The sequence below is a fragment of the Plecotus auritus genome (genome assembly GCF_963455305.1).
Source record: "Plecotus auritus genome assembly, chromosome: 6".
Taxonomy (NCBI): Eukaryota; Metazoa; Chordata; class Mammalia; order Chiroptera; family Vespertilionidae; genus Plecotus; species Plecotus auritus.
The window spans coordinates 110,293,634-110,365,722 of NC_137773.1; the positions used below are offsets into that span (position 1 = coordinate 110,293,634).

At 42.2% G+C, this 72,089-nt stretch overlaps 1 protein-coding gene and 1 pseudogene across 3 annotated transcripts; one reads left to right on the forward strand and one right to left on the reverse strand.

Annotated features, from left to right (window-relative positions):
- Positions 1–12,198: 12,198 nt before the first annotated feature.
- ZNF354A (zinc finger protein 354A) lies at positions 12,199–34,182 on the forward strand. 2 transcript variants are annotated; one of them, XM_080672532.1, is made up of 6 exons: positions 12,215–12,387; positions 13,361–13,448; positions 17,190–17,289; positions 20,366–20,492; positions 21,730–21,825; positions 30,981–34,182. In XM_080672532.1, exons 3-6 carry the CDS (start codon positions 17,194–17,196, stop codon positions 32,543–32,545), a joined length of 1,884 nt encoding a protein of 627 aa, XP_080528658.1. In that variant the 5' UTR covers positions 12,215–12,387; positions 13,361–13,448; positions 17,190–17,193; the 3' UTR covers positions 32,546–34,182. The 2 variants fall into 2 exon arrangements, with proteins under 2 accessions (XP_080528659.1, XP_080528658.1); XM_080672533.1 differs by lacking the exon at positions 17,190–17,289 and having other exon boundaries at positions 12,199–12,387.
- Positions 29,537–29,902, reverse strand: LOC308250619 (histone H3.3A-like; annotated as a pseudogene). Its single transcript has one exon. The product of its transcript is annotated as a histone H3.3A-like (transcript).
- Positions 34,183–72,089: the final 37,907 nt, after the last annotated feature.

A 72,089-nucleotide genomic window follows, 5' to 3' on the forward strand; every position in this document is an offset into this window, starting at 1 on the left:
CCCAAACCTGAATAAAAGGGATCCCAAGGCCAGAGCAAAGCGTAGTCCTCTCTTAGGCTTCTGCCTGGCCCCCAATTCCCAAATTAATATTTTCTTGTCTAGTCCCTTTCATTTGCGTGCGGCCTCCTCCAGAGCCCAAACCCTGAACCTGAACCCTGAACCATGTGGGACATGGGGGGAACACTTGCAACTGGCAGCCCAACGAGGGGCATTTGCAGTACAGGCCAAGGTCAGCCAGCACCTGTGTTCTGCTTGGGTCCACCAGGCATAAGCTACAAAACAATCTGCTGATGGCTGCTTCCTGTGCTGGGCTTGGAGGTGCCCAGGCAAGGCCATGTTGTGAACCAACCCTGGCTGCTGCTAGTACTGAGCCTGTGGCCACTTAGGGAGAGGTATGGGGCTCGCTGAGCCAGATGCTGCTTATTTGAGAGATTTTAGGGAAATCAGAAGCATGAGCCAAGATAGGCTATTCCTATGGTAAAGCCACTGGAAACAGTTTGGGTGGGCTGGAAAGTTGGGTGGGGCAGGACCTCAGGGAATCACAAGGGTGGGGCAAACAGTGTGAGCCAGATTGATGGAGTTTCAGATACGGTGCAATCTGTTGGCTCTGTGGCGAAGAGGTCATTAAAGGAACAATGGCCTCTGCCCCCACTTCTGTCTGGGAGAAAGCTGCCTTTCCAGCTCACACCCTGATGCCAAAGAATTCAGTTCCTCCCCATATGTCCTCATGCCTTTCAAGCTGCTGCCCCAGCACTGAATCTCAGAGGGAGTGAGTCCAAGTAAGTATGTGCACAGGCCCTTTAAGAGGAACTGCCTGGGACTCCAGGAGCCTCCATCTCTCTTAGCCACAGTCTCCACTGGTTTTTACAGCCAAAAGTTATGGGGACTTCTCTTCCTGGCACTGTAACCCTGAGCTGGGGGGCCTGGTATGTAACTGGGACCCCTCACTCCTCAGGTGGCACCTCCATAGCTGAGATATAGTCTGATTTTTATCCCCCACATGGGTGGGGATCTGTCCTTCTGAGTTTCCACCCCTCCTACCAGTCTCAGTGTGGCTTCTTATTTAATTTCAAAGTTTTAGGACTTCCATTCTGCTTGACTTCAGGCAATTCTAAATTATGGTTGTTCTGTAGTTTAGCTATAATTTTGATGTGGTTGTTGGAGGAGGTGAGTATCATGTTTAGCTCTACTGCCATCTTGACTGGAAGTCTCACTATTTTCTTTATCAGAGCCCTCCTTGCTTTGTTCACAACATATACCCTCAAAAGCAGTCCATAATTTGGCAATGTTTGTTCAATGGGTGAGAAGGGATTGTTAAAAATAAGTATGACTCCAAAATTATTGAAATATCTGGTTTCAGAGCCTCTTAAATGCCTGTATACCCCATTTCTAAAGCAATGCTTCACTGCTAACAGAAATATGACCCTACGTTTGGGGCATTTCATTAACCTAGGAAAGAAGTCTTCCTAAAGACTGTTTTCAGTAGTCCTAGGGTGTGCCAGAGTTTTACACCCATGGGCACTGCATCATTTTAAGAGTTCTCTGGTGAGTGGGAAGAGGGCTCTTTAAGGGGTGGCTCAGCTGGTTGGAACATCATCTTATACACAAAAAAGTTGTGGGTTCAATTCCCCATCAGGGCACTTACCTAGATTGCAGGTTCAATTCCTGGTCAGGGGGCATATGGCAAGCAACCGATTGCTACTTCTCTCTCTCTCTCATCAATAAACATATCCTCAGGTAAGGATTAAAAAAAATAAAGGGAGCCCAGCTGCTGTTGCTCAGTGATTGAGCTTCGACCTAGAAACCAAGAGGTCACGTTCGATTCCTAGTCAAGGCATGTGCCCAGGTTGTGGGCTTGATCCCTAATGGGGGCCATGCAGGAAGCAACAGATCAATGATGGTTCTTTCTCATTGATGTTTTTGTCTATCTCTCTTACTTCCTCTCTCTCTAAAAATCAGTAAAAACATATATATATATATATATATATATATATTTAATTTCTTTATTGATTAAGTTATTACATACGTGTCCTCATCCCCCCATTAGCCCCCCCATCCCCCCCCCTCATGCCCTCACCCCCCTGTTATCTGTGTCCATTGGTTAGGCCTATATGCATGCATACAAGTCCTTTGGTTGATCTCATATATATATCTTTTAAAAAAAAAGTGATGAAGAAGAGAGAAGAGAACCTTCCATATGCAGGAGAGTACAAATGGAAACTGTGGCCTTAAGACTATGTACCCCTAGGAAAGTCCTCATGTATCCAAAGGCATCTGCAAACCCTAGAACAGCTCATGAAGTGGTGTACTAGCCTGTATAGAATGTTTACAGCAGCATTCTTCATTTTCTTTATTGTGGTAAATATACGTAATGTAAAATTTACCATCTTAATAATTTTAAGGGTACAGTTCAGTAGTATTAAGTGCATTCACAATGTACAACCACCATCACCATCCACTGCCAAAACTCATCTTGTAAAAGTGAAATTCTGTACCCATTAAATAATAACACCCCATTCCCCAACCCCCTGCCCAGCTCCTGCTCCTAACAACCACTTCTGTCTCTATAATTTGACTCCTTTAAGTGCCTCATATAAGCAAAATTATAGAGTATTTGTCTTTTTGTGATTGGCTTATTACAGCCGCATACTTTTTTTTCAAATCCTTACCTGAGGATATTTTTTTCCATTGATTTCTAGAGAGAATGGAAGGGGGGGGGAAGGGAGGGAGAAGGAGGAGGAGGGAGAGAGAGAGAGAGAGAGAGAGAGAGAGAGAGAGAGAGAGAGAGGTTCTTAGACTTGAGAGAGAGACACATCAATTGGCCATCTCCTGCACTGGCCCCCACCAGGGCTGGGGAACCTGCAACCGAGGTATGTGCCCCTGACCAGACCTGAGACTCTTCAGTCCTTAGGCCAACACTCTAACCACTGAGCCAAACTGGCCAGGGCACAGTAGCATACTTTTTAAAGCTATTATTAGAATTTAGTTTTATTTTCTTCTCATTCTTTTGTTTTTCTTCTCTTGAAAAATTTTTAGGATTTCATCTTGATTTTTTATAGTGCTTTGAGTATAGCACTTTAGTTTTTTGTTTGTTTGTTGTTGTTTTTTTATTATTGATTTCAGAGAGGAAGGGAGAGGGAGCGAGAGATAGAAACATCAATGATGAAAGAGAATCATTGATAGGCTGCCCCCCCAAATCCCCCCTACTGGGGATCAAGCTGCAACCCCAGGCATATGCCCTTGACTGGAATTGAACCTAGGACCCTTCAGTCTGAAGGTCGATACTCTATCCACTGAGCCAAACCAGCTAGGGCGTTTCTTTTTTAGTGGTTGGTCTAGGTAACAATATCTATACTAATAAAAGCCTAGGTGGCCCTCGTGCCCTCACATGACGCCCTCACGCCATCACAAGATGGCTGCCCCATATCATCACAAGATGGCTGCCCCCACGTCATCACAAGATGGCTGCCCCCATGTTGTCACAATATGGCTGCCACAAGATGGCCACCACAAGATGGCCGGCAGGGAAGGGCAGTTGTGGGCGAGATCAGGCCAGCAGGGGAGGGCAGTTGGGGGTGACCAGGCCTGCAGGGGAGGGCAGTTGGGGGTGACCAGGCCTGCAGGGGAGGGCAGTTGGGCGTGACTGGGTGGGCAGGAGAGGGCAGTTGGGGATGATCGGGCCGGCAGGGGGGCGGGCAGTTGGGGGCGATTGGGCCTGCAGGGGAAGGCAGTTGGGGGTGACCAGGCTGGCAGGCAGAAGTGGTTAGGGGCAATCAGGCAGGCAGGCAGGTGAGCGGTTATGAGCCAGCAGTCCCGGATTGTGACATTCCCCAAGGGGTCCCAGATTGGAGAGGGTGCAGGCCGGGCTGAGGGACACCCCCCCATGCATGAATTTCATGCACCGGGCCTCTAGTCTCTCTCTCTATATAAAAGGCTAGTTTGCAAAGTATCCCCTCAGGAATTCGATTGGGAGACCAGGAGTTCAATCACTTGCTATGATGTGTGCTGACCACCAGGAGGTGGAGCAGAATGAAAGAAGGCCCCAACCAGCAGCTGGAAGGCCCTGATCAGCCCTGATCGCCAGCCAGGCTTAGGGACCCTACCTGTGCATGAATTTCGTGCACCAGGCATCTAGTACATACATAACTTATCAGTAAGCAAAATGCAGAAAACTTACTTGCATTTAGGTTCCTCTGCCTCCCCACTTTTAAAATATAATTATCCTAAGTATTTCTTCTACATACATTTAGCAGCACATCAAATGGCATTATCATTTTTGCTTCAACCACCGTGTACAATTTAAGAAACTCATAAATAGGACAATGTATTTCATTTATCCCTATCTTTACCCAGTCTGATGTTGTTTTCCCATTTCCCCAGTCCAAGCCTTTTTCTGTTATCATTTACTTTGTTTAGACTAGAGTATTTTCTTTAGTTATTAACGTTTGGCTGGAGTAAGAGTTCTCTGTGTAGGCCACCCTTTCCCTGGCTTTGACTAAAGGGAACATGTTCTGTTAACACTTTTTGTCTGTGTCTGCTGGAGGTTCTGGCTGGGAAGCTTCTGTAACCCCCGAGCTGAGAAACATGGGAGGTGGTTGGGATAAAAGAGAATTTACCACCATGTTGCTCTTCAGCCCTGAAGTTCTAAGACAGTTTGTCTCCTTTTCACATTTCAGAGTCTTTCTGTGCTTGTTTGTTGTGTTATTTCCAGTGTTTTTTTAGTTGTTAGAGGGATGAACTGGAGGGATTGGAGCTACCCCATTCTGGCTCAAATCCCAGATACAGTGTTTTCCCAAAATTTTATTGTGAAAACTTTCAAACACAAAGTAAAGTTGAAAGAATTTTACAGTGAACACCCATATACCATCACCTAGATTTTACCATTTATGTGTTACTAAATTTGTTTTATAAGGGTTTTTAATAGCTAAAACTTGGCAAAAATCCAAATGTCTATCTACAGTATAGTAGGTAATCCCACACAAGTGAAACTGATAAAATCTTTGGAGAACACAGCACACAAGAAGTACAGTTGTATGATTACGTTATATAAAGTTTAAAACTGGTAAGATTATTGTATAAGGATGTATGAATGGGTGGTAAAACTATAAAGAAAAGCACACAGATGTCTATCTCAAAAGTCGGGATAATATCTATGACTAAGAATGATGCACTGAGTGTTGGCAGGAGTCTACTTCTCAACCTGTGTGGATGCTTACAGGGGTGTTCGCCTTATAATTGTGAAATATAAAATTAAATGGTGTCACTTATATTAAGGAGCTTTAAAATGGAGCCAGAAGGCCATTAAGGAAATGGGTCTTATGCACATCCTAGCCAGACAGAACATGAACTATCTGAATCAGCTTACCTGAATTGCAATTCCTTTTAATCCCAAATAAACACTTTCTTTTTCTTCACTTGATTTTTGTCTCCTGACAAGTTAAATTAACATACCTATATGCTATATTGGAATATATATGTTCTAAATGTTTCTGTATATATATTTCACATTTTTAAAAAGTATGAGAAACATGATTCTATTTTTGTTTCATACACACAAATGTGTATATATACATACAACAGCATATATAAATAGATGTAATCAGTGTTTCTACTGGACTTATTTATTATATGTTTCTTTAGTCTGTACACTGTGTGCAAATTTTTTTTATAATGAATGCTTTATTTTCATAGTCAGGGTAAATAACAAAGAACTTTAAAAAAATTATTCCATTATAATATTTCAAAATGATATCAAAATATTGAACATTTGAATAGGAAATGGCCAAAGTACCTATACAGGCAATTAACATCAGAAAATATCCAAGTGATTCAATAAATATGAGATATGTTTCATTTCACAAACATTAAAATTTAGATATTAAAAATTGCTCTATTAAAAACAAAAGCATTTTTTAAAAAAGTACTTAAAAGAAAATAATCAAGAATGGGTATGGGCGCTAGGCATATATTGTTATGAAATGCTTATGGAAATATAAATTGTAAAATTGAAGCATGGTAGCAACCATGCTTGGGTAAAAATTGCTGTTTAATATTTTAACCCTACTGTTTGGCTTCTGTACTTATTTGCTTGCTAAAACCATAGAAAAGTTATTTTGATTTTCTGAACTTATGTATGCTATCCCAATCGATTGAATACTCCATTGATGGTGGTTTGCATATCCCATTGATTGTGTTCTCAACTGGTTATTGAAGCACATTTTTCTGGGAACCAGGACAGCTCAATTACCCTAAATTGTCTCAGTAGCTACAGATAATGAGTTTTGGTTGACTCAGTGGTCCCAGAATCAGAACAGACAGATAATGCATTCCGGTTGACTCAGTGGTCCCGCAATCTGGACAGCACAATTATTCTAAATTGCCTTGGTGGCTCCAGATAATGTGTTTCTGTTGATTCAGTGATCCATAGACCCAAAAACTATAGATAACTAACTTGCTCAATTTTGCTTCTGTAACTGCTTTGTGCAAACCAGGTTCCTCATTCCAAAACCCAAAGATGTAATCGATACCTTTGTGATATTCTGCATATAAGCCAGCTGTGGTGAGCTTCTCAGGGCTGCGAGATCTGGAGCTTTTGCCCCTCGTATGCCGCTGGCCTTTAATAAATGACTCCATAATTCGACTTTTTGAGGCATCCTTTGTGAGATTCGGGGTACAATGCAACAAAATCTTCCAGGAAAGGAACTACATAACAAAGTGAAAAGCTGGGTCTCTCTGACTTCATCTTGTGTTCAAGCCTGCATTGCTTCCTGTGACCTTCAGGCTAATAGCTCCTGCTTTAGACATGCTAATCATTGATGAATTCTGCTTCTGCCTTGTTTTTACAAAAATAGCTCCTTCCATTTTCTCTTCCCTTGGCATAAAAGAATCCTGCATTCTGTTACTTTCTTAAAATAGATTTGGAGATTAGGATGCCCATCTTCTCAGTTGGTGCCTCCTTGATCAATAAAACCTTTCCTTATTCCAAATTCTGAAGTTTTGAGTTTTGGCCTTTGGAAGTGTTGGGCACACAAAATTTGGGCTGGTAACAACTAGGCAATGTGCTTAAAATTCTAACAGTCCTTGATCTAGCAATACAATTTCAAGAAATTTAAACGAAGAAAATAATCTCCAAAGATATAGCTACAAGGATATTAATGGAACAAAAATTGGAAATAATACAACTAACAATAGGGGTTTTGTTAAATATATTTTATTTTGATTTAAAATAAATCTTTATTGTTCAGATTATTACAGTTGTTCCTCCCCGCCCCCCCCCCCCCCCATAGCTCCTCTCCACCCAGTTCCCATCCCACCCCATGCCCTTACCACCCTGCCACTGTTCTCGTCCATAGGTGTAAGATTTTTGTCCAATCTCTTCCTGCACCCCCACACCCTCTTCCCCCCGAGAATTGTCAGTCCACTCCCTTTCTATCCCCCTGATTCTATTATATTCACCAGTTTATTCTGTTCATCAGATTTTTTATTCACTTGATTTTTAGATTCACTTGTTGATAGATATGTATTTGTTGTCACTTTGTTGTTCATAATTTTTATCTTTACCTTTTTCTTCTTCTTCTTCTTAAAGAATACCCTTCAGCATTTCATATAATACTGGTTTGGTGTTGATAAACTCCTTTAGCTTTTTCTTGTCTGTGAAGCTCTTTATCTGCCCTTCAATTCTAAATGATAGCTTTGCTGGGTAGAGTAATCTTGGTTGTAGGTTCTTGTTATTCATCACTTTGTACATTTCTTGCTACTCCCTTCTGGCCTGCATAGTTTCTGTTGAGAAATCAGCTGACAGTCTTATATTACTCCCTTGTAGGTAACTAACTGTTTTTCTCTTGTTGCTTTTAAGATTCTCTCTTTGTCTTTTGCTCTTGGAATTTTAATTATGATGTGTCTTGGTGTGGTCCTCTTTAGATTCCTCTTGTTTAGGGTTCTCTGTGCTTCCTGGACTTGTAAGTCTATTTATTTCACCAGGTGGGGGAAGTTTTCTGACATTATTTCTTCAAATAGGTTTTCAATATCTTGCTCTCTCTCTTCTTCTGGAATCCCTGTAATTCAGATGTTGGTACACTTGAAGTTGTCCCAGAGGCTCCTTACACTATCTTCATATTTTTGGATTCTTTTTGCTTTTCCAGTTGAGTGTTTTTTGCTTCTTTGTATTTCAAATCTTTGATTTGATTCTTGCGATCGTCTAGTCTGCTGTTGAATCTGTGTATTATTCTTTATTTTAGTCAGTGTATGTTTAATTTCTGATTGGTCCTTTTTCATATCCTTGAGGGTCTCACTAAATTTCTTGGAGGTTTCTAGAAGATTCTTGAATAACCTTATAACCATGGTTTTGAACTCTATATCCAGTATTTTGCTTTCATCCATTTCTTTCACTTGGGACTTGTTTCTTTGTCTCCACATTTTGGCTGCTTCCTTGTGTTTGTTGCTATGTACTGGGTAGCTGCTAAGTCTCCTTGAGTTGATAGAGTGGCCTTGTGTGGTTAGTGTCCTATAGGGCCCAGTGGCTCAGCCTCCCCAGTTACCTGAGGTGGACACTCTTGGTGTACCCCTTTGTGGGCTGTTTGCACAGTCTTGTTGTATTTAACCCTTGATTGCTGTTGGTATCATTGGGAGAAATTGACCTCCAGGCCAATTGGCTGTGATGACCAGCTGTGTCTACACTGGAAATCTGTTGCGCAGAATACACCCTTATGGGGCAGGACTTGCTTCAGTGGGGCTTTGGTGTTCACTGAGTCTGCCCCTTGAGTGTGTCTCTTATGGATGTGAAGAGTCGTAATCCAGTATGGTCTCACTCTGACCACTGGGTACACTGGCTCTTGGATCTCCAAGGAGGTGCAAGGTCAGCCACTGTCTGGGGCCGCCCAGCAGGAGCTACAGAGACATCTGCAGATTCCTCCTCTTTGTATGGGGTTTGGAAGTGCCCAGACGAGGCCCAGATGTGAAGCAAGGCTGCTGCTGCTGCCGGGCCTTGGGCTTTCTTTTGGAAGCTCTGGGGCTCTCTGACCCAGCTTCAGTTTGACAGATTTTAGGCAAAAGGACAGGCCATTTATATGCAAAAGCCGATGCGCACAGCTTGGGTGGGGTTGTAAATTGGGTGGGGCGGGGTTTCTGGGAATCACCAGGGCGGAACAAACAGCAATGGCTGCCAGTCAGCCCTGAACTGGAGAAGTCCCGGGTTCCTCGCGTCCTGTGCCTCCTTACAGGAACAATGATCGCTGCGAGCACCTCTAAGAGAAAGCCGCCTTTGCATTCCTGTCCTGATGCCAGACAGTCCAGTTTCTCCCCATATGTGCCTGGGTCCCCCAGAGTCTCACCCGGAACTGGAGTTCAGAGAAAGCTGGAGCTTGTATCTCCCTCCCGGTTAAAAGGGCAGCACATCCAGGTGCCAGCACTTTCCTCGCCTCCCCACCTCTTACCAGTCTCATTGCGCTTTCTTCACTTCTCTAGTTGTGGAACTTCCACTCAGCCAGCTTTCCCGTGGTTCTGGCTGGTAGTTGTTCTGCCATTTAGCTGTGGTTTTGATGTGGTTGTGAGAGGCAGCAAGTATAGGTGATTACCTATGCCGCCATTTTGGTTCTCCCTTTTGTTAAATATATTTTAATAAAAGAACTCAGTTTAGTTAAATATATTTAACCAACAGAATTAATTAGGTGAAATAGCATGAATGGAAGCCATTAAAAAACACGACTGAGGAAGAATACTTATTGACAAATACAAATAAATGTTTAAGACATATTCTTAAGTGGAGAAAAAAACCAAGATAGATACAACTACAATTTGCAATATTCCATTTTGTTAAAATGAGAGCTGCAGTGATTGACTGATAATGAGTATGTGTAGTTCAGAGGTCTGTTAAAAGATGTTCACCAAAATGTTAACCACTTATTTCTGCGTGGTTGGCATCAAGTGTATTTTTCTTTTACTTCAGAAAAAAATTATCAACCTTTTAAATGGGACACGTGTCCCATTAGTAAAATTTTAAAAATTATAGTTGGTTTCTCAGTGCCTGGACTGCCCCTCCCCTCCCACGCTGCCTGGGACTCTTCCCTCCATTCTCACATTGTGGACTGCAGGGACCACCCTACTGATTCTACACTATTGCTTTTCCCCTTAACACTTACCTTCTAATCTAAAAAGTGTCAACGTAAGATGTTATCAGGGATTTTAGTAGCTAAAACTTGACAAAAAACATGGCTACTGAACCGACCAAATAACTGAATCGATACTCCCTCCTTTGAGAACTTACCTTTAGGCCACTTCACAATGGATGTTCCACTTGCTGAGACCATTATCTCTCTCCTCCAGACTTTCCTAGAATCCAGACATGCACAGAGAATTCTCTGCCCAGCAAAAGCCCGCCTAGAGTCCTTTAAAAACCTCTGACTCTCCGACTTTGGGTGCTGGCGTCCTTTTGGGACTCAGCCCATCTGGGTTTCCAGATGACCTAATCTAATATACCAAATAGACTGAATGGCGGAACAACCGAACAACCGGTCGCTATGACATGCACTGACCACCGTGAAAAAAACAAAGGTCATTGGTTGCTCACTGCTCTCCAGAACTCTTTGAGGAGGTAAAGAGCATACATAAGCCATGAACATAATTATATAACTTATGTGGACAAAAAGGGGACACATACTAACCTGATTAGCTCAGGGGAGGCCTGCTTGGCAGCCTTGCAAACTCAGAGACCTAAAGTAACCACAAAGGATAATCTGAAATGAAAACTTTTTAAACTAAAGAGCCGTTTATGGTGTGTCGTTATGTCCTAGGCTGGTATCTTCCCAGACAAAAGGCGGGTGTCGGCGCAGGCAGTATGGTGGAGCAGGTGAGTGGGGGTGCCAGACCAAGGCGGGGCACCGGTCACTGTCATTGGGGTGAGCCTCTGGTGGTTACTGAAAATTCTTTGCTCCCGTGAGCCCCGGTCCTGCCTAGCACTCGCACCCACTGCTGGCACCAGCCCCAATTGCTCCGCTGCGCTGTCGGCAGGTGCAATTGGGATCAGTGCCATCGGTCTGTGGCAGTAGCAGCAGCGGGAGCGGGGCTGCCTGCAGACAAGGGGCCGGGGGCCACGGTGAGAGAGGCCAGGCGAGGGTGTGGAGGATAGGCCAAGACCCGCCCGTGTGTCCACTGCAGCCTCCTGGCCCACAGTTCCTTTCAAGGTGCACAAATTTGTGCACTGGGCCCCTAGTAAATTCATATTCTTTACCCCTTTTTGCCTTATTCATTCCTCCTTCAGCAACCCTAACATAAGAGACACTCAAACTTGTGAAGAATTTTTGTGAGTTTATTTGAGCCAAATCGTCAACAAATGCCAGGAAGCAGAATTTCAATGGATCGAGATAATGCTTGGAGAGAATGCACCTTGTTTGATACATTGCAATCAAAGGAGGAGACATAAGTGGGTTACATGAAATCCATTGGTAATCGATTAAGGAGAAATCAAAGTGGGGAAAGCTTGGATTGATTGGATGAAAAGTAAAATGATAGATATATACTTTCTTATATAGGTGGGTGCAGGATACTTAACAGTCAACAATTAACTCAATAACAATGAGGGCATCTCTGCAGAGCAGTACCTGTGCCTTGAGGGCGTCTGGAAAAAGGAAAATTACTTTGACATTCCAACAATATGTTATGGTAGATGCAAAAACACAATGGACAGGCTCAGTTAAGGTAAAGATTGACTTTTGTCTGGGAAGATACCGGCCTAGGACATGATTACACACCATAAATGGCTCTTTAGTTTAAAAAGTTTTCATTTCAGACCATCCTTTGTGGTTACTTTAGGTCTCTGAGTTTGCAAGGCTGCCAAGCAGGCCTCCCCTGAGCTAATCAGGTTAGTATGTGTCCCCTTTTTGTCCATACAAGTTATATAATTATGTTCATGGCTTATGTATGCTCTTTACCTCCTCAAAGAGTTCTGGAGAGCAGTGAGCAACCAATGACCTTTGTTTTTTTCACGGACACATTTCCAGCTGCCTACAACAGGGTTGGCACACGTGCGCTTTCCTTGAATGACGAGGGGAAGTTAGTAGGTCCTGCCTGTGGTCTGTCTGCCTTACATCTTTATGCAGATGCAGAGAAGACCCCCGCCTCCGGAACCTCCCTTTCCTGACCAGGCGCGCAGACAGGCTCTGAGCACTACAGTTCCCAGAATCCTCGGTTCTCGCGTGGGCTCCATTTCCCAGAGAGACAGCCCGCCCGGCCGGACCTGCGTGGGGCGCTGGACCTTTGCCGCGGGAGTGAGCGCCTTCCCGGTCGGACCCCTGGAGGAGTCTGGGCTGGAGGCGGCGGTCCGGCCGGGCGGTTCCCCAGCCTCCCTCCTGCGGAGCGCGGCAGGCGGAGGCGCGGCCCCCGGAGCGCGGCGAGGTGAGCGGCGGAGGCTCCGCGGGGTGCGGGGGAGGAAAGCGGCCCTGGAAGGATGCGCCGCACAGGCCGAGGGGCGCGCGCGGGGCCTTTGTGGGCGCGGGCCGGGCACCCCGCCTCTCCTCGCCTGCCCCCGGGGACCGCCCAGCAGACGTGCGCGTGAACGCGGCAGGTCGGGCACTTCGTCCCCTCGGGCCCGAGGCCCCGCCACCCTCCTGCTTCCTTCCCACCGTCCCGGCGCGCAACCTGCCCGACCCTGCGATCCCGGCCGTCGGCCCGTGAGGACGTAGTTTCCTCCGCTCGCCGTCGCCTCTGCCCTCCCGGAGGCAGGCGGAGCGATCATTTTTCCGCCAGAAGGGAGTTGCTGCCTCGCCCGGTGGCAGAGTCAGGACTTCGACCCCAAGCTTTGGTGTCCGTGCCCACTCCTCGGACAGCCGTCCCCGCGCGCCGGAGGGAAGGGATGTTTACCTTCCAGAAGCTGTTTTCTCTCAATATCTGGAAATGGATAACTTTACAGAAGGGGTCGGTAGGGTGGGGAAAGCTTGTGGTGGAGAAAGTTGTCGCACGCGTGCTCGTGAGGTTGGAGGGGATGTTCGGAGCGCGCCGTGGTGGGGATCCTGGGGCGCCCTCGCCGGCTGTGTGAATTGGGGCGAGCGCTCCCGCTCTGCCCTCAGTTTCCCGACCTGTAAAATGGGGGTGCAGACACTGCCAGCGGTGCTGAGGACAAAATGACATGGGCGCTGCCTGTGGTTCGATGCTGCTGGCGCAGTCTTCGGCCTTGTCCTCTGAGCCGGGGACAAGGGGCCTGACCTGGGTGGCCGGTCTCTCTCTGGTCCGGTCTGCCCCTCGCTCCTCCTGACTCCCCTCTCTGAGGGCACTCGGAGTCCTTCTCAGGTGTAGGGATCAGAGAGCTGGTGAGTCTGAGGGTGGAAATAGAAGGGTCTTCTCCCTCCTGGCGCCCCTTTTCTTCTCTCAGTTCAGCCTTTTGGAGACTCTGCCCATCCTCGGGGTGAAGAGCCCAGCAAGGGGACATGGCTGCTGAGCCGAGTGGAGCAAGCTCTCAGGTGAGTTCACTGCATCTCAGGTCTTAGGGACAGATGTTTCTTTGTTCTTTTTTGTTTTCTGTTTTCCCTCGAACTGAAGTTCTCCACCCCATGCAGTATTCTCCAGGATTTGGAGCGCAAGTCTTTTTCCAGTTGAAGAGCCGGTCCACCTGGGTAGTGAATCTTGCTTCCCCACCCCCATCCATGTCTGGTGTTCCCTTTTCTTTCCCTAATAGACACTCTTATTCATTAATTTCAATTCCCTACATGATTACTAATTTGACAGGTCAGATGCCATGTGTCTTAGCTCACTTTGGGACAGAACAAACAAACGTCTCACTTGGCAGAGTTCCTTCCTGGCTCTGCCTCCTTGCTCACCCCCATCTCCCTCCTTGTTCACCCCCATCTCCCTCCGTGGCTCACTCACATCTCCCTCTCACATCTCTCTCCTTGCTCACCCCCATCTCCCTCCATCGTGCTTTCCTTTTTCTTTCCCCCCTCAGAATCCTCATCACACCTTCCCCAGGCTTCTGCAGTCCATAGTTTTTAATTTTTCCTTTCTGTTACCTTTGTTTATTTATTTTTTAATCTTTATTGTTGAAGGTATTACATATGTTCCCTATTTTCCCCCATGCTAGCCTGCCCCGGCTCCCGCCCCAGGCCTTCACCACCTCCCTCTTAACTTTGGATCGTGTGCCTTGCTTCTACACTCTTGAAAACTAATCTTGATCTGCTGTTTTCATCTTTATGTGTGTGAATGGGGGAGGGCCCCCATATGGTGAGCCAGTGCTTGAACAAAAGATAGCCATGCTGGAGGGGACACAGTCAGAGAGGTCTCTTGACTCTGGGGGCAGAGAGAAGACTCCGCAGGAAACGCAGGGAGGGTTTCATGGGATATTGGTAGTGGAGAGGCAGTGTGTACGTAGTTAGGAAGTAGGGCTTTTGAGCCAGATGGCCAGGTTTGAACCCATGTCCTCTGTTGTCATTTCTGGGCTTTGGGCAAATAGTTTCACCTCTCTGTACGTCAGTTTCCTCACCTGTAAAATGAAAATAACAAAAAGTACCTACCTTATAGGTTAAGTGAGAGGCTCACATGAACTAGTGCATGCAAAGTGTTTAGAGCAGGGCCTAGCACAGCCTTGGGCAAACTACGGCCCGTGGGCCGGATCCAGCTGTTCTATCCGGTTCTCTTGCTCTCCCCTCCGCTCCTTTACTTTGAATTTATATTAGTTCACACAAACACTCCATCCATGCTTTTGTTCTGGCCCTCCGGTCCAGTTTAAGAACCCATTGTGGCTCTCGAGTCAAAAAGTTTGCCCACCCCTGGCCTAGCAAAATATCATCATGGTAGCTGAACAATGTTTTTATAGTAATAATACCATTAATGTTGCTAGATAGATACATAATCTATATATATAATAGCCTAAGCTACTGGCCGACCAGCTCACCAGCCAGTAGCTATGACACGCACTGACCACCAGGGGGCAGATGCTCAATGCAGGAGAGGAAACCACAGGCATGGGAATATGGAATAGACTGATGAATCTCAGAGGGAAGTGGGGAGGAGGAAGGATGGGAAGAGATTAACCAAAGATTTTGTATGCATACTAGAGGCCCGGTGCACAAATCCGTGCATGGATTTGTGCACCAGGCCTCTAGTGTTATATAATGTTCATAGAACCCATAAATACTTGTCCTTTTTTTAAAAAAAATATATTTTATTGATTTTTCACAGAGAGGAAGGGAGAAGGATAGAGAGTTAGAAACATCGATGAGAGAGAAACATCGATCAGCTGCCTCCTGCACACCTCCTACTGGGGATGTGCCCGCAACCAAGGTACATGCCCTTGACCAGAACCGAACCTGGGACCCTCCAGTCCACAGGCCGACGCTCTATCCACTGAGCCAAACCGGTTAGGGCACTTGTCCTTTCTTTACTCATCTTCATCTAATAACAGGCAGTGTTGCTGGGAATGCCTTGAGGGCTTTACCTTTGTTCTCACTCTCATAACAGTGTAGCAGTTATCCCTATTTTATTACTATGTTTTAAAAATATTTATATTGATTTCAGATAGGAAGAGAGAGGGCGAGAGAGAGAGAGAAACAGAAACAGCTGTGATGAGAGAGAATCATTGATTGACTGCCTCCTACACATCCCCCTGCTGGGGATTGAGCCCACAACCCCGGCATGTGCCCTGACCAGGTATCACACTGTGACCTCCTGATTCATGGGTCAGTGCTCAACCACTGAGCAACACAGCCTGGGCATATTTTCCTCGTTTTACATGTAAGGAAACGGGGCTCAGAGAAGTCAATAACCCGAATTCAAACCCAAGTGTGTGTGACCTCTCACTGTTATTGTCCAGCCATTGCTCTGGTCATCTTCAGAGCACAGCGCAGACCCCGCCATGTGTTACCAGGCTCTTCTGCCTCGTGATGTTCTGTTTTGGACCCAAGAAGTTTGGTGGTGTTTGATCTGAGGCTGTGGCTAGGGCCTCCCATTGCATATGTGGGCTGCTTTTTTCCCAAGGTTTTGCCCTTCCATTCCAACAGAGCCAAGTTTGTCTCTTTCCCAGAATCATCTTCATCCTGTGTGTGAGTGCATCCCGTATGGCATTCTCCCTAACCTTGCCTGCTGCCCATACATCAGTACTGCATGGACCTGTGTGGAAATCTCACTGATGGGATGTTTATGACCAGAGAGAGAACAGACTAAGCACTGGGTTAAAAAAAAACTAATTATTGTCTTGCCTCTGTCACTAATAAATTGTGTGACCTGGGGTCTTGACTGCCCTGGACTTTGGGTTCCTCACCTCTGAAATGAGGATTGAAGTAGGAGATGGTGTACAGTCCTGTATGGCTGCACTTTTTCTTTCATTGTTAAAATCATTTCATGTGCTTTTCTTCTCTACCAGTTGGGTTTTAAATTCTTTTTAGGGCAAGATTGTTTTGTATTCCCCCATATGCCAATAAGTTATCTTATTATACATGTGTTGCACTCTCATGTTAAAAATTCAGAGAATAAAAAATCCTAATATATAAAAAGACAGGGGCCGTCACGACCGAAACAACCTGACAGACGACCGAACACAGGCTGCATGGGGCAACCAGGCCAGCAGGGCGGTTAGTGAGGGACAACCAAACGACTGAACAGCAGGATGCGTGGGGCGACCAGACCAGCACGGGGGTTAGTGAGGGATGCCCAAATGACTGAACAGCAGGCTGTGTGGGGTGACCAGGCCGGCATGGGGGTTGCAGTTGGGGGCGACCAGGCTGGCAGGGGAGGCAGTAAGGGGTGACCAGGCTGGTAGCGGGGGGCAGTTAGGGGTGACCAGGCAGGCAGGCAGGTCAGCAGTTAGGAGCCAGCAGTCCTGGATTGTAAAAGGGATGTCCGACTGCTGGTTAAGAATCGGGCCTAAACCGGCAGTCAGACATCCCCCGAGTGGTCCTGGATTGGAGAGGGTGCAGGCTGGGCTAAGGCCCCCTTCCCCTGTGCACGAATTTTGTGCACTGGGCCTCTAGTGCACATATAAAGAAGAAATTAAAATCACTCTTACCCTAACCCAGCCAGTTTGGCTCAGTGAATAGAGCCTGTGGACCAAAGGGTCCCGGGTTTGATTCTGGTCAGGGGCATGTACCTTGGTTGCAAGCTCCTCCCTGGCCCGAGCCCTGGTTGGGATGTGTGTAGGAGGCAACCAATGGATGTGTTTCTCTCACATCGATGTTTCTCTCTGTCTTTCCCTCTTCCACTCTCTCTAAAAGATAAATGGAAAAGTATTCTTGGATGAGGATTAACAACAACAACAAAAAAATAAGCGCACTCTTACCCCAACATCTGGAAATAATCACCATCAACTCTTTGGTATGCATACCTCAGAATAATATTTTATGTATCTTCGTTTATGTACATATGTGTACATGTACATATGTATGTATTTATTTTATCATTTTAACTTTTTAAAAAAATTTAATAAATCTTTATTGTTCAGATTATTACAATTGTTCCTCTTTTTTTCCCCCCATAGCTCCCCTCCACCCGGTTCCCACCCCACCCTCTGCCCTTACCTCCCCCGCATTGTCCTCATCCATAGGTGTACGATTTTTGTCCAGACTCTTCCCACACCCCCACACCCCTTTCCCCCTGAGAATTGTCAGTCCACTCCCTTTCTATGCCCCTGATTATATTATATTCACCAGTTTATTCTGTTCATTAGATTTTTAATTCACTTGATTTTTAGATTCACTTGTTGATAGATATGTATTTGTTGTTCATAATTTTTATCTTTACCTTTTTCTTCTTCCTCTTCTTAAAGAATACCTTTCAGCATTTCATATAATACTGGTTTGGCGGTGATGAACTCCTTTAGCTTTTTCTTTTCTGTGAAGCTCTTTATCTGCCCTTCAATTCTGAATGATAGCTTTGCTGGGTAGAATAATCTTGGTTGTAGGTTCTTGCTCTTCATCACTTTGAATATTTCTTGCCACTCCCGTCTGGCCCGCATAGTTTTTGTTGAGAAATCAGCTGACAATTGTATGGGTGCTCCCTTATAGGTAACTAACTGTTTTTCTCTTGCTGCTTTTAATATTCTCTCTTTGTCTTTTGCTCTTGGCAGTTTAATTATGATGTGTCTTGGTGTGGTCCTCTTTGGATTCCTTTTGTTTGGGGTTCTGTGTGCTTCCTGGACTTGTAAGTCTATTTCTTTCACCAGGTGGGGTAAGTTTTCTGACATTATTTCTTCAAATAGGTTTTCAGTATCTTGCTCTCTCTCTTCTTCTGGCACCCCCATAATTCTGATGTTTGTACACTTGAAGTTGTCCCAGAGGCTCCTTACACTATCTTCAACTTTTTGGATTCTTTTTTCTTTATGCTTTTCCAGTTGAGTGTTTTTTGCTTCTTTGTATTTCAAATCTTTGACTTGATTCTTGTGGTCCTCTAGTCTGCTGTTAGGTCTCTGTATAATATTTTTTATTTCAGCCAGTGTATGTTTAATTTCTAGTTGGTCCTTTTTCATATCCTCGAGGGTCTCGCTAAATTTATCAGCCTTTTCTAGGAAATTCTTGAAAAACCTTATAACCGTGGTTTTGAACTCTATATCCAGTCGTTTGCTTTCCTCCATTTCTTTCATTTGTGATCTGTTTCTTTGTTTCCGCATTTTCGCTGCTTCCCTGAGTTGGTAGAGTAGCTTTGTGTGGTAGGTGTCCTTTAGGGCACAGTGGCTCAGCCTCCCCAGTTACCTGAGGTGGACACTCTTGGTGCACCCCTTTGTGGACTGTGTGCACAGTCTTGTTGTAGTTAAGTCTTGATTGTTGTTGGTATCACTGGGAGGAATTGACCTCTAGGCCAATTGGCTGTGAGGATCAGCTGTGTCTATGATGGGAGAACTTCTGTGCTGGAGACACTCTTATGAGACAAGACTTGCAAAATTGCAAAAGCCTCTGTGCTCAGCTTGGATGGGGCCGAGTCTCAGGGCGGAGCAGACAGCCTTGGCTTCCCGTCAGCCCTGCCCTATGAGGCCCCTGGGTCTCAGTGACCCTCGGTATTTGCTGCAAGCACCTCTGAGAGAAAGCCGCCCTCGAGTTTCGCCCGCTGCCAGACAGTCCAGTTTCTCCCCAAATGGGTCTGGGTTCCCAGATTCTTGCCCGGAACTGGAGTTCAGCGCAGTCGGGAGCTTCCGTCTCCCTCCCACTTGGGATAGCCATGCAGGTAGCCGCCCATCCTCTCCACTTGCGCGCGTCTCCGTACCTCAGCCTTTTGCAGCTCCTCTGAGTCTCCGTGTACTTTTCTCTTTCCTTCTAGTTGTAGAATTTCCACTCAGCCAGCTTTCCTGTGGTTCTGGATGATGTCCGTTTTGTCTTTTAGTTGTAGTTTTGAAATTGTTGTGCGAGGCAGCAGTTTAGGTGTTTACCTATGCTGCCATCTTGGTTTCCCTCATTTTAACTTTTTAATTGTGACAAAATTTACTACTTTAACCGTTTTTGAATGTATAATGCAGTGGCATTAAGTACATTCACGTTGGGTGACAATCACTACTGTCCATCTCTATTATATGGATTGTCTCATTTATTTCTTGACCTATGAGTAGGTATTAACAGGGAGTTTGGCGAAGATGTGAAGAATGGCACCTTGGACATTCACCTGAGGTGGAATTCCATCTCTATCACTGAGCAGCTATGATATTGTGATTTATAATATAAAATATATGTTTGGTCTTCGTCTCTGTTCCTAGCACATAGCTTCTAAAGCACTTATAATTCCCTAAGTGATTAGTAATATATGGGTGTTTTATCTGAAATAACTTCAAAGCAATAAAGATGAAGTGGCTATGTTTTGTTATTCATAACCAGCCCTTTTCAATCACACCAGAGTTTGTATTAATGTGGTGACTTTAGGAAAGCCCTAAGGTTGGAGCTGGTTGCTAGAGAAACCAATCCTGACTAGAAGGTTGGAACTTTCAGCCTTCTACCCCGCTGCCTGTCTTGGGCTGGAGGTTGACTCAGTCCTGTAATGAGTTAATCAATTGTGTGCATGTAATGGCCAGTGATTTAATCCATCATGCCTTTGTAATGAAGCCTCCATACAAACCCAAAAGGACAGGGTTCTGAGAGCTTCCTGGTTGGTGAATGAACATGTGGAGAGTCAAGGAGAGTGGCACATCCAGAGGGTGGGGAAGCTCCACGCCCCTTTCCCCAAAGCTTGCCCTGTGCATCTCTTCATTCACTGTTCCAGAGTTACATCCTTTTATAATAAACTGGCAATCTTGTAAGTAACTTGTTTTTCTGAGTTCTGTGAGCCACTCTGGCAAATTAATTGAACCTGAGGAGTGGGTTGTGGAAATCTCTGAATAAGCATTTCCTGGTAGCCCATCTACCGCCCCACTGCCACCTTCTTCACTCTGTGTGGGTGATCCTGGGTGAGCTGGGATGGCTTGTCTTTACAGATGTCAGTGACGTTCAAGGACGTGGCTGTGCTCTTTACGCGGGATGAGTGGAAAAAGCTGCGTCCTCCTCAGAGACACTTGTACCAGGATGTGATGCTGGAAAACTACAATAACCTGGTCTCGCTGGGTAAGGAAGTTTCCCTGTAGATACATTTCCCTATAGAAATGGGGGTAACTCAGCACCTGCTTCTCTGAATAAAAGCCCTGGGTCATCAGAAACTTTAGCCGAGTTTTGCCTGAGGATTGTACACTTTGGATCTCCAAAAATAAATAGTGAAAACCTTTCCCCTTTTTATAGGCATTGAATTGCCCATGGAAGGCACAGCCTGCAGTTACACATTAGACATTCCCTCCCACTGAGGCATCATTTTCCCATCATGATTGTTCTGTGTTTGGTTGCTCACCTCTCAGCAGGGAGCGGAGCGTCCCTCGACCCTCTTCATTGACCTACCACTTGCCTTTCCTAATTCTCTTTTCCAGTTCAGAAACTGAGCTAATTTAGCACCTGCTTCCCTGGTAAGTGCTATGGGTTGTCTAATAAACTTCTGCTGAGTTTGCTGTGAGATTGTCCTTATGGGATATCTAAAAATAAATCTTAAAAACACATTCCCCCTGTAGGCATGGAGTTGGCCATGGGAATGGGGGGGGGGGTGGTATTGATAATCATCCCCTTCCCACTCTATAATTACACACTAGAACTTTCTTCAGGGTTAAGGCATTATTTCCTCGCACTGATTGTTCTGTAGTTTGTTTTCAAGTCTCTGAGCAGAGGGCTTTGTCCAGTCTCTGGACCTATCACTTGCCTTTCCTACTTGTCTTTTCCGGGGGTCAGCAAACTTTCTGTAAAGGGCCAGGTAGTAAATATTTTAGGCTTTGGGGGCCACATGTGGTCTCTGTAACCTTCTGCTTTTATTTTGTCAGCCATTCCTTGTTCAAGGGCATCCTTAGGCAGTGGGCCAATTTTGCATACTTTGCTGACCACTGCCATCAGTAAAGGGAGTCAGATTGTGTTTCTCATTTTAAACAAGCTACTTGGTACATAATCCTCTCCATAGTTATCTGTTTACAAATTTAATTCAGTCTATACATTTAACATATTTCATCTCTATAGGAAGCCAATAACACCCTATTAGTCAAGGCTGATGTTTATGCTATTTCCCTAATGTATAACTAATTATTACTTAGTCGTGTGCTACAAGTCTCTTCCTTTTTCCTAGCACACCTCTCACATCGTGTGGGCACAACTTGAAGACCCCACAGAAGCTTTTGTACCATCCCCCGAGTTTCCACTCAGATCTGAGCTACCTCTTTGTGTCAAAACAAAACCAAGTCTTTTCTTTCTTTCTTTTTCTGTCTATGAACAGGGCTCCTATTTTCCAAACCAAAAGTGATCTCCCTGTTGCAGCAAGGAGAAGAGCCGTGGAAGGTGGAGGAAGAGAGTCCTGGGGGCTCCTCTCTCGGTGAGTGGGGCTGAGGTGCCCAGGAACCACCAGGCGAAGGTCTGTTATAAGTGGATGGTGGGGCTTGCAGAGGATGGCCGGGAAAGGCTCTCCAGGGTTCTTGGTCCTCAGAAGTGGTGGAGAAGGGACACCGAGGACCCAGACATGAGCTTCCTCCTTTTCCCTGCTAATCACTTTGTAATGGATGTCAGGTCCTTTTCTTATTCTTTCCTGTTGTTTCAGAGGAGGGCCGCATTCTCGTGTTCATTCAGCAAACATTGTGTATGTAAGGCTCAGGGTATGTGCATGGGAAAAGAAGGAGATGAAGAGAACGATTTTGGAAAATTGGATTGGGCCCCATTATAAAGTGCTTTGGTATAGTTCTTAGGGATGTGAACTGCAGATGGTTTTAGGCGGAAGAATTCTGTGGCCATTGACATTTTAAAAACATTGGTCTGAATCAGAAACGGTATAATGTCCTTCAGTAAAGCACCGCTGAAGGAGCTGGTTTGTCCCTACTGTGGCATATGGCCAGAAAGAGCACCTGACATGCACAGAGCTCCCTCCAAGGCACGTTAAGGACTGAAGCAAGTTCGGGGGCATTGTTATCATGTGTCACCATTTATGTTTAAAGAAAATTACGTGGGCATTTGTCTAAGGTATAATATACAGAGAAGTTAGGGGCACAGCTTAGCTGGTAACAGTATGTTTGGAATGGGATCCAGAAAGGGTGGGATGAAAGGGGATGTTATTTATATGTAATCTTTTGATTTTCACATGGAGAATAATTCATGAATTCCTTAGTAATTTGAAATTAAAAACAGTCACTTTGGAAGCATTGCAGGGGATAGATTTAAAGCGAGGCAAAACTGGGTATGGGAGGTTTCTGGAGACCATTGTATAATGTAGGCAAGACGTAACTAGGGATGAAGGCTTGTGCAGTGGGGTTCCGGAGGGAAGAGGAGGGTGCTATACCGCTTGTTAAGGGTATAGGACAGATTTAGTGTGGGACTGGTTTCATTTGAGATGTGAGGGAGGTACTCTAATAGAGCTCTCCCATGGACAGTTGTGTAAGGTATATGGGATTGGGACTCAGGGAGGTCAGGGAGCCATTGGTATAAAGGTGGCATTTGAAGCCTTGAGCTGACCAAGTGAGGGAACAGAGCAAAGGACAGAGTCCCATGAAATCTCGACATTTATGAGGTGGGTTAGAGAGAAGAATCGGGAGAGAAATGGGAGAGGCTGCTGGGGTGGGACTTGGGGACAGAAGGATGCAGATAGTGCTGGTGGAGCTTGCAGTTGAGTAGGGAGACAAGTGTTCATGAGCTGAGTGCGCATGGGGTGCGGAATGGCCAGGACCTCCTGGGAAGGATCCAGAGTGCTGAGAACGTAGACCCAGAGGAAGTGGTGTCGGCGAAGGCTTCCCTGAGGAAGGGCGGATCTGAGGATGGGGACAGGTATTCCAGACATAGGAAAGGGCACATGTGAGCTTCCAGAGAAAGGAGGCCAGCGTGTGCAGACGGGAGTGAGGCGAGAGGAGGGTGCTGTCTCCCTGCCTTGGTAGGGTAGCATCTCCAAGTAGGTGTCCTGGGAGACGCAGTGGTGCAGTCTCCCTGACTGCCTGAGCTGGGTGTTCTAGGAATGTCTCCTACATGGGGTCAACTCTCAAGCTGGCTGACTGTGAGGATTGACTCTGACCACAGCGTGCAAGGCACTGTGGGTGCTGACCACATGAAGCAGAATTCTCCTCAGGATGTTCTGGTTCCTGCTAGCTCTCCCTTTGGATGTACTTATTGAGCTAATTGGATCCTGTTTCGATGTTGTCTGAAGCCTGGCAGTGGGTATATTGGCTGTGGGTCTCTTGAAAGGGACTCATGTAGGTCAGTGTCTGACACTACTTGTGACTGGCCCTGGGCAACCTATTTGGAACTACAAAGTGATACACAGTTTTGGGCTGCCTCCGCTGGGCTGGGTGCATGCAGGAAGGCCAAGCCACATACCAAGGCCAGCTTTCACTAGCACTGAGCTCCCGAACAGGGTGCAAATCTCAATCACCCTGAGATTGGCTCCCGCCTGCCCCTGCCTGCTGGCTGCCTGTTTGGCTCAGTGTCAGAAAGTACCTCCGGCAGTGTGCGAGTTCCGGAGGTAGCTTCTCAGTGAGTCACCAGATAGTGGTGAGTGGTGTTCACCACACTGATACAGATTCAGACTTGGTGCCAGTGCTGGCCTGAGGCCACTCAGCAAAAGCCCTGGGGTACACCATGGCCAGTGGCCACCCACCAGGGCCCACAGACCTTCAGGGTGGGGCTGGTGTAAGGGAGTGGTTGGGGAGGGCAGCAGAGTTTATCAGGCCCAAACCGAAGAGAGGGCTCTGCACCTGTCAGGTGTGTGAGGGACATATGCCCCCTTCCTAGAGCCACACAATCAGTCTGTCCCAGATTCTGCCTAGACCTTGTTGAGAGCCTGAGCTCCGCATGGTGGGCCTCCAGGAGTTGAGAGGATGGGGCTAGTGCAGCCGTGGGCAAACTATGGCCCGTGGGCCGGATCCGGCTGTTCTATCCGGTTCTCTTGCTCTCCCCTCCGCTCCTATACTTTGAATTTATATTAGTTCACACAAACACTCCATCCATGCTTTTGTTCCGGCCCTCCGGTCCAGTTTAAGAACCCATTGTTGCCCTCGAGTCAAAAAGTTTGCCCACCCCTGGGCTAGTGGATCTCACAACTCAGTCTCTGACACTCCCTGGGTCTGCCCATACATGTGCACCCCAGGCCTGGGCAGCTGACTCCTCCACTAGGCATGAGCTCTGGAGGGTGGGATGAGAGGGAGATAGGTGGGAGGAACTATTGCATTCCTCCAGGCTGATGCCGTATGCAGGGAAGTGCTCAATCCAAGAAAGATGGCGTCTGTTGGCAGTGCGGGAGAGGGAGTCAGCACAGGGACCCTTTTGGCTCTCCCTTCAGCTCTCTTCCCGGAGCCACACAACTCCATCTCTCTCACACGACTCTAGTCCACTCTGAGCCTTCCTCTGCAAGAGCCCAAGGGAAATGGCTGCAAACAAGATTTTGTGTGCTGGCCCTTTAAGAGGGTGCCTGCGTTTCTGGCAGACTCCTGTCTCTCTCTGGTGGACAGAATTCCTGCTGACTTTCATAGCCAAATGTTATAGGGGCTCCTTTTCTTGGCTTTCTTGGCTAGCCCAGTGGGGGTTGAGACTCTACAATATCAGAGCAGACCTTTGCAACTGAGATATCCCTCTGGATTCTTAGCCCCTGCACACGGGTGTGAGGCCAACACTTCCCATCTCCGCCCTTCCTACCAGTCTTGATGTGGTTTCTGCTGTAAGTCCTTCATTATAAGACTCCTATTCAGCTAGTCTTCAGTTGCTTATTCAGCTTGTTTGTTCTGTATTTTAGTTGTAATTCCAGTTTAGTTCTGGGAGGTCAGTATAACTTCCCACCCACTCTGCTGCCATCTTGGATCCTTCCTCCTCATTCTTTACCCTTCACTATACATTATTTTCCTGCTTATCACTGCCTAATAGTACATATTTATTATCTGTCTCTTCCTCTGAATTGTAAACACCCTTATACTGGGTTGTCTGTTTCATTTGTTCTCATTTCCCCAGTACTTAAAACAGTGCCAGGTCAGAGTAGGCTTCCAGTTAATGAATGTGTGAATGACTTGGTGGAGACAGAAAGAAGCAAACCAGTTTCAGAGACTTTTGGGAGACAAAAACAGCAGGACTTGGAGATGGATTAGATATGGAAGATGAAGGAGATGAAGTTGTTGAGGGTGCTTGCTTGGTTTGTGGCTTGTTCTGGGATGGACAGTGACAGCATTTACTGAGATAGTGACACTGGAAGATCAGAGTTGAGAGATGATATAAATTTGATTTTGGATGTGTTAAATATAGTTGTCTTTGGTTGACCTCATTATCCAAGTGGAGATGTCAAATAGCCTCTTAGATTTGGAGTACCACCCCTCTGAATATAGACTTGGTGTGAAATGTAAATTTGGGAGATCCTGGTCAAGGTAGGCTAATTGAAACAGTGGCTGAATTTGACTTAATTTATGGAGTTCAGATTATAGTAAGAGCAAGAAAGAGCCTCTGAGTCAAATTTGAGGAACTCTGGCATTTTATGGTAAGGTAGAGAGAAATGAAGCCAGAGTGAAGGCAAATGGAGGGGTGTGATAAGAGGAAAGTTGGGAAAGTGAGTTGTCATTGAAGTCAAGGCTCATAGTAGGATTGTTATCAGTAGAACTTGGAAGAAATAGATGTTTTTGAGGCATATTTAGATGATAGAATAAGCAATTCTTAATAATCGATTAGCTGAGGGATCTGAGGGAGAGATAACAATGCTTCTTAAAGGTTTAATTCAGAACTGGTGTCATTTACAGAGCCAAAGGATTATAAAGATTGGAGGGAATAATCATGAATTGAGTTTTAGGCATGTTGAATTTGAGGTGTCTTTGAGACATTTAAGTTGCTATTTGGAGTAGGTTGTTGTATAATTGGGTTTAGAGAGTAGAGAAGTCATGCATGAGGTGTATGTTTCTAATGAAAGCTGGCCCATGGAAAGAGTGCAGAGTGAGAAGATTTGGGGGCATAGTACTAAATCCTGAGGAACTCTTAAGGATCAAAGAGGAGGTAAAGTAAGTGCACAAAGGAGACTGAGAAGCCCACCAAGGAAAGTGAGGCTGGTGAACAATGAGAAGAATGTGGAGGAAAGTTCAGCTTCACTAGCTTAGGAAGAGAATGTCTCCAGGAAAAGGAGTGGTCACTATCAGATGCTGCTGAGAGGAAGTTAGATGAGACCTGAAAAGAGCATCTTGTCTTAGCCATATGGAAATCTTAGTTGCCTTAGCAAGGGTAGTGGTGAGGACAGAAGCCAGAATGGAGCTGAGTGGTGAGTGAACAGGAGAAAGTGAAGTGTAGGATACTATAGTCAGACTTGAAGAAGCAGCAGTAGCTGGAAGAGCTCTTCTATCTACACTAATAAAAGAGAAAGATGCAAATTGACTGTACCTTCACGACTCCCACCAGCCAATCAGGAGTGAGTATGCAAATTAACCCAACAAAGATGGAAGGTTAATTTGCATACACAGATGCCAAGCGTCCGGGGCGGGATGCAGGCGTTCTGCACTGTCCCAGCTGCTCTGGGCCTCTGGGCAGCATGGGAAGGTGGAGAGGCGGCTCCGGGCCAGAGCAAAGGCGGAAAGGCGGCTCAGGCCAGAGCGAAGGCAGTGCCAGCAGCCAGGGGAAGGAAGGCCCATTCTTGCACGAATCTTCGTGCATCGGGCCTCTAGTGCATATATAAACAAATTTTCCTGTATATACTTTTTCCTTTGTCTACTCCAGTGATAGTACACATTCTGCCCTTTCACTTGATATGGAAACTCTTTCCATGGCAGCATGTAGAGAGCGTCCTCACACTGGGGAGTAGGGAGGAGGCCTTCGGCTGGCTCTCTCCTGTGGGGGAAGAGGTGATTTTGATTGTTTATTCTCTCTCAGCACCCATCCTACAGCACATCAGCAAGTTCAGTCCTGTTAGCACTCATTTGTCGTCCACCCCTTTCTCACCTATATAACTGCAGTAGCCTTTTAAGTGATTTATCTCTTTTCTGCTTCTACTTGTGTCCCACCAGTCTGTTCTCTGCATAATAGCCAACTTGAGTGGGCATGCAGTTTCCCTGTGGCTTTCTATCATGCTAATAAAATTCCAAAGACCTTACTATAACATATGAGGCCTTAACATGACTTGGCCCTATCTGTTGCGGTAGTCTTATTTACCATTTTCCCTCTTGCTCACTGCATTCTAGGCATACAGCCTCTTGGCTGTTCCTCTGAAGTCACCACACTTTTGTTTGCTGTTGTTTCCTTTGCCTGGGAAGCCCTTTCTTCACATATCCATATGGCTTTTATTTATTATTATTTGTCATTTCATTTCACCCCTTCCCCCAGCACTCTCACACACACATACCGAAGTATAAGCTCCAGAACTCCTAGTCATCACATTCCCTAGAACATTACCTGGCCCCTAGTAGGCAGTTAATAACCATTTGTTAATGGAAAGAATGTTTGCAGCACTTGCAAAGATAAAGAAATACAAAAAAACATGGAGTGCTCCAGAAACTGCATGTAGTTCAACATACCTGACAAGAAGCCAGGGGAGGGAGATGAGGACAGGTGGACAAAGGTCAGAACATGAAATACCTTGATCACCTTTTTAATTACTCAGGACTTTATATATAAATTATTAAAGATAAATTGGAGGATCTAAGGACGTTCGTAACATGATAAGATAAAGATTTTAGAAAGATGACTCTGCCTACAGTGTGGAAACTGAATTGGAAGAGAGCAAGACTTGAGGCAGGGAGACTAGTTAGGAGACTATGGGAGACTACAGTAAAGCATGAGAAACAAAATACCATTTGGGTACCTGTACCAAATGCTCAGGGTTCTAGTAAAGGTGTTGGTCACAAAACTGCATTCTTTACGTACAGGCCTAAGGCAGGATCTCTAACTTTATTATAAACTAGAATCCGAATTGCAGAATCTTACTATCTTTTTATCAGCACATATACCAAACCTAGAACCAATGACTAATATAGTCACTGGAGAAAGGACCCCATTTTTTGTGATTGCCTTTCATACTTTTGCCCAAATAATGTATTGAGATTTGATCATTTAATTTATCAAGACTTAGATGGAGAGAAGGAGCTAGGAAGGTGTTTGGCAGGAAGTAAAAAAACTCCTGGTTCCCTTACAATAAATAGTAAAGATATGGGTGCATATAAAATTAGTCAAGGAGGCTATGTAGAGTGAAAAAAAAAATCCCAAAGCCTAAGGAATACCAGTTTTTAAAGAGGGGACAGAAAATGTTATCCATGAAGGAATCTGAGAAGTGAATACTGGTAGAAGAAAGGAGGAAAGTGGAATACATTATGTTCACCAAGTAGAGGGAATATATACAAATTCATATGAAAGTGAATGTGAGATAGGAATCTCAAATGAGATGCAAAGGAACCCTTGAAATGGTTACCTCTAGCCCAGAAGAAAATGCCAAACTATGTGCACAACCATTCCCCTGGCAAAATTTAATATTCAATGAATTGTGTTCTTACCCAATTTTAATATTTATTGAAATCAGTTTTGTTCTTTACCACTTTATCATATTAGTCCTTTTCTTTTTTTACCTTGTGTGTGTGTGTGTGTATTTTTAGTTTAATGTATTTTAATAGCAAACTTACAGGAACAGCACAGAAGACAGACAACATTAAAAACATGTATTTGCATGTAGGACAACAAAGTTAGAAAAGTATATAGAATGGATGTAATCTACTGTATGATAAAAATGCTACAAACACCATTTAGTTGCCATCAATAAGAAATTTACTTGTTTTTAAAAAAATCCAAATGCTGGCATTGTCCAGAAAAATTTAACAGGTTTATTTATATTGTTATAAAGTTGAACTGCTGAAACTTGTTCACTGAAACATTTGACTTGCATTAATGCTTTATGTCCCTGCATTTAGATTAAAAAAATTCACACACAAATAAAAATGGAAAAACTGCCAATACCCGATTTCTGTCCCCTATTTTCAACTTGCAATCATATACTTAGGTACCTTTTGACCCCATGGGAAAAAAATATCTAATGTTCAGAACTAAATAACAGGAAGAAGAGAATTTTTTTTTAAAGAATGAAATGTTTTCCATCATAGTGGACTCTTTTAAGTATGTTCTCCAGGTATGCAGCATGCTAGCTGGATGTCTTTTGGCATAATTGTTACACGTTGGCATGGAAAACACACAGGTTGGTGTCTTCAAAAAGGCCAACCAGATATGCCTCACTTGCCTCCTGCAAAGCACCAATAGCTGCATGTTGGAAGCGCAGATTTGTTTTGAAGTCCTGAGCAATTTCTTGCACCAGATGCTGGAAAGGAAGTTTGCGAATCAGTTCAGTGGACTTCTGATACCACAGTACCAGGCCTGTAACGATGAGGTTTTTTCATCCCTCCAGTAGAGGGCGCAGTCTTTCGAGCTGCTTTGGTAGCCAGTTTCTTCGATTTGCGGGCAGTCTGCTTTGTACGAGCCATGGTATAGAGACCTCTTTACTTATGCCCCTTCTCCTTTGGCTGGAGCTCCATGAGCTGGAGGCAGCGCAGGCATTTAGAGAGGGATGGTGGCTGCGAACACCCCTTTTTATATTTATGCCTATCTTATTCTTGATCTTTGACTTTTCTACTTTGCTTGCAGTCTCTCATGCTTGATGCATGAGCAAGGCTGCTTCCTAACTTTTGACTTTTGGCTTCAGGTCTACTTGTGACTCCTCTGTAACTTAATTCAATAATGTCTTCTTATGTGATCTGGCCCTGAAACCTTCCCATCACCCATGTAATGTACTGATCTGTAAGGCAACTTCTACAAGTATTTGAATCATGTTTGTGTGTGAAAATAATGTATAAATAATTGAGATTATTTGACATTTTTCAAATTTGGAATATATATGTAATTAAGAAAGATCAACAAAACATTTTGCATATAATTCAGATGCCATCAGGAAGATTTAGAGGTTAATAGGGTATGCTAATCTGATTGTAAAGAACACTTATGGGGAAAAAGGCAAGTCATATATATATATAAAATGTTTTTAAAACACTGGTATGGTCTGTAATAAAGGGAATGGACTATTGAAATTGAGTCAAGAAAAGACTCAGAAAGAGTTTATTTTTTAATTGAATCTAAAGGATACAAAGGAATTTGGCATGAGGGAAATGGAGGAAGATTTTCCAGGTTAGGAATGATTACATAAAAAAGAGAAATGTCATGAAGATAATTTAGGAATCTATCATGGGCTTTGGACTCTGATCCCAGATTACCTTTCCTAATTCATACTCTTCTTTTCTCCATTCTTCATTCACCAGTTCTCTTAGTCACTCTATACTCACCATCTTAAATGTGTTTTTAAAATTGTTTTTTCTACCCAAATACTTCAGCTCTCATTGATTATTTTCCCATACTGCTTAAATCTCCTAAAATTTTCCTCTTACTATTTTTTGGGCAGATACCAAGACCTTATTTAAAGATAATGTTTATTTATTCTATACATTTTGTCTCTGTAGCCAAAAGCTGTATCACACGAAACATCTTCAGTTTGTTTTTTCCCCCCTCCAGGATGGAAGAGCAGTCATAAAACCACAAAGTCAACTCAAACGCAAGATTCTTTAATACAGGAGTTGATAATGAAAAGATCCAAAAGGAATGGACCCTGGGTCTTCAAATCAGAAAAAACCTGCATATATGAAGACAGATTAGAGAAAAAACAGAAGAAAAAGGAAAGTGTTCAGATACTTTCAGTCACCCACAAAAATATTCTTACTGTAGAAAGAAGACATAAAAATACTGAATTTGGCCAAAACCTTAGCCCCAAATCAGTCGTTATTAGGAAGCAGGTGGTTCCTAGAGAAAAAACACTACCAAAATGTGAAATACAAGGAAACAGCTTCAAACAGAATTTAAATTTGATTAATCCACCAAAAATCAACACAGCAGAGAAACGCTATAAATGTAGTATATGTGAGAAAACCTTTATTAACACTTCATCTCTTCGTAAACATGAGAAAAACCATAGTGGAGAGAAATTATTTAAATGTAAAGAATGTTCAAAAGCCTTTAACCAAAGTTCAGCTCTTATTCAACATCAAATAACGCATACTGGAGAGAAACCCTATGTATGTAAAGAATGTGGGAAAGCCTTTACTCTTAGTACATCCCTCTATAAACATCTAAGAACACATACTGTGGAGAAATCCTATAGATGTAAAGAATGTGGTAAGTCTTTCAGTCGAAGGTCAGGCCTTTTCATACATCAAAAAATCCATGCTAGAGAAAACCCCTGTAAATATAACCCAGGTAGGAAATCATCTAGTTGCAGTACATCCTTTCCTGGGTGTCAGAGAATTCATTCCAGGAAGAAGTCCTATTTATGTAATGAATGTGGTAACACATTTAAATCTAGCTCATCCCTTCGTTATCATCAGAGAATTCACACAGGAGAGAAACCTTTTAAATGTAGTGAATGTGGGAGAGCCTTTAGTCAAAGTGCATCTCTTATTCAACATGAGAGAATTCACACTGGAGAAAAGCCCTATAGATGTAATGAATGTGGAAAAGGCTTCACTTCTATTTCACGACTTAATAGACACCGAATAATTCATACTGGTGAGAAGTTTTATAATTGTAATGAATGTGGTAAAGCCTTAAGTTCCCACTCAACACTTATTATTCATGAAAGAATTCATACTGGAGAGAAACCATGTAAATGTAAAGTGTGTGGGAAAGCCTTCAGACAAAGTTCAGCTCTCATTCAACATCAGAGAATGCATACTGGAGAAAGACCCTATAAATGTAATGAGTGTGGAAAAACATTCAGGTGTAATTCATCCCTTAGTAATCATCAGAGAATTCATACTGGAGAAAAACCATATCGATGTGAGGAATGTGGGATATCCTTTGGCCAAAGTTCAGCTCTTATTCAACATCGGAGGATTCATACAGGAGAGAAACCCTTTAAATGTAATACATGTGGGAAGACTTTTAGACAAAGCTCATCACGTATTGCTCATCAGAGAATTCATACTGGAGAGAAACCTTATGAATGTAGTACATGTGGGAAACTTTTCAACCACAGGTCATCTCTTACTAATCATTATAAAATTCATATTGAAGAGAGCCCCTAGAAAGTAGATTTGCATGTATGGAAGCCTTAAACCAAAGCTTATCAGAATACCTGAGAGTGATGAATAAATGTAATGGATACTTAAAAAAACATTTCTATAATTTAGTCATCAGATATTAAATTCCAAGGGTATGTCTTGACTGTGTAATAGATAATGAGGAAAGTGTTCATGTCTGTAGACACTTTTTAAAATAACCTGAAATGAATTCACAGCAAGAGACATTAACTTTGGGCATTTGTCAAATAGAAGAATTGTTTTATTTCTATAGCAGTGTACACTAGATATGTTATTGTCAGTAACATCTGGTCCAGGGGTGGGGTGTGTGTACTGGATTTCTCATAAAACAACTGTAATACTTTTTAAAATAACATTTTAATAGCATATAAAAGATGTGATCAAAGAAATTATACATTTTTAGGAGAAAAGGACCAAATAAAATATAAAAATGAAGTGAAAATTACCTCTCAGTTTCTGGGGTTTGACCTTTCCTGACATTATGTCAAACTTTGTGCATGGATATCATTTAAAAATAGAAATAAAGCCTGTTGCCTTTCTTTGTTCTAGTAATTGCTGTGAGTTGAGGATTTTGTATCCAATTTGTAATTCTGTTCTCAGATTTTTTTTCTCTGAAGTTATTATGAATGTGAGCTTTCACCTTAGATGTATTAAATGGAAAAATCAGTAATTAAAGTTTAAAGCTATTTAATATATGGATATTTCTATATATATAAAAACCTAAGTGACCAAATGACCCATTGATTGGTTGCTATGACATGCACTGGCCACCAGGGGGCATATGCTCAATGCAGGAGCTGCTCCCCGGTGGTCAATGTGCTCCCACTGCGGGAGGGCCACTCAGCTGACTGACGTCCCAGCAGCCCACCAGCCTGGCGGCAGCCACTCCCTCCCTCAATAGTCCTGCAGGTCCAATTGCCAGAGAAAGAGCCAGGCACCAACGGACCGGACCGGTGCCGCCAGCACGATCCCGACAGTGCCTCCAGCCTCCTGGAAATCGGCCTCAGGCACTGTGGCCGCTTTCCCTCCCTAGACGCTCTGCAAGGAAGAAACAATATAAAAGCGGCCACCAGGTGGCTCTCAACAATTGGTGCAAACATCAGTGGGATAGATACGGAGCCTGGGCCCGCAAGGGCATTTCACCACCTGCCTGGAGGGCCAATCATATCCTGGCCCCCTCCCCACCCCCTTCGGGAGGGGCACCAGACGCAGGGCTCACGGCTGGCAAGTGCCACTGTGGTGGCGTGAGCCTCTCCCAATCAGGACTAACTGGGCAAAGTCCATGGCAGGTGCAACAGGGCCGGGATGAGTGGGAGCGGCAGGCGGGAGCAGCAGGCAGCATTGGACTGGTGGTGTTGGACTGCCAGTTTCAGCCCAATCCCTACAGGCCATGCCAAGGGACCCCACCCGTGCATGAATTTGTGCACTGGGCCTCTAGTATGAATATATAAATTCACAACAGAGGAGTTTTCAGAAAAAGGGTAATGAATCTTAACACCTGTGCCAAAATGTTAAAAGGTACAGCAATCTTTTCATGATATAAATAGTATGTTATTCTTATTTGGTGTTCTTTAGTGTCAAACAATTTTAGGAAAACAAAAGAAGTACTTATGAACAACTCAGTAATTAAAAAAAAAAAAGAATCCCAGCTTTGTGGCAGGAACTATATACACAGCTGGGAGTTTTAAGACACAGGCCTTCAAGAAGCCATGAATTGGGAAAAATGAGGTGGAATTCAGGGGCTAGCAGATGAATAAGCAAATTATTATGTCAGTATATAAATATAGTTAACAGGCAAATAGGTGACTTGTGATAATATATTGCAGTGTAAGAATGCAGAGATTTGAGCAGGATAAAGAGGAGATTGAATCTAACCAAGGAAACCTGGAGATATCAAATAATGCTTTCCAGAAGCAGTGATATCTGATCCAGAATTTCAAAGGATAGGTACCCTCCAGAAGGTGAGATATGCATTTCAAATAAAAGGAGACTGTCTATGTAATGACACTTTTGTGGAAACTGAAGAATAGAACTGATGAGCAAGAGAATGACAGATGTTAAATGCTGAGTATGATGGGGAAACCAGATAACAAAAGGACTATTTGCCACGCTAAGAAGTTTGGATTTTATACTGAAATTGATGAAATCAAAGATTTTAAACAAGGGAAAATGTTCTGGCAATGTGTAGAGGATGAAGATGGCTGAGCAGGTAAATGCTGTGCTTGTCTCTCCTATGACCATACCATAATTACAACTAGGTTACAGAATAACCACCCCTGAGAACCACTTACCTGAAGGCTAGCTGGAAGAAGACACATTGAGGCGGGTAAGAGGAGTAGAGAACAAAACAGACTGCTTCCCACCTATGTGTGGTGGTCGAGAATCAGGAGGGATATCTCAGCTGCAGAGTTCCCACTGAGGAGTGAGGAATCATATTCTCACACCAGGCTCCCCAGCTAGGAAGAGTCTCCACAATGTGGCTGTGAAAATCGGCAGGGATTCTGTTCAGGTGAGATAGGGGCTGCTGTAGACCTCTTAAAGGACCCATGCATGGACTTCCTGATGAACTCACTTGCTCCAAGCTCCAGTACTGGTGCAGCAGTTCAAATAGGGCCAAGGACACATGGGGAGGAACGGAATTGTTTGGCTTCAGGGCCAGGAATGAAGCACTGGCTCTGTTCCAGGCAGAAGTGCTGGCATGCGCCACTGTTCCTTCGTTGAGACTCACACACACAGCAAGCAGGCTCAGGTGGGTGCCATATCTGGTCTCCATCAGTTTGGCTAACATTGCTCTCCTCTGTGTGGTGTTTCCATGAGACTGCTACAACTAACCCTCCCATAAACCCAAAACTTTTTCAGTGGCTGTTCTTCACAACCTGCTGACTTCAGGCCACTCTGGATTTTGCTAAATCTCTCAAAGGTCCACAAATCCCAAGGATGTAGTGTCTGGCCTTTGCATGTTCAGTACTTCTGAGTGGCCCCAAGTCTGGCATTAGTAGCAGCCAGTCTTGGCTCACAGCATAGGCAGCTACAAACCTCAGATCCATTTGTAGCTCCTACCAGGTGGCCCTGTGTTGGGCACAGGCAGATTCTGTCTTAGATCTGCATTATAACTGCCCTCAAGATGCCCCAGAGTCAACACACATGATGGGCAGATTCACACCACATCAGAGCACCACCCAATTAGCGCCACAAACAATGCACCCAAATGGCAAATTCAGCAGGTACCAGAGCCCTGCTAAAATGAATCCTGATCCCTGGCGACAGCTCCCATACAATAGCTCATCTGCTATAGTACAGCCAGTTTTCAAAGCTACTGTGTTTCCCCGAAAATAAGACAGTGTCTTATATTAATTTTTGCCCCCAAAGACACGCTAGGTCTTATTTTCAGGGGATGTCTTATTTTTCCATGAAGAAGAATACGGTACAGATTTATTGTTAAATGAAAATAAAGGAAATTTATTACCTGTATACGGTACGGTAGTACGGTAGTTGTCAACACAAACCAGACAAACTGTGAATCCTACAGTATCAAGAATTTACTCATTTATTCAATGACAATCATGTCATCATCTCTGGAACATCATCATAACAATCCAATTCCTGAATTTCCTGGTGAATTTCTTGTGACTCCATTTCTTTCAGAATCAGTGGACCAAATCTCTCATGTTTAGCAATAGCACTGTCTTTAAATGAGTACTTCTTGTCAAGGTAGCCTGCTCGCAGTGCATTTGCAATGCAACTGTCAGTGATTTTCTCCCATGAATTCTTCACCCAAGTCACAACTTCTTGCAGTTTAGGTTTCACAAAGTTTCCACGCTGATTTCTCTCCATTCTATTTTCAATGTAGTCATTAATTTCCATGCACAAATTGTCTTTGAATGGCTTGTTCATTGCAATACCAAGAGTCTTGAGATAGGCCGTCATTCCTGCGGGAATCATTATCTGATCTATTTTTCTTTCGTGAAGAAATGTCTTCATGTCTTTAGCGCGGTGAGTGCTGGCTGCATCCCAGACTAGCAGACCTCTTTGGCTCCCTCGCATAATAAGCGGCAGCATTAAATCGACCCACTTCCTTATAACTGCTTGTGTGGCCCAGGCTTTTTCAGTTTCAAGAATAAAAACGCCCAAAACACGTTCAATCTTTTCCTTCTTGCCCTTAGAAATGATTAAAGGTGGGATTTTAGTGCCATCCAGACGAATTGCCAAAATACAGGAAACACATGCACTTTCGTAAGCAGTGGAGGGAATGTATGCTAAGGAGGCACCCCGCTGTTCAATTGTTGTTTGAGATGATTGGCCCATAAACACTGCAGTTTCATTCATAGCAATCATGTTGGAAAGATTGTATTTAGAGAAGTCAGCATCATCAATAAAGGACTTGAATGCAAGTGCTCGCTTAATAACTTGAGTATCTTCCAACCTAAACAATGTTGTAGATGTTCTTAAAGACAGTTCACTTTGCTGAAGGAAATTATCCAGCCAGTGTTGTGATGCTTTGAAGTCTTTGGGGGCTATGTCAAACTGTGGTGCCATCGCAAGGGCAAATTCTTGAATCTGAGCCCTATTCACAACCAAAGCCTTTGCTCTCCTGTCAACAACCCATTCACAGATCAGGTCTTCCAGCTCGGAAAATAATGGTTGCCGACCTGATCCACACTTGCGCTTTTTAGCATTTCCCTTGTCCACTTGTTCAATGAGGTTACCATACTCTGCTCGCCATTTTTGGACCAATCGGATACTCAACATCATCTCTTTGCAGAAAGCAGTAAGATTTTGCCCCAAGAGTCTTCCACGATTCCTTTCTTGTACTCCACGGAGTAGCTTTTTCTTTTTGCGCTCATTTCTAGGGGTAAAAAAAAAAAGGAATTGGAGTATCAAGGTGGGGGGAGGGGGATCACTCAAAATGACAGGGGGGATCTGAGGGGGGAATCAAAATGGCACAGGAGAATCAGAGGGGGGATTACCATTTTAGTAACCCCTTTTGATCCTCCTGTGTCATTTTGATTGCCCCCTCTGATCCTCCTGTGTCATTTTAAGTGAACCCCCTCCCCCCACCCCTGTGCCATTGAACACCTTCACCAGACATCCCCCCACCCCTTTATCAGATATTTACCCCCTGGGGCCTGCCTGGGGACTGTCACTGGGCTTTCTGGGGCCTGGATCTGGGCTGGAGCTGGGTCTGCCATTGACTGAGAACCTTCAGTCATCATGAAGGCGGCCGTGAGCATCAGGTAGTGTCACCAGAGACAGACCAGCACTCACCACCTTCGCCGCGTCCTGTCTGCTCTAATCCTCCTGTTCTTCTACACGCATCTGCGAAAGTCTCCTCCTCTCTCCCGCCCTGCGCTCACCGCTCACTCCAATCTCCGCTCCGCCTCCACACAGCAGTGACGTCAGGACTCTGCGTAACGTCCCTGGTTGCTAGACGCCAGTCGGGGCGGCCCTAGCGACCAGTTTACGGTAAATTAATTTTCATTCTGAGACAGAGCCTGGGGTCCTTATTTTCGGGGGATGCCTTATATTTCACTCAGAAGGAAACCTGTAAGTAGGTCTTATTTTCGGAGGATGTCTTATTTTCGGGGAAACACGGTAGGCAGCCTGAGGGTCCATCCCACCTGCTGATGTGTCAACAACAAGGCTCAATTATTATCAGGAGGGCACACACAACCCACATAAAGGACACCCCTGGAACACCTGGCTCAGGTGATCAGGGAGTCACTGGGCCCCATAGGACACCTACCACATAAGGCCCCCCTTTCAAGACTGGGAGACAAAGCAGATCTATCTATCTAACACATAGAAACAAACAGAGGGGCAGCCAAAATGAGGAAACAAAAATGTCAAAATGAATGAACAGAACAAAAGTCCAGAAAAAGAACTAAAACAAAATTAAGGCAAGCTATCTACTAGATTATGAGGATAGTCAAACAACTTAAGGAGAGAATAGATGAACTTAATGAGAATTCACACTTAGAAACCATAAAAAAACACAGAACAGACTGAAATGAGGAAAACAATAAAATGAAGAACACATCAGATAGAATCCACAGCAGATTACATGAGTAAAAGATACTTTGAAACTCTGAAGTATAAAACATCCAATATGAAAAATGATGGACAAGAATAAATTCAAAATGTATAAAAGACTGAAATGTAAATTTTAAAACCATAAAAATCCTAGAAGAAAACAGAGGCAGTAAAACTTGTTGATATCTCCTAGGACAGTGGTTGGCAAACCGTGGCTCGTGAGCCACATGCGGCTCTTTGGCCCCTTGAGTGTGGCTCTTCCACAAAATACCACGGCCTGGGCGAGTCTATTTTGAAGAAGTGGCATTAGAAGAAGTTTAAGTTTAAAAAATTTGGCTCTCAAAAGAAATTTCAATCGTTGTACTGTTGATATTTGGCTCTGTTGACTAATGAGTTTGCCGACCACTGTCCTAGGATAAGGGAAACAGGAAAAATAAACAAATGGGACTACATCAAACTAAATAGCTTCTGCACAGCAAAGGAAACCATCAACAAAATGAAAAGGGAGCCCACTGTATGGGAGAACATATTTGCCAAAGATACATCTGATAACGGGTTAATTTAAAAAAATATATAAAGAACTCATACAACTCCACACCAGTAAGACAAATAATCCAATTAAAAAAGGGGCAAAGGTCCTAAATAGACACTTCTCCAAAGTGGACATACAGATGGCCAAGAGACATGCAAAAATGCTCAGTCACTGATCATCAGAGCAATGCAAATTAAAATGGCAATGAGGTATAACCTCACACCTGTCAGAATGGCTACCATCAATAAACAAACAAATGCTAGTGAGGATGTGGAGAAAAAGGAACCCTAGTCCACTGCTGGTGGGAGCGCAGACTGGTGCAGCCATTATGGGAAATGGTATGGAATTTCCTCAAAAAATTAAATATGGAACTGTCATTTGACCTAGTGTTTCTTTGTCTCCTCATTTTGGCTGCGTTTTTGGGTTTGTGACTATGTATTAGATCTGCTATGCCTCTTAAGCTGTTTCTAACTAATATATCAGGCAAAACCTCAAAGCCTCCAGAGACTGCCTCTGCCTACAGACTGATAGGATTCCATCTTGAATAGCCCTCAGGCAATTGTCCACAGGTATGATGGGAGTTTTTTCAATAGGATGGGGCAATTGCTTCTGCCTGGAAGCTAATTGTTATTCTTAGTCTCTAAATGGGCCTCAGAAACTCCACCCTGTGAGGTAAGGTGTTTTCCAATAGTGTAGGTCAACTGTCTTCCTCTCAGGCAAAGCCGCCTGCATAGCAAATGTCTGCATGAGAATGATGACCTCGGCAACGTGAGGGAATATTCAGCACAGAAAACCGGGGTGTCTGCATTCTGAGTTCTAACCCCAGAGCCCCTGATCCTGGCTTCTGCTCACATATCTCCAGTACACTCTGTCCTCCCTCCACGGGAGCACAAGGTGAGTGTCTGCACAGGGAATTTTCTGTGTTGGCTCCTTAAGAGGGTGCCTGTATTTCCAGCTGTCTTTCCCTGGCAGACAGCAACCCCACTGCTTTTCACAGCCAGATGTTGTGTGGGTACCCTTCTCAGTTCTGGTGCTCTCTGCTGGGGGGCCCAGCTTGGAGATTAGACCCCAGAGTTCTCAGTGGCAACCCCCCCACAGCTGAGACATCTCTCCAGGACTTCAGTTGCTGTCTGTGGAACCCAGCCAGCTCTTTTGCACCTCCATGCCTCCTACCAGTCTCTGTGCGGTCTCCACTTTCCGTCTTCAGTTATCAGGGTTCTCTCCAGTTAGTCTTCTGTTGATTATTCGGGAAGTTTTTCTGTATTTTACTTGTAATTCCAGTTTGGTCCTGGGAGCATGTCTGTGCAGCATCCACTTACTCTGCCACCATTTTTAATCTCAGAGATTCTTCTTTTTTTACAGCTGCATAGTATGCCTTGATATAAATGTACCACAGCCTTTTTATCCACTCATCTACTGATGGGCACTTGGGCTATTTCCAGATCTTAGCTATTGTAAATTGTGCTGCTATGAACATAGGGGTGCATACATTCTTTCTGATTGGTGTTTTGGGTTTCTTAAGATATATTCCTAGAAGTGAGATCACTGGGTCAAATGACAGTTCCATATTTAACTTTTTGAGGAAACTCCAAACTGTTTTCCATAGTGGCTGCACCAAGTCTGCATTCCCACCAGCAGTGCATTAGGGTTCCCTTTTCTCTACATCCTTGCCAGCACTTGTCATTTGTTGATTTGTTAATGGTAGCCATTCTGACCAATGTGAGGTGATACTTCATTGTCGTTTTAATTTGCATCTCTCTGATGATCAGTGAGATGAGCATTTTTTTCATATGTCTTTTAGCCTCCTGTATGTACAGTTTAGAGAAGTATCCATTTAGGCCCTTTGCCCATTTTTTAATTGAAATGTTTGCCTTTCTTTTGTTAAGTTGTATGAGTTCCTTATATATTTTGGATATTTACCCTTATCAGATGTATCATTGCCAAATATGTTCTCACATACTGTGGGCTCCCTTTTTGTTTTGTTGATGGTTTCTTTTGCTGTGCAGGAGATTTTTATTTTGAGGTAGTCCCATTTGTTTATTTTCTCCTTAGTTTCCTTTGCCCTAGGAGATGTATCTGTGAACCTATTGATACAAGAGATGTCTGAGATTTTGCTGCCTATGGTTTCTTAGAGGATTTTTATGGTTTTATGACTTTCGTTTAAGTTTTTTATCCATTTTGAGTTTAGTTTTGTGTATGGTGTGAGTTGGTGGTCTAGTTTCATTTCTTTGCATGTATCTGTCCAATTATCCCAACACCATTTATTGAAGAGACTGTCTTAACTCCATTGTATCTTTTTGCCTCTTTTGTCAAACATTAATTGAGCATAATGGCTTGGGTCGATTTCTGGGGTCTCTGTTCTGTTCCATTGATCTATATGCCTGTTCTTGTGCCAGTACCAGGCTGTTTTGATTATAGTGACTTTGTAGTATTACTTGAAATCTGGTATTGTGATTCCTCCGACTTTGTTCTTCTTTCTCAAGATTGCTGCAGCTATTCAGGGTCTTTTTTGGTTACATGTAAATTTTTGGAGTATTTGTTCTAGATCTGTGAAATATGCCTTTGGTATTTTAATTGGGATTGCATTAAATCTGTAGATTGCCTTGGGTAGTATGGACATTTTAATGATGTTGATTCTACCAATCCATGAATATGGTATATTCTTCCACTTGTTTATATCTTCTTCTATTTCGTTTTTCAATGTCCTGTAGTTTCTGAGTACAAGTATTTTACATCCTCAGTTAAGTTTGTTCCTAAGTATCTTAGTTTTTGTTTGTTTGTTTGTTTTTTTTTTTTTTTTGCAATGGTAAATGGGATTGTTTGTTTAGTTTCTCTTTCTGAGAATTCATTATTGGGGTATAAAAAACCTTCGATTTTTGGGTATTGATTTTGTATTCTGCTACATTGCCAAATTCATTTATTAAATCTAGTAATTTTTTGGTGGAGTCATTAGGGTTTTCTATGTACAATATCATGTCATCTGCGAATGATGAGCGTTTTACTTCCTCCTTTCCAATTTGGATGCCTTTTATTTCTTCTTCTTGTCTAATCACTGTGGCTAGGACTTCCAATACTATCTATATAATAGAAGCCTAAGCGACCATTACGGTGGAATGACCAGAATAACTGGTCGCTATGATGCGCACTGATCACCAGGGGGCAGACGCTCAATACAGGAGCTGCCCCCTGGTGGTCAGTGCACTCCCACGGGGAGCGCTGCTCAGTCAGAAGCCAGGCTCACAGCTGGCAAGTGCAGTGGCTGTGGTGGGAGCCTCTCCCACCTCTGCAGCAGCACTAAGGAGCAGCAAGTCGAGTGGTAAGGCTCTGCGAGCAGCTGGACAGTAAGGAGTGAGGGGTCCCGGACTGTGAGACAGATGTCTGCCTGCTGGCTTAGGCCCAATCACTGCAGATGGGCATCCCCGAGGGGTCCCAGACTGTGAGAGGACACAGGCTGGGCTGAGGAACAACCCCCCCGCCCCAGTGCACAAATTTTGTGCACCGGGCCTCTAGTGTTGAATAAGAGCGGTGAAAGTGGACATCCCTGTCTTGTTCCTATTCTTAGGGGAAATGGTTTTAGTTTTGCCCATTGAGTATGATGTTCACTGTAGGTTTATCATATGTGGCCTTTATTATATTGAGATATGCTTCCTCTATTCCCACTTTGCTGAGAGTTTTTATCAAAAATAGGTGTTGGATTTTGTCAAATGCTTTTTCTGCATCTATTGATATGATCATGTGATTTTTGTCTTTCAATTTGTTTATGTGATGTATCACGTTTATTGATTGCGAATATTGTATGAGACTGGCATCCCTCGAATAAATCCCACTTGGTCATGGTGTATGATCTTTTTAATATATTGCTGGACCCAATTTGCTAATATTTTGTTGAGGATTTTAGCATCTATGTTCATCAGGGATATTGGCCTGTAATTTTCTTTCTTTGTAGTGTCTTTATCTGGTTTGGAATTAGAATAATGTTGGCCTCATAAAACAGCTTGGAAGTGTTCCTCCCTGTTGGATTTTTTGGAATAGTCTGAGGAGGATAGGTGTTAGTTCTTCTTTGAATGTTTGGTAAAACTCCCCAATGAAGCTGTCTGGACCCAGGCTTTTCTCTCTAACCATTTTTTGATTGGGTTGTTTGTTTGTTTGGTGTTGAGTTTTATGAATTCTTCATATATTTTGGATATTAAATACCTTTGTTGGAGCTGTTTTTTTTTTGTTTTTTTTTTGCAAATATCATTTTCCATTCAGTCAGCTGCCTCTTTTTTAGTTATTGTCAGTTTATTTTGCTGTGCAGAACATTTTTAGTTTGATATAGTCCCACTCATTTATTTTTGCCTTTATTTCCCTTGCTTTTGGAGTCAAGTTCATAAAATGTTCTCTATGACCAACATCCATAAGTTTAGTACCTATGCTTTCTTCTATGTAATTTATTGTTTCAGATCTTATATTTAGGTCTTGATTCATTTTGAATTACTTTTTGTACAATGGGACAAACTGTAGTCCAGTTTCATTCTTTTGCATGTAGCTTTCCAATTTTCTCAGCATCATTTATTGAAGAGCTTTCTTTACTCCATTTGTGTTTCTGGCTCCTTTGTTGAAAATTAACTACCCATATACATGTGGTTTTATATTTGAGCTCTCAATTCTGTTCCATTGACCCGTGTGTCTGTTTTTCTGCCAATACCATGCTGTTTTGATTATTGTACCTCTGCAGTTTAACTTGAAGTCAGGTAGTGTGATATCTCTGGCTTTGTTCTTTTTTTCTCAGTGTTGCTTTGGCTATTTGGGTTCTTTTGTGGTTCTATACAAATTTTTTGTTCTATTTATTTCAAAATTTCTTTGAGATTTTGATGGAGATTGCATTAAATTTGTATATTGCTTTGGGTAATATGTCAATTTAACTATATTGATTCTTCCAACCCATGAACATGGGATATTTTTCCAATTTGTTGTGTCTTTTTCAATCTCTTTTAATAATGCTTTGCAGTTTTTAGTATATAGGTCTTTTACATTTGTTGTTAAATTTATTCTTAGGAATTTTATTCTTTTGGTTGCAATTGAAAAATGAATGTTTTTTTAAAATTTCTTTTTAAAAGTTTCATTGTTAATATATAGGAAGGCATTGGATTTTTGTACATTGAATTTCAATCCTGCAACTTTACTGTATTTTTTTATTGTTTCTAATAGTTTTTTGGTGGAGTCTTTAGGGTTTCTATATACAGAGTCATGTCCTCTGCAAAAAGTGATACTTTTACTTCTTTCTTGCCGATTTTGCTGCCGCTTATTTCTTTCTCTTGCCTTATTGCTCTGGCTAGGACTTCCAGAACATTTTGAATAAGAGTGGTGAGAGTGGGAATTCTTGTCTGGTTCCTGATTTTAGAGGAAAAGTTTTCATTTTTTTGCCATCCTATATAATAAAGAGGTAATATGCAAATTGACCCTCACGCCCTCACACAAGATGGCTGCCTCCATGTGGTCAAAGATGGCCGCCACAAGATGGCCAGCAGGGGAGGGCAGTTTGGGGCGACTGGGCCTGCAGGGGAGGGAAGGCAGTTGGGGGGGACCAGGCCTGCAGGGGAGGGCAGTTAGGGGTGACTGGGCCAGCAGGGGAGGGCAGTTGGGGACGACTGGGCCTGCAGGGGAGGGCAGTTAGGGGTGACCAGGCTGGCAGGGGAAGGCAGTTAGGGGCAACCAGGCTGGCAGGGTATTGGGCCTAAACTGGCAATCGGACATCCCCTGAGGGGTCCCAGATTGGAGAGGATGCAGGCTGGGCTGAGGGACACCCCCTTCCCAGTGCACAAATTTTGTGCACCAGGCTCTAGTTGAGTATAATATTGGCTGAGGGTTTATCATATATGGCCTTCATTATGTTGAAGTACTTTCCTTCTATTTTTGTTATTGAATTTTTAAATCATAAATGGTTGTTATATCTTTTCAAATGCTTTTTCTACATCTACTGATAAGATCATATGATTTTTATCTTTTCCTTTGTTAATGTGGTGTATTACTTTGATTGATTTGCATATGTTGAATCATCCTTGTGCCCCTGGAATAAACCCCACTTGATTGTGATGCATTATTTTCTGATGTACTGTTGTATTCATTTGCTAGTATTTTGGTTAGGATTTTTGCATTGTATTCATCAGAAATATTGGTCTGTAGTTTTGTTTTGTTTTGTTTTGTTTTGTTTTGTGTGTGTGTGTGTGTGTGTGTGTGTGTGTGTGTGTGTGTTATCCTTGCCAGATTATGGTATCAGGGTTATTTTGGCCTCATAAAATGTGTTAGGAAGTATCACCTCTTCTTCAATTTTTTTGGAAGCGTTTGAGAAGGGTAGGTTTTAAATCTCCTTTGAATGTTTGGTAGAATTCACTTGTGAAGCCATCTGGTCCTGGACTTTTACTTTTTGGGAGGTTTTTGATGGTTGCTTCAATTCCCTCACTGCTGATTGGTCTATTTAGATTTTCCAGTTCTTCATGATTTAGTCTAGAAAGGTTATATATTTCTAGGAACTTATCCATTTCTTATAGTTTATTGAATTTGGTGGCATATAGTGCTTCATAGTATTTTAGTATGATCCTTTGTATATCTGTAATGTCTGTGGTGACTTCTCCTCTTTCATTTCTAATTTTGTTTACATGGGTCTTTTTTCCTTAGTGAGTCTAGTCAGGGTTTTGTCAATTTTATTAATCTTTTCAAAGAACCAGCCCTTTTTAAATTAAAATTTTGTATAGTCTTTTTGTTCTCTATTTTATTGTTCTAATTTTTATTTCCTTGCTTCTGTTGATTTTGGGTTGCTTTTGTTCTTCTACTACTAGTACTTTAAGATGTAATGTTAGCTTGTTTACCTGGGATTTCTCCTGTTTCTTAAGATAGTCCTGGAATGATATAAACTTACCTCTTATTACTGCTTTCGCTGCATCCCAGAAGTTTTCATATGTTGTATAGTCATTCTCATTTCTCTCCCTCTCTCTCTCTCTTTCTCTCTCTCTCTCTCTATCTCTCTCTCTCTCTCTCTCCCCATATATATATATTTATTTATTTAGGGCGAGTGGAAGAGAGAGGGAAAAACAGAGAAAAACATCGATGTGAGAGAAACACATCGATTGGTTGCCTCCTGCATGAGTCCCCACCAGGGCCCAGACAGGGGAGAAGCCTGCAACCAAGGTATATGCACATGACCAGAATCAAACCTGGGATCTTTTGATCCACAGGCCGATGCTCTATTCACTGAGCCAAACCGGCCAGGGCTCTCTATATATCTTTTGATCTCACCTTTTATTTCTTCTTTGACCCCGTTATTTTTAGTAGGATGTTGTTTAATCTCCATGTATTTGTGGGTTTCTTTACTTCGTTTTTGCAGTTCATTTCTACTTTTAAGGCATTGTGGCCAGAGAATATGCACAGGATAATTTTAATCTTCTTGAATTTGTTGAGGCTAGTTTTGTGACCCAACATATGGTCTATCCTTGAGAATATTCCACGTACACTGGAGGAGAATATGTAATCTGATGTTCTGCAATAAAAGGCTCTGTAAATGTCAATTATGTCCATTTGGTATAGTGTGTCATTTAAAGCCAATATTTCTTTTTTGATTTTCTGTTTGAATGATCTATCTAGAGCTGATCTATCTAGTATTAAGGTCCCCAACTATGGTTGTGTTTTGACCTGTTTCCCTTTAGTTCTGTGAGTAGTTATTTTATATATTTTGGTGCTCTCTGGTTGGTTGCATATATGTTAAGAAGTGTTATGTTTTCTTGATGTAGTGTCCCCATTATCAGTATAAAATGTGCATTTTGTCTCATGCTATCTTGAAGTCTATTTTTCAGATATAAGTATGGCTATACCTGCTTTTCTGTAGTTGTTATTTGCTTGGAGAATCATTTTCCACCCTTTAACTTTGAATCTAACTTTGTCTTTGCAGCTTAGATATGTTTTTTGAGGCAGCATATAGTTAGGTTTTGTTTTTTAATTCAGTTAGCTGCTCTGTACCTCATTATTGGTGAATTCAGTCCATTTACATTTAAGATAATTATTGATGTATGAGAATTTCCTATAGTCATTTTATCTTTTGTTTTCTGGTAGCTATGTGTCTTCATTGGTTCTTTTCCTTTGTGTTTCTGTCTGTTGAGTTTGTTTGGTGGTATTCCATACTTCTTTCTTCTGTTTCTTTTTTTTTCTTTTAAGTGATGAGTCTAAATTTGAGGGATTTTTTGTGTTGTTACCATTAGGTTTATGAAAAAGAAAGTTGCAAATATACAGTAGGGTTTTTTTTTTCTTTCGAGTGCATCTGATCTCCATCCTCCTTTGCCAGTTCAGAGCTTAATAGTACCCGCTCCCCTTTTATTTTTTTGTTGTCACAAATTATCCCTGTTTATGCTATAAGCTTTTTGGTGATCTTATGCATAGTGTTGTGACTTTATGCTCTTTGTTTCAGGTAGAATAACTTCCTCGAGTGTTTCTTGCAGTAGAGGTTTTCTGATAGCAAAATCCATCAGCTTCCATATGTGTAGGAAAATCTTTATTTCTCCTTTATATCCTATCTAATAAAACAGTAATATGCAAATTGACCACACCTCCGCTATACCCACAAGCCACACCCACCAGCCAATCAGGAGCGGGTATGCAAATTAACCCAACCAAGATGGCTGCAGCCACGGAGCAAACAGGAGGCTTGAGTTTCCCCGGCAATGGAGGAAGCCAAGCTTCCTGCACACCATGGCTGGCCCAGGCCTCTGCTGAAGGCTACAAAGTTTCAATTATAGAAGATAAATAAATCCCAACAAAAATGGCTGTGGCCACGGAGCGAGCAAGAGGCTTGGGTTTCCCTGGCAATGGAGGAAGCCAAGCTTCCTGCACACACTGGCCGGCCCAGGCCTCTGCTCAAGGCTACAGAGTTTCAATTATAGAAGATAAATAAATCCCAGATACCAGGGCCTTCACTTGGGTCGCCAGGGGATGTGGCCAGCCTGCAAACCACCACAGGCCCCTTGCGCAGGCTGCCCCATGCCCCAAGGGAACCCCCACCCTGATCCAGGACACCCTTCAGGGCAAACCAGCTGGCCCCCAACCATGCAGCAGGCCTCTATCCTATATAATAAAAGAGTAATATGCAAATTGACCATCACTCCAACACACAAGATGGCTGCCCCCATGTGGTCAAAGATGGCTACCCCCATGTGGACACAAGATGGCCACCACAAGATGGCCAGCAGGGGAGGGCATTTGTGGGTGATCAGGCCAGCAGGGGAGGGCAGTTAGGGGTGGCCAGGCCAGCAGAGGAGGAAGTTGGGGGCGACCAGGCCTGCAGGGGAGGGCAGTTAGGGGCGACCAGGCTGGTAGGGGAGCAGTTAGGCATCAATCAGGCTGGCAGGGGAGTGGTTAGGGGGTGATCAGGCTGGCAGGCAGAAGCGGTTAGGGGCAATCAGAAAGGCAGGCAGGCGAGCAGTTGGGAGCCAACAGTCCTGGATTGTGAGAAGGATGTCCAACTGCCCGTTTTTTAATTTATAATTAGTTTTTGACAGTTTGAATACAATGTGCCTTGGAGAGTGCGTCTTTGGATTGAGGTATCTAAGTGTTCTGTTTGCTTCTTGGATTCGAAGATCTGGTTCTTTTCATAAGTTTGGGAAGTTCTCATCCACTAGGATCTCCGTTCCCTTCTCTGTGCCTTCTTCTTCTGGTATGCATATTGTACTTTTACTAGAGGCCCGTTGCATGAAGACATTTGTGCAATAGGTCTTCCTTCCCTTGGCTTCCAGCACCAGTTTTCCTCCGCACCTGGGACCCAGGCCTTCGCTCTGGCCGGAGTCTGCCGCCTTCGTCTTCGCTGCAGACTCCGGCCAGAGTCTGCCATCTTCGTCTTCATCTTTGCTGCAGACTCCGGATTCGTCTTCGCCATGGCCAGAGTGCCGCTCCTGTAGATCCCTTTGCCCCCCACCCTCCCTCACATAGCAGGCGTCCTGCCCCGCCCAGCCACTCCATGCCTGTAGCAGCTGGGCGGCCGCCATCTTTCTCCTTCTAATTTGCATATTCCCTCCTGATTGGCTGGTGGGCGTAGTGGAGTGATGGTTAATTTGCATGTTTCTCTTTTATTAGTGTAGATTGCTTTTTGGATGGAGTCAGATAGTTCTTGTAGAACTCTTTCATTTTTTAAAAATGCTCAGGTCTCACTCTTCTTTCCTCTGCATCATTTTTAGATTCCTATCTTTGATATCACTAATTATTTTCTCCATCTGGTCTGTTCTGTTTTCTGTGCTCAGTAGTTCACTCCTGCATTCCTAATCTCCTTAATTGCATGTTTCATTTCCAGGATTTCATATTGGTTCTTTAAAATATATATATATTTATTGATTTCAGAGAGGAAAGGAGAAGGAAAGAGAGATTGAAACATCAATAATGAGAGATAATCATAGATCGGCTGTCTCCTACACGCCCCCTACTGGGGATTGAGCCCGCAACCCAGGCATGTGCCCTGACTGGGAATTGAACCATGATATCCTGGTTCATAGGTCGACACTGAGACACACCAGCCAGGCAGATTGGTTCTTTTTTCAAGTTTTAATTTCTTTGGTAAAGTACTCGTTTTGTTTATTAATTTGTTTTCTGAGTGCATGGAATTTCCTATCTGTGTTCTCGCATCTTGTTAAGTATTTTCAGAACTGCAATATTGAATTCTCTGTCATTTGTATAAAACTAGAGGCCCAGTGCACGGATTCATTTAGCAGTGGGGTCCCTCAGCCTGGCCTGCACCCTCTCACAATCCAGGACCTCTTGGGGGATGTCAGATAGCCAGTTTTGACCCGATCTCCGCAGGCCCAATCCAGACAGGAGGGAGCCCGATCCTGTGGGTTGAGCATCTGTCCCCTGGTGCTCAGTGCATGTCATAGCAACTGGTTAACTGGTCGTTTGGTCGCTTAGGCTTTTATATATATAGATATTTCCATGTGTTGCAGCTTGCTTTCTGGAGGTTTTCATTTTCTTTCTGAGCTTCCTCATTAACATGGTTATTCATGGTATTTGCTGGTCTCCTCTGTTTAGGTATTTTTGTATTATTGACGTTCCTCTTATCAGCTTTCTCTGAAGAGGTATTTCTACTATTTTCCAGTAGGTGGCAGTGAATCACAAGATTTTTACCTCTGTGACGTCCCAGAGCTGACCTTGGCTTCTTTCAATCACACTGCTTGGGGGTGGGATTTGTTTTGTCCTCACCAAATGGCAATCCTGGACCTCCAAGGGGTCTCCTACCGTAAGTCCCACCTGGGGATCAATCATAGAGGGAAACCGATTCCACTGCAATATCTCTTGGTTTCCAGATAATGGGCTTTTCGACCCAACACCAAGAGCAACTGGAGGTGACTTTTGGGAGTCCAAGGGACGGCAGGGCTCTGTGGCTCTGTTTCTTTGTCTGAAACACCACTGCCCAACAGCAGACAGCTTCAGCAGAACCACTATGCTGGGCAGAACCCCTATGCTGTGTCCTTGCCTCGGCATCTCTGCAGGCTCAGCCACTGTTCCCACCTCTCTCCCTGTGGAGAGCCCACCAAGACTCTCTCTTCTCCTGGTAGACGGAAGGGCTTGCTATCACCAGCTTCCTCCCCTCTCTGGGAGGAGCTGACCACCAGCTCCCAGGTGCAGGGCTGTATCCTTGGCCATCTGAGCTCTCTTCGCTTCTCACCGCCCTGTTTACTCCCAGTTGCCCACCTTTAGATTCTTCAATGCACAGGCCTCTCAGGGATGCTTCTATATTGAGCATGGAATCCTTTGTTGAGTTATAGTTGATTAACTTGTTAAAGTTTCAGGGGAAGAGGCTAACGGAATCTCTCACGCCTCCATTCCTCTGATGTCACTTAGACATGTATATTTTTAATATTGGCATTAAGTACTATAAACCTCCCTCTTTGAACTTCTTTTGATGCTTCCCATAAGTTTATGTTGTATTTTCATTTATCTAAATATTTTTCTCTTTTGATTTCTTCTTTGACTCATTTGTTCTTCAAGAGCAGGCTGTTGCCAAAACCGGTTTGGCTCAGTGGATAGAGTGTCAGCCTGCGGACTGAAAGGTCCCGGGTTCGATTCCAGTCAAGGGCATGTACCTTGGTTGCGGGCACATCCCCAGTAGGAAGTGTGCAGGAGGCAGCTGATCGATGTTTCTCTCTCATCGATGTTTCTGGCTCTCTATCCCTCTCCTCTCTCTTCCTCTCTGTAAAAAATTAATAAAATATATTTTTAAAAAAAAAAGAGCAGGCTGTTAATTTCTATTTGTAAATTTTACAGTGGTTAACCTGTCAGTAATTTCTGGTTTCAAACCACTGTGATTGAAAAGATGCTTCGTATGAGTTTGATCTTCATTAATTTGTTAGACCTGTTTTGTGGCCCACTATGAGGTCCTATCCTTGAGAATGTTTCATTGTTGAGAAGACTATTTATTTTGCTGCTATTAGAAGAGATGTTTTGGTATCTGTTAGGCCCACTTGTACCAAAGAGTAGTTCAAGTACACTCTTTTTTTTTGTATTGCTTTTCTGTTTGTATGCTCTAACTGTTGTTGGAAGTGGTGTGTTAAAGTTACATAATATTATTGTATTGTTTTCTATTTTCCCCTTCAGATCAATTAATATTTGCTTTATATATTTAGGTTCTTTGATGTTTGGTGTTAATAAAATACAATTGTTACAGCCCATTGATGAATTAACTCCTGTATCATCATATGATATTTTCTGTCTCTTATGACAGCTTTTCACTTAAACTGTACTTTGTTGGATATAAGTATAAATCCTGCTTTTAATTTTTTTATTTTCATGGAATATCTTTTTCAATTCCTCATTTTTAGTCTATATGTGACTTTAAGGGTAAAGTGATTTTATTGTAGGATCTTGATTTATAAAAATTTTATTTATTGTGTCACTTTATATCTTTTGATCGAAGAATCTAATATCCCCATCCTCTGGCAGCTCTACAAAAAGGGAACTGAATAATTAACATGCTGTTCAGCACTTAATTATCTTTATCTTTATTAATGCAAGTGTCTTTCATTGCCCAGATCCTACCAGAAGCCAATAAATTTGTTGATATAGGCCAGGTGGTTTAGACTTCAGGGCACAGTCTGGAGAAGGGTGAATGGTGGGTCAGGTGGGTTTAAAGAATACCCTGTGCTCAGTTTGTACATTCATTTTTATTTTCTAGTTGAGATAAATTATTCCTCCTAAACACACTGGTATATTTTTTAGATTTGAAGAAAAAGCCATTACCACTAAAACAAGCTCTCTTCCTTCTCTTTATTTTTTTTTCCTTCTTTATTGTCTGTATCTCTAACTTACTGTGTGTGTGTGTGTGTGTGTGTGTGTGTGTGTGTGTGTGTGATTGTGCATATGTGTGTTTGTGAAATTTTATTTCTTTCCCCTCTGTAAAGTGTTCTGGTTAATTTATACGTTTGAGTTCTTTAACTTATTTTAACCTTTAATCACTCATTAAATTTTAATCTATTTATGAAGATCTATTGAGGTTTTCTGTCACATCTTTGTGGTAATTATTCTCTTTGTTTTTATAATCTTTTTTATTTTTTGGTGGTTTTAATTTTCTTGTTTTTTGTTGTTTTTAATCCTCACCCAAGGAGTTAGGATATTTTTTCCATTGATTTTTTTTTTTTTTTTTTTAGAGAAAGTGAAAGGAGGGGAGAGACAGACAGGAGGAAGAGAGAAACATCGATGTGAGAGAGACACATCAATTGGTTGCCTCCCCATCACGCCCTGACCAGGGCCTGAACCTGCAACCAAAGTACATGCCCTTGACCAGGAATCAAACCCGTGCCCCTTCAGTCAAAGAGCCAGTGCTCTAATCACCGAGCAACAGACCAGGGCTATTTTTTGGTGATTTTAAATAAAATGGTACATATTTGTTTATCTTCTGAGTCAACTAGTGGAATGTATGGACTTATAACCCAGTATGAAAAGAAATAACTATATAAATTAATTTAGTAACACAAATGAGATAAAAATCAGAAATCAATATATTTTTATTAAGATTAAATATTTGAATGCATACAGTCTTGAGCTTTCATTTAATATTTTCACTTAGTTAAAATTTTTAATTACATTATGCAAAGTTGGCAAAAAGTTTACCAATAAATTGTCTCAATATATGTTTATTTATTACTTTTTATTAATTTTTAGAGAGAGAGGCAGAGCAAAACATTGATATGAGAAAGAAACATCTACTGGTTGCCTGCAACATCAGTGCTTGCCCCAACCAGGGATTGAAACTGCAACCTAGGTATGTACCCTGACCGGGAATCAAACCTGCAACCTTTGGGTATATGGGACGATGCTCCAACCAACTGAACCACTTGGCCAGGCCTCAATATATGTTTAAATGTCTTATTCATTTTTTTAATTCAGCACAGATATTGAAATTTATAGTATCCATAACTTTTTTGATTAGCTCTAATAGTATTATCAATTAGTATTAACAAATAAAATGATTTTTAAGTAAAAAATATAAAAATCTCTAGCACTTAAAACAAAAATTTACAGTATGGCCAGAGTTCAGTGGAAAAAAATTAGAGATCAAGATTGTATAATGTTTTTAACCATTCATGAATGGCCTCCACACCACAACATTAGTATTGGGCTGAAATCAAGGTTAAAAAAGATCATCACCATCATCAGGTAAACTGTTTGAGAATGAGCTAATATGAACTGAAATATAATTAAAACTACATTTTTATTATGAAATATTTTGGCATTAAAATTTAAATATTTAAATAATATAGAAAGCAAATGTCTCAGCTCAGTCAGCAGCTGTGGAACTTCTAGAGTTGTGTTTGTGCATGCTTGTGTAAGAAATTAATGCTTATCTTCAACTGAGGTTTAGAAGAAAGTAATAATGAAAATTAATATTTAATTTTTCTCAAATTTTAATGATTTCTTCAGTTTCCTTACACTTATTTAAGTCTAAATTTAACAATAATGTGATTTTTCTTGCACATAAATCCAGAGAGTTTTCTCTTCATTAAATGTCCATATGCAAAAGTAAATATTTCGTGTAAGATTTATCATGATAACGTAAATACATTTTTCTTAACTTTTCGTGCCCTATATGTAATTTATTTAAATGGAAATAAATACATACTTAAATTATAGTTTAATGTTGTGGATTCTATTTATCAAATATTTCTGAAATGTTGCAATTAGAATGTAGTCTACTATCCATTATTTTGTCTTTACCATTATAGTTAATTTTTCTTATTTGCTATAAAAATTCCTATCCAATAGATTTAAAAAAGTTTTTAGGGATTGTTCTGCACAAAAACTTTTTTTAAAATTTAATAAATTTTTATTGTTCAGATTATTACAATTGTTCCTCTTTTTCCCCCCATAGCTCTCCTCCACCCAGTTCCCACCCCACCCCATGCCCTTACCACCCCCCCACTGTCCTCATCCATAGGTGTACGAATTTTGTCTAGTCTCTTCCTGTATCCCCCACACCCCTTTCCCCCTGAGAATTGTCAGTCCACTCCCTTTCTATGCCCCTGATTCTATTATATTCACCAGTTTATTCTGTTCATTAGATTTTTAATTCACTTGATTTTTAGATTCACTTGTTGATAGATATGTATTTGTTGTTCATAATTTTTATCTTTACCTTTTTCTTCTTCCTCTTCTTAAAGAATACCTTTCAGCATTTCATATAATACTGTTTTGGTGTTGATGAACTCCTTTAGCTTTTTCTTTTCTGTGAAGCTCTTTATCTGCCCTTCAATTCTAAATGATAGCTTTGCTGGGTAGAATAATCTTGGTTGTAGGTTCTTGCTCTTCATCACTTTGAATATTTCTTGCCACTCCCGTATGGCCTGCATAGTTTCTGTTGAGAAATCAGCTGACAATCGTATGGGTGCTTCCTTGTAGGTAATTAACTGTTTTTCTCTTGCTGCTTTTAATATTCTCTCTTTGTCTTTTGCTCTTGGCATTTTAATTATGATGTGTCTTGGTGTGGTCCTCTTTGGATTCCTTTTGTTTGGGGTTCTGTGCGCTTCCTGGACTTGTAAGTCTATTTCTTTCACCAGGTGGGGGAAGTTTTCAGTCATTATTTCTTCAAATAGATTTTCAGTATCTTGCTTTCTCTCTTCTTCTGGCACCCCCATAATTCTGATGTTGGTACGTGTGAGGTTGTCCCAGAGGCTCCTTACACTATCTTCAAATTTTTGGATTCTTTTTGCTTTTCCGGTTTTGTGTTTTTTGCTTCTTTGTATTTCAAATCTTTGACTTGATTCTTGTGGTCCTCTAGTCTGCTGTTAGGTCTCTGTATAATATTTTTTATTTCAGTCAGTGTATGCTTAATTTCTAGTTGGTCCTTTTTCATATCCTTGAGGGTCTCACTAAATTTATCGGCCTTTTCTAGGAAATTCTTGAAAAACCTTATAACCGTGGTTTTGAACTCTATATCCAGTCGTTTGCTTTCCTCCATTTCTTTCATTTGTGATCTGTTTCTTTGTCTCCGCATTTTCGCTGCTTCCCTGAGTTGGCAGAGTAGCTTTGTGTGCTAGGTGTCCTATAGGGCCCAGTGGGTCAGCCTCCCCAGTTAACCTGAGGTGGACACTCTTGGTGCACCCCTTTGTGGGCTGTGTGTACAGCCTTGTTGTAGTTAAGTCTTGATTGTTGGTATCACTGGGAGGAATAGACCTCTCTGTACCTCAGCCTTTTGCAGCTCCTCTGAGTCTCCGTGTGCTTTTCTCTTTCCTTCTAGTTGTAGAATTTCCACTCAGCCAGCTTTCCTGTGGTTCTGGATGATGTCCATTTTGTCTTTTAGTTGTAGTTTTGAAATTGTTGTGTGAGGCAGCAGTTTGCCACCATCTTGGCTTCTCTGTACAAAAACTTTTGCAATTATAATTATTTCTGGCTTCCAGTTTATAATACATGTATGTGTAATTTTAAATATTTTTATATCCAATTCTTTTTGTTGTTAATCTTCACCTGAGGATATTTTTTCTATTTATATTTAGAGAGCGTGGAACAGAGTGTGGGAGGAGGAGAAGGAGGGGAGAGAGAGAGAGAGAGAGAGAGAGAGAGAGAGAGAGAGAGAGAGAGAGAGAGAGAAAGAGAGAGAAACAGTCTTGAGTGGCTTCTTTAACTCCCTAGTTGTAGGACTTCCATTCAGCCAGATGTAAGGTGTTTCTGAATGATGATTGCTCTGCAGTTTAGTTGTAATTTTGATGTGGTTGTGGGAGGAGGTGAGTGCTGCGTTTACCTCTGCCACATCTTGACAGGATATCCTGTCAAAATATATTTTAATTAGTAGAGATATGGGAGCAATTTGGCTACATTTGAATTGTAGCAACTTTCTTCCTGTAGTTACTTGGGCCAAAAAGAAACACTACCCACACATCTAATAATCCCATATAAATTATTTTTTATTATAATAAAAATAAGAACATTTTCAAAATGTTAGATAAGAAGTAGATAGTAAAGTAAAATTTAAAAATAAAGCAAGTATTTTTGCATTTAGATTTCAGATTATTAATAAACTAGAGGCCTGGTGCATGAAATTCCTGCATGGGGGGGGGGGGCTCTCAGCCTGGCCTGTGTCCTCCCATAATCCGGGACCCCTCGGGGGATGTTGGGCTTAAACTGGCAGTCAGACATCTCTCTCGCAATCCGGGATGCTGCATGCACCAGTGACCATACTGTTCATGCAGGTGAAAGGCATCTTGCTGTTGTATGGGCAGCTACATCTTTTGCCCTGATTATAAAAAGTAGTACATAACATGATCCTTCTGAGCAGTAGTACCATTTTCCCCATCTTATGGGTGGAAAAACTGAAGCAGAGAGAAGTTAAGTAATTGGCTTTGTCACACAGTTGTAAGTGTCAGAATCAGGGCTGACCACAAAATGTGCAAGCCAGAGTCCATGCATGTCACCCCTGCATTATCCTGTTTTTTTAGTGTGTTTTTTTTCAGTGTTAGAGAAGCCTTGCCAGGTTTTAATTTTTAAATCTAAGAGACTGTTCCCAATATATAGGGTAGGGTCCCTAGGCCTGGCCGGCGATCAGGGCCATCTGTGGGATGCCCAGCGGGTGGGGCGATAGGGGGGCCCCCACTGGCACCTGCCTTGGCTGGTGGCCTGGTGCCTCCTGTTGGCTGGCCCCACTCCCCGATCTCTGCTTTTGATAACCTCCCTATCAGGGGGCAGATGCTCAACGCAGGAGTCAGGGTGCGTCATAGCCACCAGTCATTCCGCTGTTCGGTTGATTTGCATATTAGGGTTTTATTATATAGGATTCTTAGTCTTTCTTATTTTATGTAATTCAGAAATGTTGAAATAATGTAAACACATAAATATACTAAATACAAAAGTTTATGTAGGAGAAGTAAATCTCTCAGGGAGAAGTGTCTATTCCATTTTATTCTTCAGTAATATTTATGAATATACTTTAGAGATATATGTGTTCTATTTACATGTGATCTAGTTTTGTAGATTTAGATAATACAAAAGAATCACAACAATGCATACTTAGGAAAGGTTTGTTACAATAAAAATATGGTACATATTAAAAATAAGCAGGAGTAAGCCCTAGCCAGTTTGGCTCAGTGGATAGAGTGCCGGCCTGTGGACCAAAGGGTCCCAGGTTCGATTCTGGTCAAGGGGACGTACCTTGTTTGTAGGCTCCTCCTCAGCCCCGGCTCTGGTCAGGGCTCATGTAGGAGGCAACCAATCAATGTGTTTCTCTCACATCGATATTTCTCTCTGTCTTTCCCTCTCTCTTCCACTCTCCCTTAAAATCAATGGAAAATATCCTTGGGTGAGTATTAACAACAAAAACAAAAAGCGCAGGAGTAAGCAAGTGTACTGCAATGCTAAGGTGATTCAGATGCCCAGGCGGGCTTCCCGAGTCATTCTCAGCCACAGAGCACATGCTCTCTCTCTGGATCACAAATCAGGACACCTGGGAATCCACGGCATCTTGCAAGGAGGAAGCATTTGTGACTCTAATCAAGGATTCAGAAGCAGGATATGTGAGCTGATGCAATCAGCAGACGTTCAGGTAGCTTCACAAAATGAAGTAAAACTGAACATGCACATTTCCTCCAGCAATGCTCCAACACCGTGGCCCCAGACCTGAGTGCAGCTTCATCAACACCAGTGGCAGATTTTATTCCTTTTTGGCAAAGGAGCACCACCATGGTTTCAGGTAACTCTGGAGACAAGCACAGATTTTTTCAACAGATGACCTAGATTAATCCTGTGCTTGTACAATATTAACAAGAACATGCCTTTATTCTTGGAGAAAAATAAGAATATTTTTCTTTGTGCGGAGCTTTCTGATGACCAGCTTCTCCTGGCCTGCATGTATGGCCTTGTTCTTAGGCTGCATATGATGGGATTATGAAAAGGGGACAATGAAACACAGGGTGGGGCCAAAGTAGGTTTGTATTTAACAATATTCAGAAACTAATGGAAGAACAATCAGAAATTTTTGAATTTTGAGTTCAAAAGAATTCTTTGAGAAAAGAACATTCTTTTTATTCAAGAAAAGAAAGGTGTGTTTTTTTACTTTGTCCTTCAAAAAAAAGAATCAGGTCACTAGAAGATAAGATATTTGCAAATCCAGACAGAGCACATTAAAAAAAAGATGCCATGAAAGGGATAAAGAAAGCAGTTTGGATCTTGGGATTACAGAGAGTTAATATTTGCATCTTGGGAGTTCCAGAAAAATAAAATGGAAAGGGAGAAAAAAACTTAAAAATATAATGGCTGGAAATTTCCCAAATCTGGGGATAGATATAGACATATGGATGCAGGCAGGAGAAAGTTTTCCAATAGATTCAAATGAAAGAAGACTTCACCATGGTACATTAAAATCAAATTGTCAAAAATAAAAGAAAACAAAATTTTAAAGCAGTAAGAAAGAAGAGGCTTGCCATATACAAGGCAATCCTCAGAAGGACTTGTATAGAGAATTTCTTAGCAGAAACTTCCCAGGCCAGACTATTGTGGGTTGACATATTTGAAACATTGAATGAAGCCTACAGCCACACCACCCTGAAAGCGCCTGATCTCATCATCCGAAGCACTGAATGAAAACAAAACAAAAACTGAAAAACTACCAACCAAGAATTCTTTACCCAGAAAAGTTGTCCTTTAGAAATGAGAAAGAGATAATTTTTCAGACAAAGAAAAACTGAAAGGTGTCATCACCACTAGATCCATCTTACAAGAAATGTTAAAGGGGGTTTCTCAAGTTGAAATGAGAGGACACTAGTAACAAAAGAACATATATGTGTGTAAAAGTTACTGGCAAAGGTAAATGTATAGACATATTCGGAATACCCTCACACTGTAATGGTGGTGAATAAATCACTATTAACTATAATTTTAAAAGACAAAAATACTTAAAATAATTATAAATATAATAATTTACTAATGGATGCACAATATAGAAAATGTAAATTGTGATGTTAAAATATGAAATGTTTGAGGGGAGCTGTAAATATGCATAGTGTTGGATGTGATTGAAATTAAGTGGTTACCAGTTTAAATTATGTTATAGCTCTAAGATATTGCATGAAAACCTATGGAAACCACAAAACAAATGCTACGCTGGATACACAAAGTCAAAGAGGGGAAAATCAAAGCATACTACTACAGAAAAGCACCAAATCACAAACAAAATAAGAGAGGAAGAAAGGAACAAATTATCTATTAAACAGCCAGAAAAAAATTAACAAAATGGTAATAATAAATACTTAGATATCAATAATTTTAAATGTAAATGGAATAATTCTGTTAAAAAAGGGCGGAGAATGGCTAAATGATTAAAAAAAACCAAACACCCAAAACAGAAAAACACAAACCCAAAACTATGTATTAAACTACCTATAAAAGACACACTTCAGGTCTAACTATGTACATGAAATGAAAGTGAAATGATAAAAAACAATATCCTATGCTAATGAAGCCAAAAGATAAAAGGCCTCTATTTTTATATTAGTAACTTTAAGATGAAAACAGTCACAGGATACAAACGAGGACATTATATAATGACAAAACAGTCAATATATCAAGAGTACATAACAATTGCCAATATAAATGTACCCAACATCGGAGCACTGAATATATAAAGAAAATATTAAGAGGTCTGAAGGGAGACAGAGCATCCATCCAATAATAGCAGGGGACTTTAACACTCCATTTTCAACAATGGATAGATCATTCAATAAACTAATAAGAAATCATTCACCTTAAACTGTATTTTAGACCAAATGGAAGACACATATAGAGTACATTTCATTTAATAGCAGCAGAATACACATTTTCTCAAGTGCACACATAACATTCACCAGGATAGGTCATGTTAGGACATAAAATAAGTTTTAACAAATTTAAGGTGATTGAAATCATTTAAAAAATCTTTCTAACTAAATGGTATAAATTATAAATTAAATTCAAGCGGGAAACTATATATATATTACACGTATGTGGAAATAAAACAACTTATTCATGAAGAACCAATGAGTTAAATAAGCAATTAAAGGGAAAATTAAAAATTTTCTTGAGACACTGGAAAGAAAACACAAAATATCAAAATGTATAGGGTGTAGCAAATGAAGTTTTAAGGGGAAATTTTAATGTGCTAAAACCCTAAATTTAGAATAAAAAAGAGATCCAAATAAAGAACCAAGTTTATACCCCAAGGAACTAAAAAACAAAAGATCAAACTAAGCCCACAGTCAGAAACAGAAGTAGATAACAAAAATCAAAGCAGAAAAAAATTAAATAAAAACCAGATAAACAATAGAAAATCTAAGAGCTGGATTTTGAAAATATAGAGAAAAATAAAACTATATATGAAAAAGAAGAAATTATAACAGAAATCACAAAAATATAAAGGATTGTGAGGCTACTATAAAAATTACATGCCATCAAATTGAAGAACCTAGAAGAGTGGATACATTATTAGAAACATACAGACTACTAAGACTGAGTCATAAAAAAACTGAGAATCTGAAAATGTCAATAATGTGAAAGGATAGTGAAGCAGTAATAAAACTCTCCCAAAAGAGAAATGTTCAAGGCTAGATGGTTTCATTAGTAAATTCTACCAAATGTTTAATTAAGAATCATTAACATTTTCTCAAACTCTCACAAAAAAACTGAAGAGGTGGGAACACTGTCAAACTCATTTTTTGAGGCCAGTTTTATCCTGATAGCAAGCCATACAAGGACACTACAAGGACGTAGGACTACAGGCCACCATTCCTGATTAAAATAGGTGTCAAAATCTTCCACCTTACACTACAAAACTAAATTCTACAGCACTTAAAATAATCATACACCATGATCATTTGAGATTTATCACTGGGATTAAAGGATGGTTAAACATAATACAAATCAATAAATGTGATATACCTCACTAACATAATAAAAAGAAAAATCATATGCTCATCACAGTAGATCATAAAAGCATTTGACAAAATCAAAATCATTTAATAAATAACTCTTCACAAATTAGGTATAGAAAAAAAGTACAATAAAAGTGATACCCACAGATAGCACTGTCTCACTGTTGAAAAGCTGAAAGATATTTTTCAAAGATCAGATAAAAGATAAGGATGTCATTGCGACTTCTATTTATGATAGTTCTGTAAGTTCAATTAGAGTAATTATAAACAAAAGTGTAAGACATCTAATTTAAAAAGGAAGACATAAAATTCTGTTTTTAGATACACATATATATGTAATATCCCTAACATTTCAGATGACACTGACATGTAGATTAATATATACACATCTATCTATATATACATATGTATATCTGTAATGTTCAATAAAAATGTTAGAACTGATAAACAAGTTGTAAGTTGAAGGTTACAAATCAATATACAAAAACCTTGTAGTGTTTCTATACACTAACAATGAATATTAACAAAAGAAATGAAGAAAACAATTTTAGTTGCAATAACATAAAAAAACTACTTAGCATGAATTTGTCCCATTTTCCAAACATCACTTATTGAAGAGACTGTCTTTACTGCATTGTATACCCTTGCCTCCTTTGTCACAGATTACCATAGAGGTAAGGATTTATGTCTGGGCCCTCTACCCTATTCCGTTGGTCTATATATCTGTTTTTATGCCAGTAACTTACTGTTTTGATTATTGCCATTTTGTAGTATAGTTTGTAATCAGAAAGCATTATACCACCCACTTTGCTATTTATCAAGGTTTGTTTGGCTATTCAGGGTCTTTTGTGGTTCCATATAAATTTTAGGGTTAGTTTTTCCAAAAACACTTGATTGGAAATTTAATTAAAAATGAATTAAGTTTATTTAATAATGTACTTAATAGTTTGTAAGTATAAGATTTTTTTCAGCATGTATCAAGCTGAACATAATTATTTAAAAAGGAAATTCACACAAAAAGAAAAAATATATTTGCATCTACATATCTATGTATTTATATATTCGGGTTCTCTGAAGAACCCCAACTCATACAGAAATACAGGTGTAAGTTACATTATCTGGAGAGGTAGGGGTTGAACTCAAGCAGTATGGCTCCAAAGCTCATGCCCTTAAATATTTCTGGATACAGCCTCCTGAAATCTGTGCCGAAATCTCTCTTCTGACTTCCTGAGCTGAAGTCCCTCAGATAACATGTCCATGGGGCAGTTTCACTCTCACCCCAAAGGAACACACATGAAACCAAATGTAAAATAAAGCCAGGGAAGGTTAAACACATGAGGCCCTGGCCGAAGTGGTTCATGAAGGGGCTGGATGGAAACCAAGAAGAGAGGAGCAGACACCACCTGCCACCAGGACACGCCCACCATCCCTATCAGAATGAACTCTTTAGAGTTTATTTCTGCACTTCTACACAGAAATGAATTTCAACCGTTTTCAAAGCTTGGAAAAATCCCCATCACTTTTTAAAAAATGGTGATTTAGTAGAATAGCAGCAAGGGTTATCTATTTTATTTTTTCATTTTTTAGAGAGCGAGGAAGGGAGAGGGATAGAGATAGAAACATCATGGATCAGCTGCCTCCTGTACGCCCCCGACAGGGGATCAAGCCTGCAACCCAGGCATGTGCCCTCCTGGTTCTTGGCTCGATGCTCAACCACTGAGCCACATCAGCCGGGCAAATCCCCCTCATTCTTAATCTTGGCTCCAGGAAGGCTTCAGGATTCCCCACAAAGATTCAAGTTTGCTACAAACTACCAACTCTGCCCAGGAGGGACGTTGCCCCAGGGCACGCTCTCTACGCTGGAAGTTATGTAGATGTGGTTCTGTTTCCTCAAGGAGAACTACATTGCCCTGGAGCCGAGGGTGTGTGTGGGGGTTGGGGGAGGGGGTTGGGGGGGGCGCTGAAATCTACTGCATGTCACCCAACCCGGAGTGGACTGTGGGAAAGTTTATGGCTCGACTTCCTTTCCATCCCACCTTGCTACTTCAGCCTTGCACCAGACAACATCATCAAAATGAAATGTTCGGTTTAAAACCCTCTCCATCCGAAGGTGTTTGATACTGTGAGATCATTGCTCTCCCAGACATTCCACAGGGCTCACTGATTCCATGGCAAAACTCCCTCCCTCACTGGCCGCCCACCTACTTTCGCTTTTCACCAGTTTGTCAGGAAAATAAGGTACCAGAGCCACTGTCTCCATCCAGAGGCCTCCGTAAGAACTGCTCTAATGATAGAAGCACTCTAATGATTTTCGTGTGTGTGTGTGTGTGTGTGTGTGTGTGTGTGTGTGTGCGCGCGCGCGCGCTTGCGCTTGCGCTTGCGCTTGCGCTTAACTTTTAACATTGAAATAATTATAGATTAACAGGAAATTGCAAAAAAAAAAAAGTACAGAGTGGTCTTTTGAAATGAAAGGACAAGTTGAAATGAAAAGACACTAATTAGTAACAAAAGAACATATACGTGTGTAATGATAGACGTGACTATCATTATGACCTAACAGCAAACTAACCCCCAACACTTACTAGCATATCTTAACATAATTATAGTACACCATGAAAACCAGGACTCTGACATTAGTGTAATGTGTGCATAAAGCTTTATGTCGTTTTATTAAATGTAAGTTCCAGTAAGCATCCCTGTAAACAAGACAAAGAACGATTCTGTCACCACAGTATCAGAAAGGGCTTGTGGAAACGGCACCCCTCACCTTGCTGTGGGCATGTGGATGAAATAGCCTCAACTAAAACTCGAAGTGCACATTTCTCTGACCCAGCATGTCCATTTCGAGAGTGAATCATGCAGATGTCTTCGCTCATGACCAATGTACCCACTGTCCATTGCAACATTGTTTGTAAAAGTCAAAGATTGTTAACAATCTAAAAATGTTCAATTCTAAACGACCAGTTTAAAAATTACGGAACATCTGTAGAGCTGTGAAAAGGTGTGATAGCTATAAATGCCCTGATATGAGATGATCTACAATGTACATTATTTTAAAAAGCTGAAGAGCATCCGAGGATAGAACGTCAGCCTGTGGACTGAAGGGTCCCTGGTTCGATTCTGGTCAAGGGTACATGCCCGGGTTGCAGGCTTGATCCCCAGTAGGGGACGTGCAGGAGGCGGCTGATCAATGATTCTCATTGATGTTTCTATCTCTCCCTCTCCCTTCTTCTCTGAAATCAATAAAAATATATTTTAAAAAAAGCGGAAGAGCAAAAGTATATGTCTACATGTGAAAAATAATAATAGGCCAAAACAAAAAAATTGACTCCAAAAACATACTGGTCAAAGACTAAATTGGATAAAAGTTAAAATTTCTAGTCCATGTACACACACACACACACACACACACACACACACTTACACACTTTTAGGCACAGTCACAACTGGAGAAATGCTGGAGAAACTGGCACAGAATAGTACTAGGCTGGAGAACTAACTGGGCCAGGAGGAGCTGGAGAAAGAGTTCTCTCCCACTCTACATCCTTTTCATAACAATTGAGTTTTGTGAAGCGGGCATGTGTTACCTATTCTAATGTAAAATAAAATATTTATTGAAATATAACTATCTTTTTCTTTGGCTCTCCATCAACTTACACTTTCTCCCTCCAAACACAGGGAGAGTTTACACTTGCATTGGTTTGCTAATGCTGCCGTGACCAAGCATCACCGAGGGGATGGCTTAGCCAGCAGGTGTTTGCTCACTGTTCTGGAGACTGGGAGTTCGAGGTCAAGGCGTCACAGGCTCGGTTCTTCTGAGACCTCGCGCTCGTTCTGCAGATGGCCGCCTCCTCACCGTGTCCTCAGGTGGTCCTTTCTGTGTGCAAGGACTGCGGCGTCTCTCCTTGTGTCCTACTCTCCTCTTCTTACAAGGACACTAGCAGCCTGGATTAGGGACTTGCCTATCAGCTTCTTTTTAACTTACCTCTCAAAAGGCCCATCTCCAAACACAGCCATGTCCTGAGGTTCTGGGGGTTAACTCTTCAACATGTAACATCCGAGGGAACACAATTCAGCCCATAACACCTGACAAATATCTTTTCCTAAAACTAGTCTCTTTTTCCATCTTGTAGAATTCTTTAAAACATACACTCCACATATCTTATTTTAAAACCCTTACTACCTTTATTTTGTATCTTATAATCTTACTCATTGATCTGATCATTCTTTTTAAAAAAATATAAAGTTTAAAATTTTTGTATGTCATCCTTGATTTTGTGTGTGTTCCAGAAGAGGCTGAAGGGTAGGACTGGCCCTCATTGCTCAGTATTGGTCAAGCCTGCTTGGCATGTGCACTAGCCTAAGTGGCAGCATCTCACTTTCTAATAAACCCCTTCTGTTGCCTCTGCTGCTATGTCAGTCTTTCTGCAAATCATCAGTCACCTGTCACTGTATCCCAGTTCCTCGGGTCAGTGTGAAAAATTATTTCAAAGTCTTTTTTTAAAAAGTGTATTTCTATTGATTTCAGAGAGGAAGGGAGAAGGAGCGAGAGATAGAAATATCAACGATGAGAGAGAATCATTGATCAGCTGCCTCCTGCATGCCCCCTACTGGGGATCGAGCCTGCAACCCTGGCATGTGCCTTGACGGAATCGAACTCATGACCCTTCAGTCTGCAGGCCAATACTCTATCTACTGAGCCAAACCAGCTAGGGCTCAAAGTCTTTATTTTGACTTTTCACATCTCTATTTTTCTTCTTCGTTTCAGTCAAGAAACAGTGACGAGGTGGTTTGCCAGACACTGGACTAGGCCCTTGATCTATGGTCAAGGCAGACGTGGCCCCTGCCCCGAGGAGCTTATGGACCGTAGCAAAGCTGAGGATGAGCCAGAGTAAAATTCTAACCTAGCACTGCAGTCGAATGGTTCCTGTTTACCTTGTTTTCTTCCCCAACCCACGTGAAGTTCAAGTCCTTTCCATTGTGTGTGATAGAAATGTAACTTAAGCAGGCCTAAGTGAAAGTAGTGGATCGACCCTCATAGGCTTTATTTTTATTTATTTATTTATTTATTTAATTTAATAAATCTTTATTGTTCAGATTATTACAATTGTTTCTCCTTTTTCCCCCCATAGCTCCCCTCCACCCGGTTCCCACCCCACCCTTTGCCCTTACCTCCACCCACACTGTCCTTATCCATAGGTGTATGATTTTTGTCCAGTCTCTTCCTGCACCCCCCATACCCCTTTCCCCCTGAGAATTATCAGTCCATTCCCTTTCTATGCCCCTGATTTTATTATATTCACCAGATTATTCTGTTCCTCAAATTTTTAATTCACTTGATTTTTAGGTTCACTTGTTGATAGATATGTATTTGTTGTTCATAATTTTTATCTTTACTTTTTTCTTCTTCCTCCTCTTAAAGAATACCTTTCAGCATTTCATATAATACTGGTTTGGTGGTGATGAACTCCTTTAGCTTTTTCTTATCTGTGAAGCTCTTTATCTGACCTTCCATTCTGAATAATAGCTTTGCTGGGTAGAGTAGTCTTGGTTGTAGGTTCTTGCTATTCATCATTTTGAAAATTTCTTGCCACTCCCTTCTGGCCTGCATAGTTTCTGTTGAGAAATCAGCTGACAGTCGTATGGGTGCTCCCTTGTAGGTAATTAACTGTTTTTCTCTTGCTGCTTTTAATATTCTCTCTTTGTCTTTTGCTCTTGGCATTTTAATTATGATGTGTCTTGGTGTGGTCCTCTTTGGATTCCTTTTGTTTGGGGTTCTATGCGCTTCCTGGACTTGTAAGTCTATTTCTTTCACCAGGTGGGGGAAGTTTTCGGTCATTATTTCTTCCAATAGGTTTTCAGTATCTTGCTCTCTCTCTTCTTCTGGAACCCCCATAATTCTGATGTTGGTACGCTTAAAGTTGTCCCAGAGGCTTCTTACACTATCTTCAACTTTTTGAATTCTTTTTTCTTTTTTTTGCTTTTCCGGTTGAGTGTTTTTTGCTTCTTTGTATTTCAAATCTTTGACTTGATTCTCGCGTTCCTCTAGTTTGCTGTTGGGTCTCTGTATAATATTTTTTATTTCAGTCAGTGTATGTTTAATTTCTAGTTGATCCTTTTTCATATCTTCGAGGGTCTCGTTATATTTATCGGCCTTTTCTAGGATATTCTTGAAGAGCCTTATAACCGTGGTTTTGAATTCTATATCCAGTTGTTTGTTTTCCTCCATTTCTTTCGTTTGTGATCTGTTTCTTCGTCTCCCCATTTTTCACTGCTTTGCTGAGTTGGTAGAGTAGCTTTGTGTGTTAGGTTTCCTATATGGCCCCGTGGGTCTGCCTCCCCAGTTAACCTGAGGTGGACACTCTTGGTGCACCCCTTTGTGGACTGTGTGTACAGCCTTGTTGTAGTTAAGTCTTGATTGTTGTTGGTATCACAGGGAGGAATTGACCTGCAGGCTAGTTGGCTGTGAGGATCAGCTGTGTCTACACTGGGAGATTTTCGGTGCTGGAGACAGCCTTATAGGATTAGTCTTGCCAGATTGCAAAAGCCTTTGTGCTCAGCTTGGAAGGGTGGAGTCTCAGGGCGGGGCAGACAGTCTTGGCTTCCCGTCAGCCCTGCCCTTGGGCGGGTCTCCAGACCTCTGCCTTCCGAGGTTCCTGAGTTTCCGCCTTACAGTCCAGATTTCCCCGGTAAGAGCGTGGGTCCCCAGGGGCTCGCCCGGATCTGCGGTTCAGTGCAGTCGGAACTGGGGTTCAGTGCAGTCAGGAGCCTCTGACTCCCCTCCGCCAGGGACAGCCCGTGGCAACCTCCACAGTCAGTCTTTGTGTGCACTCACGCCTTCAGACCCCTGCCCCTGCCGCCGTGGCTCCCCTGAGTCTCCGAGTCTCCGTGTGCCTTTCTCTCTACCTGACAGTCCAAACTCCCCCTGTATGAGCCTGGGTCCACAGGGTTTCGCCCGGAACTGAGGTTCACTGCAGTCAGAACTGGGGTTCAGTGCAGTCGGGGGCTTCTTTCCCTCTTCCGCCAGAGAAAGCCAGCCAGGCACTCCACCGCCCTTCCTCTCTGTGCGCACGTGTCTCCCTACCTCAGCTCTTTGCTGCTCCTTCTCCCTGAGATTTCCTCTTTCCTTCTAGTTGTAGAATTTCCACTCAGCCAGCTTTCCTGTGGTTCTGGATGGTGTCCGTTCTGTCTTTTAGTTGTAGTTTTGAAATTGTTGTGCGGGGCAGCAGTTTAGGTGCTTACCTATGCCGCCATCTTGGTTTCTCGACCCTCATAGGCTTTAAACAGCAGAAGCAGCTTGGCTACAGCCAGGCATGTGGCTGCGGCCAGGCATGTGGCTATGGCCAGGCATGTGGCTCCACGTCATGTGTGTGGGACCAGGCGTGGTCATGTCTCTCTGTTCACTGCACGGGCGTCCGTTCCCAGGGCAGCTGAACAGGGCAGAGCTCCAGGCCCTACACCCTGCCTGCTTTTGATCCAGCAAGAAAAAGCAAGTCTGTTCTCCAGAAATCTCAGTCCATGTTTCCTTGAGTCTCCCTAACTGTTCTTGGGTTCCACACTTATCTTCATGGCAATGGGCACAGCGGTTGTATTGACCCGTGTGGGCCGTGGGCATGCCTTCCACCCCCAGCATCGGAGCTGGTACCAACTTCATGCCATCGTTATTTCATCAGTAAAGACACATCACAGTGTTTTTCAATTCGCCGAGGAAGGCACTGTCTGACAGAGCTTTGTGCTCAGGCCTGGCATTGGGACTGGCTTGAGGTAAACATTCAGTAAGTGGTTATTATATAAGCGAGGGAAGAACAGTTCACTTCAGATAACAGGAAATCCATATAAAAACAAGCATGTCAAAGAGAAGTTAAAAATCAATCAACACCACACCCTTAATTTGAATGTGAAATGCTGCACTCTGTACTTGGACTTCATTTACTAAACAGTATCCTATATAATAAAAGCCTAATATGCAAATCGACTGGTGGAATGACTGGGGGTGGGGGCAGGGCCTGTGAGTGGGCAGCACCAGGCCAGCCAAGGTAGGTGCCAGCGGGCAGAGGGAGGGGACAGCAATTGGGAGGCTGGTGGCAACCGGCGAAAGGGCGATGGGGGGTGGGGTGATGGGGGGCGGGGCCGGAGCTGCCCCCTGGTGGTCAGTGCACTCCCACAGGGATGTCCGTGGCGAGCGGGCCTAAGCTGTCAGTCAGACATCCCCCAAGGGCTCCTGGAATGCGAGAGGGTGCAGGCCGGGCTGAGGGACCCCCCCCCCTCCAGTGCATGAATTTTCGTGCACCAGGCCTCTAGTTTTAAAAACAAAGTTACCATTCTCCGCTGCTTTGGGTTATTGACTATACTTCTCAACTTGAAATATGATGCAAGAACCCAATATCTATTATGTTTAAAGGACCCTACATTTTCGACTAACACTACATATTCAAATTTGCTGGAGTGATACCATTGTATTTTAGCATCATAATAATCGCTAGAGTTAATACATTTTGAGCACTTAACATGTGTCAATATATTTTGCTTGAGCAATTTATACATATAAATTCATTGGCTCCTCCCAAGAAGATATGGTGATCTAAAGTCAGGATAGCAGAGGGACGAAAGCTGAAGTCTTTTAAACAAACATGTGACTAGGAGTCACTGTTTACCTTTAACATATAATAATTTGTCTGGTTTAGATGAAATCATTCTAATCTACAAAGATACAATATAAGAAGCAGCGCAAAACTAACACCTAAGTGTGTCTTGGTATTTACTGTGGAAACTGATGAACAAAATAGAAACAGACAGGGAACAGACTGACAACTGTTAGAGGGAGTGGGGAACAGGGGACTGGGTGAAAGAAGGTGAAGGGATTAGCCAAAGAACATACTGTATATGCATAACTCATAGTCACAGACAACAATGAGGTGATGCCAGGAGGAAGGGGGCAGGGGCTGGGTGGAGCTGGGCAAAGTGGGGGGAAATGAGGCATCTGTAACAGTGTCAACAATTTAAAAAAAGTAAAAAACAAGTTTTTAATAAAACGTGGAGTAGGAAGTATTAGTGATACATTCAAGCTTACTATAAAATCCAAGGTGCAGACCTTGGATCAAGATTTATTAAAATAAAGATGGGCCCTAACCGGTTTGGCTCAGTGGATAGAGCATTGGCCTGTGGACTCAAGGGTCCCAGGTTCGATTCCAGTCAAGGGCATGTACCTTGGTTGCGGGCACATCCCCAGTAGGGAGTGTGCAGGAGGCAGCCGATCGATGTTTCTCTCTCATTGATGTTTCTAACTCTCTATCCCTCTCCTTTCCTCTCTGTGAAAAATCAATAAAATATATTTAAAAAAAAGATGGAAACGAAAGTATCCATTGCTGCAGAGGCACTGGAATCTGCTGGTAGCAATACACCTAAGCCAGACAGAAGTACTATTTTCAGAGCAAACTGGCAGAATCCCCACAGTTATGTTCTTTGAGATGCTTTGTCTCCCCTAGCAGCATTCTTTCTTTCTTGTCTGAACAAAGCAGCTTCTGACACAGTTTCAAAAAGTAGACACCTGTGTCCAATTAAAAAGGAGAATTATCTGCCTGAAAAAGCTCTCTTATACCCTCATTCTAAAGACCTTTGCACATATTTCATCAAATAGACCAACAAAGGATGATGCTATCAACTTAAGGAAAAAATTTTAAAGTACAGATGACTGTATTTCCTAAATATCTTCTTGTAGACAAGGAAACTGAATTTATGTATTTTCTTCCCACCATTCAACATATGACAACAATAAAATGTGGTCGTCAGAAGAATTGAATTCTATGGTTAATTTTGAGGGGCACCTTTAACCGACATACCACATTGTATAAGTTTAAGGTGTACAACATGTTGATTTGATATGTTTATGTGCTACAACATGACAATCACATGACATAGCTTTAGTAACACCTCGATCACGTCACATAGTCATTCTTCTTCTGTGGGGAGAACATTTAAGATCTAGTCTCTTGGCAACGTTGATGATTGTCATGCTGTGTGGTTGATTATAATCACTGTGCTGCTCTAGAACTTATTTATCGACTAGTTGCCTGCAATTAATTGTTGTAAATGTTCCTCAACTAATACTGGACCTCTGCTTACACCCACTCATTTATGGAATCAATATTTGTTAAGCAATGATGTGGTTTTGCTTAGCAGTTATAGCACTCTTATAAGTGCTGGTTATACCATGGTGAACACATTCCTTGCCTTCATAAGACTTATGTCCTAGGAGTAGAGATGTGAAACATCCAAGTAAAGACATAAATTAGATAGTTTTAGATAGTGAGTATGAAGATATGACTACAAAGAAGAAACCGGAACAAGTGAATGTGGTAGAGAATGACTGGGTTTAACTTTAAATAGTGAGATCAGGGAGACGAAACAAGCAAACAAAAACTTCTAGGTTACTGTAATAATGTAACACGGGATACAAGTGCCGATGGGAAGGCTGGGTAAGAGGTCCACAGCACTCTCTGTACTGTTTTTACAATGTCTTGTGAGTCAAATTATTTCCACATAAAAAATTTAACATTAATAAACAATCTGCACATTG

Coding starts and splice junctions, on each gene's coding strand:
- ZNF354A (XM_080672532.1), top strand. CDS start 17,194: ATGGAAAAGTATTCTTGGATGAGGATTAACAACAACAACAAAAAAATA. Junction 17,290..20,365: donor TAATCACCATCAACTCTTTG/GTATGCATACCT, acceptor TTGTCTTTACAG/ATGTCAGTGACGTTCAAGGA. Junction 21,826..30,980: donor TCCTGGGGGCTCCTCTCTCG/GTGAGTGGGGCT, acceptor TCCCCCCTCCAG/GATGGAAGAGCAGTCATAAA.